The sequence below is a fragment of the Lathamus discolor genome, chromosome 3 (genome assembly GCF_037157495.1).
Source record: "Lathamus discolor isolate bLatDis1 chromosome 3, bLatDis1.hap1, whole genome shotgun sequence".
Taxonomy (NCBI): Eukaryota; Metazoa; Chordata; class Aves; order Psittaciformes; family Psittacidae; genus Lathamus; species Lathamus discolor.
The window spans coordinates 38,155,872-38,216,819 of NC_088886.1; the positions used below are offsets into that span (position 1 = coordinate 38,155,872).

Here is a 60,948-nt window from a genome sequence, read left to right on the forward strand (position 1 = left end):
TGCAGATGCAGCCATGACCCCCTCTCCGCACCAGCACTGAAGACAGGCAGTGCTTCGGTTATAACATTAAAAAAAAAATAGAAAATAGGCACCCAAACACAAGCTATGGTCTCAGATCTCACCGTCATATCCAATGTGCTGATCCGCCTTTGTCTTCCGAACAACGTGAAGAATAAATTCTTTCCCAAGGAAATAAAAAGCTGCATATTCCTTTGATTTTCACCTCCAGAAGGAGTCCTACACAAGTCCCTCATTCCCCTCCCATCCAGCCCAAAATGCAGCACTCATCTTTGAAGGCACTTACGGTGTGGTGGCTACTGTGGAAACAAGACTGAAGAGAGAAAAAGAGGGAACAGAATCTCTGCCAAGAGGAAACACAAGTTATTTTCTAGGAGGAATTCTGTTTCACCTCTGTGTATATATAGACATACATAAACACACATATACATACATATAAGGCCTTTGTCTTTTTATTTCTGCATATAAATGCATGTATATACATATATACATACACATATGCCGGATGCAGGGCATATCTAACTGACATTCTCATTTATTGCTGCTGGAAAACTGTTTAGGAAACCCTCTGTTCAGAGCTGGAGGAAACAGCAGCAGAAGGCTGGGTGCTCTGGTGCCATCTCCACTCCTCAGCGCACAGAAATACAAGTGCAGCCCATTGTGGTCCAAACCTACAGAGGGGAAGATGTGCCATCAGTCAAGAGGAGATGGCCAAGACAGAGTTCAGAAGCAGCAAGTTCTTACATTGCAGAGGGAAAATATCTAGTGACCTACCTTCAAGCTAGACTTTCCCAGAAACAGATAATAAGCACTGGAAGATCTTCATATTGGCTTCATTTAGGGCAAAAGCTGCTGGTACCAAGGAAAGTATCTATCCTCCCAAGTAATGCTTCAGTGACAGGATCTGTCTCTTTTAGATGGGAAAACGGGAATGTGAGTGTTACAGCGATTAAACGTTGTGTCCCTGTCCTGTAGAAGACTTCTAGAGGCTGTAAAACTCTCAAATGCTGAACTGAAAATCCAGAAAGCGAATAAAATTAGGAAATACCCAAGTACACAAGCAGCAAAGAAACTACCATTTTGGTTTTAGAAAATTATGCAGTCTTAGACTGGTGAGTGTAACGCGCATTACACTCCGAGTGTTCAATGCGCAGTATCCAAAAAAGACTTTCAATCTCCCTCTTAATAAGAAATATTTCCTTCAAAGAGTCCCACTGAGACTAGAAACTCTTCACACACAAACCATGACATGATCAGAGTCCTCCAGAGTTACAAGGCGACACCAGCTAAACGAAAAGGAATAGCTCTGACAGAGCATAGCTAAATGCACTTTTAAAACACTTAGTCATCTACAACTATCAGAGTCTCTCAACAACACTTGGATTTGCTTTCAATTTCCTGACAACATGTGAATAAAACACAGTTATTGGGAGGGACTGTGTATGTTTTGGGCAGGGGACAGTTGTGTAAGAGTCTTGCTGAGTTTTGGGCAGCAGCTCAGGCTGCCTGTCCTTAGGTACATGCAGATGGACTATCCCACTGGACCATCTCAAAGTACCTTGTAAATGAGGTTGTTAAATGATGCTGCTAATGGAAACATCTTTTCATTCTTTCCTATTAGCTGATCTTTGCTATTTGGGACTTGTAACATAAATTAAGACTTCAAAAGCCATAGGCATGCTGCAGAGAGTGCCTGGGCTAACTTAAATGACACTGAATGGACATTTTTATTAGTTTTTCTGATGACATGTTTTTAATTTCAGGAAAAACCTTCCCATCCCCATGGAGCATCACGCTTGCCCTGTGACATGCTGCAGGGCGCTCACAGGAGTCTCTTGTTATTTCAGCTTCTGACTTGAAAGGGAAGGACAGCATCATTTCCCATCTTGGTGCGTCTCTGAATGCAACTAAATCATACCTGCACAAGGGAAGTCAGACAAATTATCACTCATCTTTGTTTTTCTATTGCCTTGTATGCTTTCTAAAAGTCTTTTACTCACAGCCCTTATGTTAGATCAGGTCTGTGTCCCTCTGGTCATAAGGAAAATCATTAAATCTTCCTGCCTGTCACACAGTCCATACCAGAGGGCTTTTACAACATTTGGACAGGTAGCATGAAACTGTTACTTTGCAAGTTTCTGAACTAGCATCCATTTTTCTTATTAAGGAGTCAACGATAAATTCTGTCTAACTGAAAATGAATGCTTAAACCTCATTAGCGTTATAAGCAACACTGAAGTCACTGGTAAAGGACAGAAATCCAATACTTCGAGATCACCTGAGTTTATGTAATGCTGGTTTCTGATATCTCTCCTCACATTAAGCAGGATTAGTTCCCAATGATTCACCAAAACCAGGGATTTTAAGGACCTGAAGGAGTAAAATGCCATAAGCATCCAGCAGTACACTAAAATCAACAGGACCAAAGTGCTTACTCAACATAAGCAAGTATGTCAGGGTCTAGTCCTTGATATAGCATATGCTACTTTTATGGGACAGTTCCACAGCTTGAAAATGTCAACAAGAGGTTTTATGCTCTTGCACATCTCTTCCAGAACCTTCTCTCCCTTATCTTTCTTGTAAGTTTTTTAACCTTCAGAACTACCCAATTCTACAATTTTGGTCCATTAAGTATTAGGGTATAAAGAATAATTTAGTAGTTTACATGTACGTATTTGATACAGTCTTCCATAAAATGATGCACCATGAATCCCACCTTGCTCCTCAGCCAAAGATCAAGCAGCCATAGCAACCCATACCAAATTCTCACATATGACTGGAGAGATGGTGGTCTTAGGACCAGCTAAACCTCTAAATGACTTTTTCTAGCTACAAAAGAGACAGAAATTTTTCCCTTTTTAATTACTTTTCCTGAAGGCTCTTTATAATTCCTCCCACTGTTTTAAGTCAAGCACTTGTGTCAAGTTCTTTCTATCTTCCTCCTCAATTATAGTGAGCAATTACCCCCTCCACCAGGCTTCTCAGCCATCTGATCATTCTTACCTCTTCTTTCTCCCCAGATCTAACCCTTTTGGCTTTTTGGAAGCATCTCCCAGGAATTCAGCAACAACATGTCACACCACCAGCTCCACAGACATTAACTTTCCTTCTCATTTGCCCTTCAATTAATTTTAGAGATGAGGTGCACCTATCATGACTTGGATCTCTTGCCTCTCAGGGGTCTTAAAGCCTCCGTCATCACAAATGTGGTTGCTCCGATATCTGTATTTATAATTTTCCCTCCCAGCTGAAAAGCATTCAATCTTTCTTCCCAAAGAGATTAGCACTGTGCTGCAAAGCTTTCATTCAGAGCACCCCCTGTAGAGCTGAGGCATTTTTAGCTGACTGCTTGACACGCAAAAAAACTATCCCTCCCCTTCCCCATGGCAGCTCAATAGCAGCTGACAAGGTGATGAAGCAGGAAGCTAAAAAGTGTGCATTTTTAATGCATATTAAAGCTTTCGGAGTCCTAGGGAGCCCCAAAAGAAAATATGTGCCCTTAATAGTGAAAGAGCAAATGAAGGAGACCATGTCCACACAGGGACAGACCTCCTGAAATCAATTCCAAAATACATACAGAGTTCTTCATAAGAGCATCCTGTTGACCAGCATTATAGCCTGTGTGACATTTATGGCTCCATTGCACTGAGACACGTCTTCAAATACGTCTTTTACTCTTGATGGCAGGCAAACTATGGTCTACCTCTCATCTCAGTGAGTACTGGGTTCATTGATGGGGCTGAGTGCACAGAGAATCATTGCCTGATTGGCACACTTGAGCCACATACTGTATCATTCCTTGCATGCCCACAAGCCTTTCTCACATGCATTGCTAAAGCCAATGCTTTGGATGAACCACCACCTTTTCAAGTGACTTCCCAGGATCCAAACACCCCAGCACAATCTATGATCATGCCTCTCACCAACCCAGGCAGCTGCATCTCTCCTCACTAACAGGATAAAGAAGAAACCAGTAACACATCTGCACAAAGCAGGCACCACCTTGAGAGAGCTGTTTCATGGCAGCAACTCCTGTCTTTAAAGAGAGGCCACAGTTAGCTGCCCTCCTCTAAAGCAAAGGGCATGATCTGCCTTATGGTGACAAAAAGCAAGTCTTTTGTGAATCATTAAAGCCAGGGTGAAAATTAAAGCCATTACTTCCAAGCTTCTACATTTCCACAAATTTCTATTTTTAAGACAGGACATGTAATGGGATTACTTTTTTCTTTTTAAATATAACTAATGACCCAATCTTTGTAATAAGAAATTTTGCAGTAGGTCAAAAATTAGTGAGAGAAATGGAATAATATTTATTCAAACATAGTACCATTCATCCATTATTTCTTGTTTCCAACTCCTAAATCACTAAGTACCTAATAAAATAGCATTCTGCCTCATTGCACGCATCAAGTTCATAACTTTCAATATCCACAAGACTCAGGTTTATTTCTGCTGGAAAAAATAGTTGCAGACATGTTAGCTTCTTCAGATTGTTATTATGCAGAAGAACAGTAACTAATTGGACTGTATTTAATACTCTTCGATTGAGATGACTGGAACAAGTATTACTTACAGGAAGAATCTGCAGTATCTAAAAAGATGATTTTTTAATTTAAATATTTAGTGAATGTGTATACAGAAAATTTGTATTCCACTGTGTTCTGTTCAGCCATTTACTCCCTTTTCTTTTTTTCCTCTGTTTTATCACTGAACTTGAACAATAGGAGAAAGGCAATGACACAGGATAGACCCCAGCAAGAGATCACTGCAAGGACTATAACGGATAGGTCTGTGAGCAGTCACTGTTTTCCATTCGCACTTGCTGATTAGCTACGACAGGCCAGAAAAACCCTGAGGTGTGACTTTGGTGTCTAACCCTACAATGCACAACCATTCTAAGCATTGCTCTACAAAGCTTTTCACACCAAGAACATTCTTGCTCCTGCAGGGACAAAATTCAAAAGCTGGCAGGTTTGACATTTAAAAGCAAACATTGCTGATCCCAAATACCCAAGTTCTGGCATTACGAACAGGAGAAAAAAAAAAAAAAACCCAACATATTCTTCATCAAACAATAACTCCTCATTCAAAAAAAATAATTCATGAACTTGTTTTAAGTATGAATGCCGGATCCAGCAATGCTAAAATTTATAGTCACAGTCGATACATCGGTTTCCGAATTGTAAGAATAATTTTGGCTAAATAAAATTTGCAAAGGCAATAAAATGCATGTTATTCAAATATAGACTAGTTAATAATTCTATGTCCTAGATCTCCTTAGAAGTATTCTGTTTGCTGTACTCATTTGTCAGTTGTTGGAGCTCTGTCTTCCTGCTCCAGCCTGAGCCCCCTTTCACAGCATCCAGCTCCAGAAAGGGCTGTCTGTGGCAGGGTATATTCCTACATACACCAGCAGTGGGAAAGAAAGAAAGAATTACAACAATTCTGCAATTCCTGCACTGGGTCCCAGGGGTATGAGGATGAACCAGAGCCATGGCAGGGGGCAGCACTGGGGATGCAGCCACTGCTCCCTCTTGGTCACTCACTAAAGGAGGAATTGCTGCAGTGATCTTCATCATTCCAGCTCTGTGCTGAAAATGGCGTTTATTTCTATTTTTTTTTTTAACCTATAGATTTCTTGGGTTTTTTTCATTTCTTTATTGAAAGCCACAAACTGGGCAGTCAGCTTATCCAAGTGTTCCACACTCAAAGAAAGGTTTTATTTCACACTGCACAGATGTACTCTGGTTAAGTCACTGCCAGCTTTTAATGATCATCTCTCTTAAGAGCTATTTAGCAAGGTAGAGGTGATGCCTTGTGCTGCAGCAGAAAGCAAACCAGATGCTGTGTTTGCCTTATTTTTCAATTACAGATTTCCAACCTTCAACTGTTACCTGTTGTTGCCCTTCTGAAACAGTCTGCAACAGTCCTGGAGGTACTCACAAAACCATTTATAAATAAATACCTGAGTGACCTCCACAGTTTGCATCTTAAACAAACTGAAATCCTGCTGCTGCTGCTCCATGGCCTAACCACCAGAGGAAAGACAGACCCCACAGAAGTAGCTAATAAACAAGGTCCTTGTGTGCTTACAAACACATAGATGGATAAAATGCAATACCCTATGGATAAACCTTAGATTTTCAGGGAAACCACAGGAGGAAAAATTAACTTTAACTAAAGCAAAATTATTTCTGCTGTAGTACCTCCTCTCGTAATCAGTCAACAGTACCACAACTTCATCCTGAATTAGGTCCTTTCCTTAAGCTACTCACCTACTGCAGGAACAAGGCTTCTGAACGGGAGATGAAGTTCAGATAAGGTTGTGTTTACAGTTTTCCTTGGCATGCAAATATGTTCTGTTTGTTAGAACCTCCTGCTGCCAAATTAATTTAATACTCACAAACCCTTGCAGGGAAATAACACAGCAAACAGGAATTTACAGAAGATGTAAAAGGCAACTATAATCAGAGATATCTCAGCGGTAACACCACATAATTTTTATGTCATCTTTCAACCACAGTTCCCTTAATGCATCCTTGAAAAATAAGGACCACATCAGTTAGAGCAGATTTAATAGCCAGGTAGATTTATACCGGAAAAAAGCCAGAGGCAACTTCACATGTGAAATAGCAGTGTTTGGATTATTTTAAATATTATTACCCAGCTCAGTTTTGGTTTTAAACTCTATTAACAACCCCAGGGGATTCTGCAGTATCACAGAAGACCCTTATAAGTAAAAAATACAGATATATGATATCAGTGCTACCAAAAGCACTTATTCAAATGCATTTATTAAAATAAATGTTAACATTTTCCATCTTGTGCATGCTTACTTAAGTTAATTGATAGCTCTTGGCTGCAGGCAGGAGACAGGGATGTAGCACCAGGCTGACAGGGGGTGGGTGGCATTGAGGCACAGAAAATACCAGCAGATTTGGGGAGAAGTGAATGTTATGTAGCTTCTTTCTTTATAGTACCAAGGAGTGGAAGTGGAGTGAATGGCGGAAGAAAGTCTGCCATTAAGCCCCCATTAAAACTGATGATCAGATTTACTTCTGCTGAGCATGCAGACCAAGCAAAAAAAGGTTTTTCCTATCATAAACATTTCTTATCACACAAAACAAGCGCTTGCTTCCCAGTGCATCAAAATGTCACTTTATTATGTTGTGGCTAATTAGGCCACACCAGTAGTTTGCAGTGAAACACACTGGTGTCCTTTGCAGTTAGCAACGCTGAGCACAAGGATAACTCACATGTGGCAAACTTAGAGCAGATTCAGAGGCAAGTGGGTGCCTGAAGAGAGCAGAAAACCACACATAACCTCAGAAATAAAGAGCAAGTAAATAAAAATCACTTTTCAAGTGCTATCTGGTCAGGAGGCGAGAACTCATGGGCTCCACAGCGATCCCCAACTCCAAAGTTTCAGTGGCTTCTAACAGAATTCACCTTGCATGTTTCATGTCCCCTCCCCTATCCATAACCAACAGGTTTGTCTTGTATTACAATCCTAGAAATTTCAAACTTGTTAGCACAACATTTTACAACATATGCAAAAAGAAGAAATTCGTCCCCAGAAAGGCATCACTCAGCTGCCTGTTGTTAGCATGTCTCCATTGCTAACAGCGATGGAGAAAATGGGGCAGTGGGTACAGGAGAATTGGGTTAGTACCATCCCTCCCATGTCGCAGGGACAAACTGCAAAAAGACCTCTACAGCCAACTGCAGAAAGGACCCAGCAACTCAGTAAACAGTCTCTGATACTGTTTGATGAGCTGCATGGATTGAGTGCAGAGGGAATCTTTAAGGAAAGATTTTCATACAAGTGGAAGATTTCAGTGTGTCACAATCTACTTACTTGCTTTGGGGCAACATGATGTTGCCTGTTAATTCAAAGGCACATTGCATTTGGATATTCTTTTCACAGAGATAAGAATTCAAGTCCCATTAAAAAAAAAAAAAAAGAAATCAGTTGCATAGAAAGACATGCATACACGTAGCAGTAGCCAAGGCAAAAAGTTTGCTTACAAACTCAATTCTCTTACCGGAACTTTCTGGACTGAGATTTTAATACTTTGACATTTGAGATGTGAAGCTTAAATGAGCAAAAAAAGACAATTAGTCACAACATCTGTTCCCTTTTTCATTACAGTCTTTCTAAAAGCACAGCTATGACAAGCCTACATCAACTTCCAGTCCTTGCGCAGGGGAACCACACGCACAATGTGCGTTAGCTGCTGCTAACAGATGTGGCAGAGCCTCTTGATACGAACAAATTAATGACTCTTCCACTGATGCTTTCTCATTAAGAATAGGTTATGCCCCAGGGCTTCCCAAACCCACAGTCAGTCCATCAGCTCTACAGCATGTTATTAACAGTTTGGAGGATGTGCAGTAGACTACGTCCACCTTCAAACCATCATAGCTGCAACAGGGGGAGGCAAGAAGAATTACTATTTTCCCACTGCTTTTGTGCTCATAGCAACACATAACATTGAATCCCGCTCTCTGAGGAGAGTAGGGAACAAGCAAGTCCAATAGCTCATTGACAGCTGAGCAACAGATTTATCCACAGCCTGCTGAAGATGCAATTATAGGACACTTGCCTCATGCATGGGTTCAAGTACCTACCACGCTGCAAATTTCCTGTATAACCCAAGAGCAATTAGTTAGCTGTGGTGTCCCAACTTGCCCTTCACCCTGAGAAGCAGGAAAGCATTTAATCATCTTTAATTTATCTTACATTACAATGATTCTCAGCTTGGGGTTGTATGCAGACCGGGTTGATCTGCAAGAGCAACAGAAAGAAAGGGTTAATTTTGGAGCAGGCTTTTGAAATACATTCTCCGGTTTTGGGAAGTATTACTGGAGATGCAGACTGAGTAGGGTTCGTTGCAGCCTCAGCAATAACGTAACAAGCCCACAGTTCTCTTGCAGATCTAAAGATCGTTTGGCACAGAAACGTATGAAAAATTTTGTTTACAATATTCATGAGTGGTTAAATGAATTAAATATTGGGGGAAGGGGGGAGAATAAATAAAAGAGAACACCAGGAACTGTAGGCAGCCCTATATTCCAGTGCAAGATCCAGGCCAAAACTGAGTATCTGCTCAGCTGGAAAACAGTCTGGCACCCAACAGGAACCTCAACAAAACCTCTTGCTAATCTCAGATACTGACTTCTGTTACAAAAGTCTCTCTCAAGACCATTGCTGTATAAACTTAACTTGTAACTCACCTGCTGAGTCAAAACATACCAGGAGTTCTGGAAAAAAAATAATTGCTGAGTCAAGAAAAGTCCTTCTTCATTATTTTCCTTGATGGGAATCCATTGAAGGGAACATGCATCTGTGTTTCCTGACCTCTGGAGACATACCAGGCTGTCACTGATAACCTAAGTGATCTAACAGACGTGAAGAGAAGCATTCCTTTGCACCTGTCTTTGCAGACCTCCAACTCCATAGGTCCATAGGACCCAGAAGTCTAGCACATCCATGATAAATACCAGTTTAATAAACGGTTTTCAGCCACTCTACAAGCATCTTTTCAAATCTGAAGTTTTCAAAAGCCTCAAGTACCTTCCTGTTGAAATAAAGTATGATGAAGACACTTCACCATTTAACTAATGATGTTTCCAGATGGAAAGTAAAATTAGTATGCATTCACTCTATGTCACTTAAGCCACTAATATGAACACAGTTGTATTGAATTTCACCACCCACATGGAAGGAAAGCAACTTTTTTATTCTCTCCTATCATTTGTAAAATTTATTTCAGAATCTTAGCTGTTTGGGGTATTTTCAGATTCAGTACATGACTTCTGTGATAGCGTGACAGCTGTCATTTGTACATTTGGGGTTTTTTTTAGTTGGGGTTGCTTTGGGGTTTTTTTGGAAGTCACAGATTTTTCTATCTTCTCCACACTATGCTTTGGTGAACACAACCGTTATAGGACCAATGTGCAAAGACATCCCAGGTCTTTTTATGTACTGCCTTCTCCATTTCACTTACAACAGGTTTATCTTGCTGAACAAAGTGAACTACAAGTACCTTGGGGCCATGAGAGACGGCAGAGGCAGCAACTTACCTTCAAACTGATGAGCTTCCCTTGGGATTTTGTAGGATAACAAATGAGATGTGGTCAGGAGCTCATTCCCACTTGGACAGAGATCAGTGTCCAACCCATTAGTGTCATTTCCACTTAAAGCAAATTATGGCAATATGCTTTTCCAAAAAAAAATCCCAACCAAATAAAAAGCATGTCTTCTGCAATATTTAAGTTGACAGCTACTCTTATTTATTTCTTCCTCCTGATTTATATCCCTTTAAATCAATGGCCTGAAATTACAGCCTCCCCACGGGCGTGCAGATCCTGTAAATTTCTGACTTTTAACACTACTTTATTTCAAGACTGGCAAACATAAAGCCTTGTCATGGAGGGTAATTAAGAAAGTTACGCTTGGTGTCACTGGATAGTGCAGAAAAGTGTTTTCCTGGTGTCTCAGCACATGTCTCTGTCAGGCACAGGTCTCCAAGGAACCTCTGGCTGGATTTGGGGTGTACATCTACGGCCATGTCAGAGATGAAGCTGAGATGGACCATAACCCCTCTTTTCCTATTGCCTGCAACTGCTCCTGCATGAAACCCCCTCATTTGGGGACCAGCCTGCGTGCACTATGCACAGACTCCTCCTTCCTCCCCACACTCTCCCTCTTCTCCCTTTCAATTAGGTCTGTTGTGGAATTTAATAGTACCATACAAATGTAATTCTGAAAAATCAACAGTATCTGTTAGGCTATTTAATTCTGATTACAACAGAGCCAAGGGCAGCACATGCACTGGATTTTTATTACATATAGAAAGACTTTGTATTCAGGTAAGGTGCCTTCTCCATGAATTATTACTCTGCAACTTCTTTCCTCATGAAAGTCTTGACCTCTAGAAGTCAAACCCTGGGCAGGAGAGCTTTAGTCTTTATTACTGTGCTCCTTGTAGGGGAATGAATTACCTTGTGATACCTGAAGCAAGTAGGCTGTTTTAAGGTTTCTCCTTAAATCTTCTTCATTTTCTGCAGTGTTAGAACAGACCATTGTAACTGTTCTATATATATTTTCTTCAGGAGTTTCACATCAGCTGTTGGAGATATGCTATGCAAAATAAGATTGAATTTACCAAGTGCTTTATAATATAGCGATCCATCTGCCTGACTCGTTACAACAACTCTCATGTGAGAGGACTGCCTCTACCACTGCCCTCAATGATGCTACAGCCTTTTGAAAGAGGAGATATGGACAGCCAGACACCTTACTGCCCAAGGAGCTAGTACATGGTGTCAGGGGAAAGATTTTCTGCTATGGGTTTGGGATTCTGGTTTGCTCTTTGGAAACTCATGTAGTAAATCTACTGCCTGATGCCATGCCCACATCAAGATGCAGAGGCAGGAGAAACTCTTTGAAAGCTGACAGTTGGAGCAAACCAAAGCCATTCCCATCACTAGGACTGCCCTTAAGACCTGGGATTGTTTTATTCCTTCTCTGTGATGCTGGAAGTTTTTGGCCACATGCTCACTGAGCAAAGGAGAGGTAAGAAGACATTAAAGCTCAGGACCCCAGTGCCCTTGTCCTGGGGATGCAGAGGGCTCTGACACTCACCCATAACTCCCAGCTGGGATTTTCTGGGGGATTTCTTGGGGTTTTTCTCTGCAGAAACAAGCATCAGCGGCCAGACGCAAAGCTTGGCCATCAGCTTGAACTTTGCCAAAACCTGGGAAAGCTCAGCTCACAGAGCAATTGGGGCTTTCTTCAAATGTCATTTTTAATATTTAATCACCCTGGATGGCCTCAATATTTACAGCATAAGCCATTTCATTGGGAAGTTAAATATATAGCGCAGACATTTAAGGAAACTGATTCAGAGCCACATAAATGTAATTGCACTTAACGTGACCTGGGAACGGAATCACATGCAGTAGGGTTTTTCATTTCTGCAGGATGTTTAAACCCCATTTTGAATACACTGTGCTAAGGGAATCTCTTTCAGTGTGTTGCGTGGACAGATTTCACTAATGCCGAGTTGTGCAAGCAACCCAAAAAAAAAAACCCCAAAGGAACTAACGAAAAGTAGGTACACTTTACTAAATACATACTTTACTATACTGCATATTATAGGCATATAGTAGAGCTTTTGTAAATTGACAGTGTTTGCTGAAGTGGTCTATTAAACATGCATTTCCTCAAAACCAGTCCATAATGGCAATAAAAAGAATAATAAGTAAAATAAAGGCAATAAGGAGGAGTAATATGTAATACTATTTTTGTAATGGCATAGATACATAAATTTCCCAATGCTAAGCACTTGCAAATTGAGTGTTTTTCTACTATTTATGCCAAACTATTTCAACCCAAAATGCAAACTCCTCACACAGATATTTGCTTTGACAGGCACTGCATCTCCCCTGTCTCCCCTCATTGTGGCATCCAGCCCTGCTCTAGCCCATCCCACGCTTGCACTCTTGACTTTGGTCACACCACCAAGAAAGCTGCTCCAGGAGAAGAAGAGGTTTTGCATCAAACACCATAAAGAAGCCTTACTGGTCTCCATGAAAGAGTTTTCCTTCATAAGGAGCAAGGAAACACACACTTTTGTCTTCAATTAATCAAGAACTGAAGCAAAACACCCATCTGTGCCAACGTACGGTCTGCAGATGGTTTTGTTAACGATTTTGGGCCCATGTCTTCCAATAGCATTTTTTACGTACAGAATAGGAAAAATTCAAACAAAAGGTGGCCCAGAGTGGCCCATTTTCTTTCCCTCTCTGAATTTCTACAAGTAATATCCCAGCTGATATCCTAGCCTCCCTTCCTCAAACATCTGGATTCTGTTTGCTCCCATAAATATCTCAAAAATGGCAGGCAAGCAGCTGGAAGAGGCCAGGTTTTGCCTTCTATTTTGCTGTAAGTGAAACCATAACTTACAGAAGTATTTAGGAGGGGAGCACAGATCTCAGCATGCAACCAGCCCTCTCCGTGTGCTTCGGGGTTACACATCATGATGAATAAAGACAAGAGCAAGGAGAGAAACAGGGGCCCTTTTTCCAGGCCTAATAAATGAAAGCAGAGGGGTATTTTTTTCTTCTAAGTTGACAACCCAATAACACAGCAACATGGTCTCAAATCATCACACAAAGAGGGATTTCTAACCCCTGCCAAAGCTCTGCTTTGTTTGTGGAGCTGTATGTACAGTACCTCTCAGCACACACCCCAGAGAGTAATTTTTTTTTCAGATCAGAAACCCAAATGCCATCACATTTTTGACCCACTATTCTGCCATACTTCAAGGAACATATTTAATGTATTCTCCATATCAAAGCAAAATAACTCAAGTCAAGCAGATGATTTCTATTTGCCGGGGGCTAGGGAAGCAATTAAGGTTGGCAGAGGAGCCTCCCACTGCGGCTCGGACATGCTGGGCTGGTTGCCCACACAGGAGGACTTCCCTGGAAAAACTACTGCAGAAGTATCCCCCCTCCCTTAGGAGACATAACTGCAGCCATAAGGGCTTCCAAAACCATCCTCAGTATTTCTGAGGAAGGCAGCAATACTGCACGGGGCTGGGAAACACACGTTATTGCATCCAAGAGAGGTTCAGACTAAAAAACAATGCACTCTGTATCCAGCCAAGGGACGTTGCTCTGAATGATTTACCATTACTGCGTTTTATTTAACAGGGATGTGGAAAACTGTCAAACGTTTTATCACCTATGACAGTTAGGGCATGATACATGCTGATATCAGCTGAAGATTATAAAGCAATAGTATAAAGTCTCATTGGAAAAAGAATGGAAGCTGGAAATCTTGGCTAGCAATCACTCCTACCTTTGTAAGGAGTTTCTGGACCAGTAGGGGTGAAATTGCATGCCAAAACCCACATACAATTTATCCCTTGTTTAAACACATACTGGCAACCCAATTACTATTTTCAGAATCACAGAGTTTAACTCATCAATGTATTATTGAGCAACAGCTCTCTCTCATTTCACATCACAGCAGAACATGCTTTAACAATCAGGGAAACCCACATCAAAGCCACACAGCTGGGAAATGGGGAAAGTCACACAGCACCTGTGTGCACCAGTTATCACATTACCGGGATCGGCTGACTTATCCCAGACCCTGCTCTTCCCAGGACAAGGATACTCTTGGTCACCATATGCAGCACTGGGTGCAAGGACATAGTTTATGCTGTTTATGCGTTTGAACCTGAAGGTAACAGAGATCAGCCATCACTGCCAATTGTCATATTCCCCCAAAATGCACAGATCTGCGGAGGAACTAAATTCCTTAGTTTTCTTGAAAGAAAGGGGTAAACCAAGTTTACCTTCAAAAACACTCATCTAAGCAGACAAATGCTTCTTTAACACAGAGATTAATTAATGTGGATGACACAGGACTCAAAGAACAAAGACCTTCTGCAGGAAGCAAACCCGCAGGGTGGCACAACACCATCCCAATACTCTACACAATACACTGAGATAACAACTTTATACTGAAATAACTTTACTGAAAAACCTGCAGAAAACAGAGTTTGTGTTGGTATTATTTGATCACCAGTTGTTTGAAGCAAGGACTATCTCTCATCTTGCTCATAGCTGTCAGCACAAGGGATCACAAGCAGAGTGGTGTAAAGAACAGTTACACGAAATGCTCCCACACTCCAGAAGCATCACGGGGTCTTGCACAGACCAGCTGTATACATATCCCCAGAAGAAAATGCAATCATCTTGAAGCCAAAGACACAACCTCCTCCAGCCACTGCAAGTGTTAAAGATGAGAGGTGGACAAAAGTAAGAAAAATATTAACCAGCCCTGATATTTCAGCATAGGATAAAAATATAAGGCACGCTATTTTCCCTGCAATGTTACTATGGTGATTTCACTAAGGACAAAATAGTGCAATGTTTAGTAGAGTCACGGTTATGAACCAAAGCTCACAAGCAAGATACTAACCTGCCCATTAAACAATACCAGGGTTTGTGAATAATAACCAAAAGGCAATTACACAACAGATAGACTATCAGAATTCACCCTGCTAAGCATGAAGGTCAAACGAATTACATTATCTAGGGATCCGCTTGCTGAAAACCTGCAACTTAGTATGCAAAAATCATTACTTCTAGTGGTATTAATAATGAAAAGGATTTCCAGCACTACTTCATTTACTTAGACCAACATGAAATGATGAAATGCTTGGCATAAATATTGCACTAAATCACATGCAAATTGCCTGTATGCAGTAGATAGAACCATATGAAACTACTGCATGGTAGAAAATACATATATATACTTTAAGTATACTTTCCACAATTTATAAAGATGTGGTGAATTTCGCTAACTGTTTAGAGCTCCACATCACTGAGAATTTATAACCCAAGTGTACACATTTTGCCACTTATTGCTATCTTGCAAATCACTCTTTCAACTAAAAAGTTTTGTAATGGTTTCCTGTTTGGGCTGTTTATTTTTGCACTAGAATCTTCTTACTTGCTTTTTGCCAAAGGGTAAATACCTCTATAAAACTCTAATACAAGCTTGCAGGTGTCACAAATTCATTTCTCACCAGCAGCAATGCACTTGCACAAAGACAGGGCTGAAGCCCGGGCTTGCGTGCTGGGCCATTCAAAATCCTTCATGTGTATTTAAAAATATAAAGAAAGGAAAAAGAAAAGCTCCTAAGGATCTGATAGCACGAATGCTCATTTTGCTGAGCTGGGATGATGTGCTTCTTATTCTTGAACCTGCACCTCTGGTTTATAAACTACTCTTTTCTGACCTTACAAATTCAGTTAGCTTCTCATGTACCACTGGAAACTGAGAAATGTAAACCATTGTAAACAAATAGAAGATTGTCATGGGGGAAGCAAGGAGTGGTCTGTATTTGGTCACAAAATAGCCTGGGATGGGGAGAGAAGAGAAAAATGCTGCTGACTTTTTCTAAGCAAAACCCATACAATTTGTATATGATCAACTGAAGAGAATCATCCTAAGCTAGAGGACCACTCCTTGGTAAAAGGGGAAATCACACTGGGTGTTACTAAAGGAGCCCAGACAAAGAGAAAACACGTGACATTTTGTTGGAATTGCAGCCTGCAATACAAGCAATAAGCTGTTATTTTCTTGTCTAACAGAAGTAACTGCTCTGATACCATAAGGAATTTATTTCCCCAAACCTCTGCTCTCTCCTGTCTTCTCACCTGATTATTTTTTCCTGGGAGATGCCAGTTGACACTGCCCAGGCTCAGAGTAAGGAGCTTCCTCATCCTGGGGAGACAACACTGAGCTGTGGGATGAATTCTTTCACAGCAAAAATAAACGTAACTTCATTACTTGAGTGACAGAAACCTACTCATTGTTTACACCAGGACTGCTATTAAGGCAATTATTTGGGATCAACGCAACATGGCAGCAGGCAAAGGAACAGGTTCTCCATAGAGGTCAAACTCATAACACTTTGTTCCCTTTACAGCAAAGACCAAAGCACAGTCTCTTCAAAGTAATTGGTAATGGATCTGCATAAAAATGCTTTTAAAAGAAGTTCCCAGCTAGATGATATGGCTGCCACTTAAATTCTTCCCAGTGCCATACCACAGAGGTTACACACAGCTTTCAGGATGATGTCCTGTAAATGCCAGGTTCACCTGCTGCGGGCTATGCTCAACAGCGTTCTCCTGGGAAATAGCCCATAAGCTCAGCCCACTGCACTGCAGCAAGCACACCTCAGTCGCAGCAGGCTGACTCAAGCAGAGGCCAAAGCCGGTGGGCAGTGATTGCTCACACCATCACACATCAGGGTGAAAACATGCCCAGGAGGGATTTTTTCCCCATGACATCGAGCCATATCCTTGCACTGTAAAAAAATGGCTGGTATTCTCGATGATAACTTGGAGGACAAGAATACATATATATATATATATATTAATTTTTTTATGAGAACTATCAGATTTAAGGTATTTAAAAAAAATCCTATATGAAATCAAGCTACACTATGATTATGTTTTAAATTCAGTGTGTTCTGTATGTGCTTTAGTTGGTTTGCCTTATGTCCCCAAGCGGTGCAGATGCTATGACATCCACATGAGCTGCTGCAACTTGGTCCTTGCTCCAGCACTCCCCATCTTAAAAAAGCCTTGATGACGTACATTTAATGATTTAAGACACAATTAAGCATCCTCTAAAAACACTGGTAAACCTCCAAGCTTCCAGTCTCACAAAACCCCTTTTGGTGTATTCCACACACTTCCTTGTTTTTGTATCACTGGCAATCATCAGTGGTGGCTTTTGGGAACACACAGTTGCACTGAAGATGCCACAGAGGCATGAGGGCTAGCACCATTACTGCCTTTAGTGCCACAGGCACTTAAAAATATGCACAAAACATTGCAATCAGAGCAATGGAAATGAACCAACTGGAAACCAGCAACCAGCTGGCAATTCCACTCCCATGGGTGTTCTGGATTTTAAAGTATACCTGGGTTTGCCAAGGAAACACCACAATGATGTCAGATATTGATTAACTGTCCCAGGAGGATGTCCTGTAAGCTGTCACCTGCTCCTCTCCCGGATCCCCATCTCTCCACTTCACAGGGCAGGGGCTGGGAAACCTTCCCCTGGGGAGGAGATCTGCAGAGACAGCATCCAGTGGTCTAGGGCCAGAGCTCAGCAAACCTTTGCCTGTGCCTGGATTCCACAGATGCTAATACTGTTTTCCTCCATCCCCACAAATGCAATATCTGCTGGCTGGGGAAACACATTAAATGAAATGGAAAATACTCAGGTTGAGCAAAAAATGTGTACCTGTCACTGCTACAATTTGTCCTTAGGGTGACAAATGGTAAACGACACCATTGCATGCTCTAAGCAGAAGGCAAGCTGGTCCATATATCATCTGCTCCTTTTGTCATCTTTTCATGCAGTGCTTTTATTTAGCAAGCCCATTTGTGTGACCATAAAGGCATTTCCAAGGGTCTTCACAACCCTCACAATAGACACTAGCCCAAAGAATCTGTAATCTCAGTAAGACCTGCCAGGAAATTCAGAAGAATTTCCGTAAGTAGAAACACACAAACCCTTCAAAATCACACAAATATTAAAGCAATCACTATATTTTCAAGTTCTTAAAAATACCTGCTATTCTTAAGTCTAATTCATGGTCTGCTGACACGAGGGTGGTTCTCACTTCATGCTGAAGTTAGCGTTTAAAGATATTTTTCCTCATGTAAAGGGTCTCTGAAAACTTTTGTTAAGTATTCAAAAAAGATGCATGCATGAATCCAGTTCACAAACTGGAGCAAATATTGCTCTATTTGTCCATTCACCTCTAGCGTTCAAGGCGGCATGGAAAGCTGATTGTTAATGCTTCTTAAACTTTGCTTCCAGTAGGGAAGATATTTCTTTGGTATTCAAGGTGTAGGTGAAAGCAATACAGACATCTGCTAACTCCTGGTTTCTGGGGAAATAGGAACTGCTTACATTTGGGGGCTGATGGGCTTTTTAATTAGTTCGTAACACTTCTTACATGCACTAGATGATGAAGATCTTTCCACATACCAAAAAGAGTGACAACACAGGCAGAGGAAAAGCATAAAGATTTCTGTGCAGTTCCCAGCCAACTTACTTTTTATCTCATACAAGAACACACGCGCGCCTTGCACACATACACAGTGTCACTGCATCTCCCTGCAGCACAGGACAGCCGCTTAATTTTGGGTATCAGACCAAACCAGCAGCATTCTGGACTCACGGGTCACAGAAAAATCTGCAGGTGAACAAACCCCAAGGAGACAAGTGACATATCCCCCCGGCGCTCTCCTTCCATTCCTTTCTCACACACCCTCCTGGCTGCCCTTTACTTACACACATAAGTCTGTGGGCAGCTGCTCAATACACACCTGAAACAAGCCCCCGGGGCCAGCTCAGGAAGACATAAGGATGCATTTCTTCTTTCCTCCTCGCCTTCCCCCTTATCTTTAAACCCCAAGGATACCAGCAGCCTCCAAACACTTTAAAGTACAGTATCTGCTGATCTCACGTATTGCTTCCATGTTAAAAGATCAAGGCAGCTTTAAAACGGAGGCCAAAGCCTGCAGCAGATACCATCGTAAGCTTTTTCTAGGCTACAGTTTATTTATGATATGTCTTACAATGTCCCTGTCATGTTTTACAGCTGGTGACCTTCATTTACTTCTGCCAGGTTTCACGATTTAAACCAAAATGCAAAACACCATCCCTGCAACCCTGGGAGCAAGCTGATATGCAAACCTATTTTTTCCCAGCAATTTCCTGCAGAAGCATCACTTCTGCCATACCAAGCCCCATGACACAGCCAGCATCCCCCCTAGCTCCCCGCCTTGGCCCCAGTGTGACAGTGCAACTCCAAACACCCCAATTACCCTTCCCAGCTCATTTCACATTCTGTCACACAGCCTATGTTCACTGAAAACAAGATCCCCATGCCCACTTGCACATGCAATGCGTACGGGCAACATATATTTGCCAAAGCCGTCCACAGAAAAAGGCAGCAAAGGATATTTTCATTTAATAGCTCCCAGTGCAGTCTGCTGCTAAGCAAAGCATTCTGATGAAGAAAGACGTGGCCTTAGGAGAACGGCAATAATGGGAGAGAATGAAGAATATCATCCAAACACAACAGCAATGCAGAGAGGTGAGAGGATGAAGGATAGAGCTCCCCTACAGCAGATGGTGCAGATGTTCGCTCTCATCCATCTTCCATACGCTCCCACTCAAAACCAAGCAAGTCTTCAGTTTTGCTTTGGTTGAAATCCCCACTCCCTGCAAACATAAGGCACAGCGCAACAGGCACCAGAGCATCGCACTGCCTCCTGGTATGGTGTCTTGCCCTACCCAATATGTCACCATGGCCCGAGGAGTCATTTTGCCAGGAGAGAAAGTTTTTCTCCAGCATTTATCCCTTCAGAAGTTGGGAGGCGAGACTCCTAGTTCTCAGCTTCACAGATTTGCACCCTGGCAGGGTGGAGGATGTGCCGTGGCATGGAGGTATGCTGGCTGCCAGCATCAGCCACCACTCTGATGGCCAAGCATCACCTGTGGTTTCCTTCTTCCTCACAGGGACAACAGATAATTCCTGAAACACCCAATAGTAAGCTAGACACCCAGCCCCGCCAGGAAACAAGGGATACAAAATTGAATCTAAACCACAACAGCACAGACCCCATTTTAGAGCCTGCTTCTCATCACCAGACAGAGTCAAGCAGCAGTGTAATCTGACTTTATTGATGATGAGAATATTCATCTAGGCTCTGTCCAATTTGGTATACTTAATACCTTGTACCTTCTCCACATGGATCGATTTTTGCATTGAGTTTATGAGGAGTAATTAATATTCATTCAGAATTAAGCAAAGTCAGATTCCCAATGCATGAAGATGTTTATTATTTATTCATATTTAAGGCTTGTTAGATTAATCTATTTTAAATTACCACATGCTGCCAGGCACAATTACTATAATTTATTAGGATAATTTTGGTGGTTTATTTCCCCCTGATGCAACCTTGCAGAAGGTGTATGCTGCTTTTCAAATGCTCCTATAAAGCAGCTCATGCTGCTGCTAATAGAGCAGCAGAGCAGTGACAAGCGCCCCCTTGTCCAAAGGGGCCAAACTCCAGATTAAGTGCGCAGTCCACACTAGTTCATTTTTTAAGCAGGTATACAAATCCTTGCTTCATATTTGATGTGGGAGGATGCACTCCTTTGTGGCAAGATACTGGAAAAATCTATGGTGACTTACTCCTAAAACGTTACATGGTGAATTCCAATAGCTGGCTCAGACACCTTAATGTTAACATCCCAGCTAAACAGTGCAAAAGGAACACCTTCCTGCGTCTGTTTCTTGACTGTAAATGGCTGCTTCTGGGACTTTTCAGGAGTGGTGCTTACAGTGAAATAAAGTCTTCGGCTCCATGCTGTGTAAAGATTTCAACTCATTTTTTAAAAAAACCCTACATATTTGCTTAAAAGCTGCCGTTACCATTATTGCATTTAATTGATACCCTCAGGGGCCTAAAACGAGACAGGCTTCTATGAAATTTAATTATTTTCCACCAGGGCTTGCGAGGTAAAGGTGCAATTACAGCAGCAAGGGCTGCTACTTGCACCAAGGGAGGGCCAGCTTCCCTGACAGCCCCATGCCGGTGCCCACTCACTGAGCACAGATCTCTGCCTTATTAAGAGGCTTTGCCTCTGCTGCAGTAGTCACAGATTGTCTTTGCTCATTTTAGCTTTTAAAAATAATTTAAAACAAACCAATTTGACTCAACAACAGACAAAGTCACTCTGCGTATGAACCTGTTGTAATTACAGCAAGCAGTACTTCACTCAGTTACATCTTTCCTGTGATGCTAAAGTGAGTACACATCAAGCAAGGTGCAGAATTAGCATTCCCCCAAGAACAAGCTGGGCTTTGGGCAAGTCCTTCCACATCAGTATAATGAAGGAAATAACACCTCCATGACTGGCTGCAAATCAATCAGTTGATTCTTGCATATCACTCGGAATTATATTTTCTCTCCTTTGAAAAAGCCCCTCATTTACCCTGATGTCCAGGGAAGGGCATCCAGTATGCCGATGCAGAAGAAATTGAAGAGAGCCTGCTTTGAAACTGCCCCCAGCTGAGCGGCTGCAATACCTACAGCACACCTAATGATTTCTCCCCCAAAAATGACTGTACAGTGCAAACTCTTGAACTGAACTGATTAATCAGAATCTCCTGAGATGAAATGCAGCCACAAAAAAAAAAAAACAAAAAAAAACAAAACCCAAAAACCAAAAAACCCCCTAAAACAAACAAACAAAAAAAAAAAACTAACCCCCAAACCCGACTTTTTAAACACAGAAACAAAAGGGACCTCCTTTGAGTAAAACAAATGATTTTCTAACAAAGAATGTCCTGGGGACGGGAAGAAAATGTCATGCTTTTGATGATACAGTCCTGTGCTTGAGGCTAATGCTTTCACAGTTAAGATTTTACCCCAATTATAAATCTCCCATAGCAAGTAACAAAATATAGTTTAGTCCTCTTTAAATTAGCTATTATTTGGCCACCAGTTTTCAGATATAGAGCTTAAGAGCAATCTAACAAAATTATTTCAGTATTCCTTTCAAACTTCTATTATTTTAATGATAATTAGGGCATGCCTTATCAGTTATAAGGAAATATTACGGTGTTTACATTTACTGCTTTTTAAGAAATCCTCATTTCCTCTAATTTGATGAACAGTGAGGGGAAAATACTGGTGTCACCCATGCCCAACAGGGAAAAATATGACCACCAGACTTTAATCCAGCCAATACAACAGTAACACTGTAGTCTCTCCATGATACTTAATTTCCATGAATTAGCTAGGTTATGGTTCCCCTTTGCAGTACGGAGGGTAAGCAATATGAGGGAGCATCTGCATTTGCTGCACATTGAGGTCCCTTGAAATGACCAAAAAATCAGAAGAAGCAAAAATTACACCAGTGCAGAGCCAGACGATGGCATCCCTCTCACTCCTTCAGCCCTCAGACTTTGCTTGGGAATCAAAATCTCTGCTTTTAACTCTTGTTTTTTCCCTCTGGGATGTTTGACCAAGCAAATAACAAACATAGACAATATTTTTGACACCCGGTAAGTTGTTATTTTAAACAGAGTTTCAATAAACTACAAAAGTTGATGCTGTTAGAAGCTTGAAAATATATGTTCTCATTAAAAAACGCTGGCACTTAGAAAGACCTCTGGTGGCCAATCACAGCTTGGGGAGTGCTGTAATTTATAACTTTGATCCCCACAGCTAAAGCATTTAATCTGATAATAAACATCAATCACTGATTTTTATTGCACCATTTTGCAGCCTGAGCAGAAAACCTTGCTCTCATGGACAAATTAGGCACCCCAAAGTGACTCTTGCAAATAAATACTGACTCTAATATTCAGCAGTATAATTCCAGGGGATCAATTTTTTATTTAAGAGCTACTGGAGCTAGGAAAAAGTTTGCAATTACAAAAATATCTACAAAGGCAACTCAGTGCAGTGTAACAGCATCTGGCGAGCTGGAGCCTGCTTCTCTAGCAGCTCAGTCACATGTACCTTGATGTCTGTTACAGTTGTCATCAGAAAGTCAAGTGTGTCCAGATATTCTGCGTGACAGTCTGTAACTCACCATAAAAAATTATGGAAGATCCCATCGTGTTCCCATGCAGCCTCTCTCGTTGGTTCAAGGTTCTAATCCACCACCTACCACTCCATAGCAGGGGAAATGGAATGGTCACATGTCATCATGCAAGTAGACAACTGCTAGAAAAAAAATAAATCAGAGACCATTAATATATAATGACTCTAAACTACCATTAATTCAGATACTCCTTCCAATCCAGAGAGCTATTTAAGTAGGAACTGAAATAATGATTTCCCTTTGGACACTTTGAACATCATCATCGCTTAATGCTGGATTTTAGCACTCTGTGGAACAAGGCAGCCCATCAGTATGCTTTCTGAAATGTTCTCCTGTAAACTAATATTTTCCACTAAAGATACATTATAGTTAAATTATTTATGAAAGTTCCAGTGCAAGTAAAAACGGAAGATTAAGAACATAAAGACAGTCCCAGTTGTCTTCACGAATATCTGCAAGAATCAAGCTAGCAGGCAGCAGCAAGAACATTGAGATCTCCTGGTTACACTTTTTTTAACAGGATTATCTGGGTTTCTGCTTCAGAGAAGGCAAGCTAAATCTAAACTTTTCTGTTCAAGAATTCACTTAATAGACTAATGATCTTTAGGGGAAAAAAGGGGTCATTTTTGTCTTTTCTCCCCAGAAAGAAAACACAAGAACAAGAATAAAGCAATGACTATTTGTCTTGAGAAAAGTATCAGGAAGGGCTGAAACAGGCTTTTATGTCAGGTTTTTAAACCAACATTCACACAATAGCTGACCAAATGTAAACTATTCCCCATATCAACCCAACGTTGGGATCTCACAAGATCCAGCAGCAGCTGAGCCAACCCAGGTTTCCAGCCACCAGCCACACACTAAAGCTTGGCTATCACAATATGTGGACAGAAAACTCATGCTCAGGGCAAAACTCAATCAGTATATATTGATCTTTCTTAATTATCTCCCCAGAGCGTACTCAACTACAATGAGCTTTGCTTACATGAAAAATGTATCACCTTTGTTCCAAGCAAGGGAAATATATGAAGGCACTTAAATTCATGCCTTTTAGTCTTGCATCTCCATGAATACATTTTAGTTACCGATTACAAGTACCGAAGCTACTCAGAGTGAACTTTCCAGTTGTCTCTGGTAAACTCTCCAGTGTGTATATAAAATAGCTTTAACAGAGACACACATCAGCAATTTTGTAAGTGTTGCATTAAATCCAGACGGTGTTTTTCATCTCAACACAGAAAAATGCATATTAATCCACCAGCACAGCAATGCATTGAGAATTTTAAACATTTCTGTCAGTACCGGTAAAGCCATAATATATTCTTTGCTAGATGAGATACTGAATCATTTTGGTTCATTTGGAGGCCATTTGCTAACTTTATTAGGCAATATTCAGATGATGGATATCAAAAGGATATTCACTGTAGAAACAGGCTTTGTTTCTGAAGACAGTAATTAGGTTAACCTCATGAATAAACCCTTTATATCAGCAGCCTGTACAAAGTAAAAGTAAAAAAATGCAGGACAAAATGAGGAGGAACAAAACAAATTCATGCAAAAGAAAAGACTTACATCTATGCATAGCGCTCTCCATCTGACACTTCCCAAACAATTCATCTGTGAATAGAAGTGTCATAGTACCTGATGTGCCAAAACCTATAGGTGTAGTGCTACAGAAGTGACCATAATGCCATTATGACCATATACCATAACACATATATGCAATTATTAATGCATCATTCAGTGGTTAAGGCAGTTTCACCTCCTGATAGAAGCATTACTCCTGACCGTCCCCACTCCCCCAGGCATCCAGCAATGCCCCAGGCCTGCTAGTAGGGCTTCCTATGCAGCCAGGGACTTTGAAGTCCTCTGCTTAGCCCTACTCTTGATACCGACCCTTTTGTGCAGTGGTCTGAACCCAACCTAAAGCCAACAGAGACATGAGTTGTGGGGACTGAGATGGAGTTACCTAGCAGTGATTTGCAGCGATGATAATCGGGTGGAGCTTTTACTGACTGCTCCTGAAGCTGCAGGTGCTCAGCACATCTGCACCCAGGCAAGTTGAGATATTCAACATTGCCAGCAGCAACAGGAGGCTGCAAGCAAAACTGCAGGCAGCGCCTTGTCTCTTAGCTGTAACACCAAGCAGTGAGCCACAATCACTTCAAATGTTAAACAGATGCAGAATAAGTTACTAGAAAGATGTTAAGGGTAAAAAGAGTGCAAAAGGAGACCTAAGCTAAACTTTGGCATAATTTAAACAGACTAAGCATAAGCTAAGAAACAATATACACAATAGTAGAAAAGCCTTCATTTAACCCAATCTCTCTCTGCCATTATGGTTCACAGGTTACAGCAGGACCACACCACACACCAGTGTGCAGCAGCCACCCTTGGGCGGTATCACCACTATTTGCACAGCCAAGCTTTCATACTTACCTTGAGTGAATGCAAAAGCACCAGTCAGCTGAATGCTGCAAAGTGGTTTTAGTGGAAAAGAAACTTTTCAAGGTTTTTTTTCTGCCCTTTTTGTTTGTTTGTTTTTTTGCATTGGTTGTTTGATTTTTTAAAACAAAACAAATAAAGCAAATACAGAAGAATTTGGAAGACGTGAATCTACATCAGAAGTAGGCTAGAAGATTCTTCCAGGGGAACAACAGGAGTGTGGACAGAGAGAGGTAGACCTACTATGAACCTATGGTTTCCACTGACTTCAGGTGGTTACAGCCAACAGCAGCTAAGCTGGTCCTGAAGGTCATGTTGCTTCACTTGAACATCTGGAGATTTGACCTGGAAAATTCAGAACAGAAGGTAAAGAACAGAGGCAGTAAAGAAAAAGGGTGAATCCCATTTGCACTAGACTGTTCAGGCAATGAACAGCTATCCTTTCATCCCAAAATACCTAGTAGTTCCACCCCCTCTAGCAAGGTTAGCTCCAAAACACAAAATAAAAAATTAGATACCTCAAAGCAAAATTCAAATGAGGTGATTCGACATCTTGGCACAGGCTGAGGGCAATAGCACATTGCCAACAGACTTGAAAGCCGTTAGTTTAACATAGTGCAATGTGCATAATGCATGGTATAAAAGTGTGATTAGCATAAAAAACTAAGGACCAACCTGCTGGGCAGTGTGGATGCAAGTTTAGGATACCTCTAAACAGAGGGCAAAGGTATGAGCGGCAGTGCTGCACTATCTGGCGCTGGATATGCTTCACACATATTCACACATAAAGCACCACAGGATATGCTTCTCCTGTTCAGTCTCCTATTGCCCTGAAAGTCCCAAAACAATTTCGGGAAACAGACTGCCCCGGGACAGGTCACCTCTGCTGTGACTCACTCATTTTAAGAGCCATTACAAAGGGTCTTAAGAAAGAGGTTATTTGATCTTAGGCTTTCCCCTTCTGCAGAACAAAACATTATATTTCAGCACTAACAATGAGATATTTTTCCTCGAGTCAGCTTTAAAATAATGTTGACATTATAGTCAATACATTATATATCGCTATATTTATGTCAGAAACTATTGGCATAAAAATAAATCAATCTAAATGCATAGTTCTTGTATTTAAATGAAGCCTGGCAATGCCATAGCTTTCCTTCAATTTTCACTCAGCTTCTCATATGTGTATCAATCATTTCTGACAGTTTTCATACACTGAGATATCACCTCTAGTCTCACTAAAAACTATTTTAAGTGAATTTTACATAAAAAGACTGGAAAAATCTGCTTTGGGGAGCTCTTCTTATAAACAATATAGTTTCTGATAGCCTAAGCATCACCAAGTGAAGTTTTACTTTCTGCTACCTATTCAATGTAGGTCTGAAATGCAGGACAGTAAACGAGGGTCACCCCGAGTCAGCCTGCTCACATTGAAGCAATAGCAAAGCCAAACAGGATGGTTTTCAGCTTGGGTTAGTGGGTTGATTTACCCAGAAATACTGACTGTAAGAGACCACCCAACAGCCACACAAAGCCATCCAGAATGGAAGAGGCCAGTGGGGAACATCGTGAAGACATTTTAAAAGACAGTTTCCCAATAGACTTCACCTTGACCATCAGATTTAAGTTGACTTGTTCCCACTGCAGTGCTATAAAATATACCCCAAAATGTATGCATCTAAAAACATAAAATAATATGAATAATAGTAATGAAAATATAAAATAATATGTAATGAATAAAGTCAAATTTTAAAAAGTCCTTAAATCTTTAGTATTAAGTAGGTTAACCAATTTCCCATAAGCATTTAAGTGACATTTGAGATTTTTTCATCAATTTGCAGCAGCCATAAGTGAGCCATTTCACCCCAGCTGCTCTAAGGCAGTTACTTCACTTACCTTAATTTGAAGTGGCCAGTTATATTCAATCATCATTTCACCTGACAACAGAAATGCAGGATGCCAACTCCACTCTTTCTGAATTACTGACATTAACAGCTGTTTTATATCTACAGACAGAGCTTTGTAAATATGTAAACAAGTTCATTAATTAAGATAATATAACAACATAGATTTTAATAATTTGAGGAACAGCCTTATAATTACAGATCCACAGATGCTATGTAAAAATACCAGAAAGAGTAGAATTTGCGTGTTCAGAGGAAACAGAACAGGAGCTATTTCTTCCTTCTGTTTGCTGGAAGGTCCCTCTTTTTCCTTGCAGAACAAAGAGGTTTTATCACCAAATCCACAGATACCCTAAATTGGATACATAGATTTTTCTCCAAAGGTCAGCTCCAGCTACAGGACCCAGCTGAAACCTCTCCAGTGGCACTTTTCCAGTCAGATCACTCAAAGATGCCCCACAACATGCACCCCAAAACTGCTCAGTTACACACTGAACAACACACTGTGTCCAACATGAACTATTCCCAGGCCAGCAGCCCAAATGACACGTACCAAATCACTGCCAGTGAAACGGACAGGACAAAGAATTTACCCAGCTTGGAAACATTCAATTTAAGAGAAGTGAGGGTTTGGTGGGGATGCAAGTACCTGGTTGGACTAAAGCTCCATGCAGCAGAAACTTCCCACCAAGACTGTACCAACAGAATGAGCTCTTCACAGAAGTGAAACTGCAGGAAAAAAAAGAAGTTTTTGATGGAAACATCAAGGTCTGATTATGAAAGCGGTCATAAGTGCTCCTTGTGCCTTGAGCACACTGTATAAGAAACCACTAAGCACATGCAACGCTTTTTTTACGGCAAACACAATTTATGTCTTAGACTGCAAAATTTAAAGACTTTTTGACCACACCTTCCTTTTCCATCCAATCCAGAGGGTTGGATTTTTTTGATACAATGGATACAAAAAATTGGCTTTTTTTTATACAATGGATAACGGCAGGGATCACTCCAGCAACAATTTAAACCTACATTATCTCATGCAACTTCAGGCTTCACAAAACACATCTAATTGGGATCAAAAGGATTTTTGCTGAGGATGCCAATGCTGTCAGGCAACAGCTCCATTTTGGGGAGGGGACTGCAGTGCCACCTGTCTCGTAAGCCAGGGCCAGTTTGCTGCGTGTCCACTGAAGAGAAGACACACTGGCCGCAGCCCTTGCTGCATTCATACCAGATGGGATGTTAGAAACTTCAGTTAGTTCTGCCCTGGGCTGGGTCGGAGTTGACCAGCATCTCCACCAGCTTATCCCACAAAGCAGTGAGGAACAGGTGTTTCTTCCAAAAACTGGTTCGAAGGCAAGGGAAGCAGAACATGTTTATGATTGCTCAGAGGAACTAGGTGATTCCAGAGGTCCCTTCCAACCACAGCCATTCTGCAACTCAGCTTTAAAACCCCACAAGTTTGGTCACTTCATTACCCTACCCTGCTTTGTTTGCATGAGAAGAAATAAAAGTGACCTCTTCTTGATGAAGACTGATAATATTTGTCTTTGAACACGAACCTCCAAAGTAACATAAATAAGTGACAGAAATTAATAACAGTCGCAGACTTAAAATAAGACTTTTTGTCCTAATACATGAAACATTCTTGTACATTAACGTTGCAGTGCTGACCTCTAGTGACAGATAACCCAGAAAACAGAAGCATTTCTTAGGGTAAACTTCACCTCTTCCCTCCTGATCCAGATCTACGTCCCCTACCTTCAGAGGCTGAGCTGGCCCCAGCAACCCTGGGCACTGGCTCCCAGTTAACACAATGGACATAGTATCCTTATTACACAGTTTTCGAAGTTTTCAGAGTTCAAAATACTAAAAGATACTTAAGTGAAAGTTTGCAGCTCAAATAACATAAAGCAGATTAGGAAGAAATTAGTACAATAATTCAAAAGCCAAGCAGTAAATTACTGCTTTTGAGATATTTAATTATTTACATCACAAGGTAGTGAGGGCTAAAACCCTTTTCCAGGGTCAGTGCCTGGAGGGTTTTGCTCTAAGGATGAGGACCAGGCAGAAGCTGTGAAGAGAGGAGCCAGCCAGGACCCTCCCACATCTGGACCCACTGCAGGACACATGGCAACGGAGGATCTCAGAAGTGATGTGATGACCCAGGAGCCTGCAGCTCAGTCAGAGATTCTCCGAGGGGCCCATGTTATTGATTTACAGCAGAAGACACACCAAAATAGGGCCAGACATGAAAATGTAAACTAAGCATCCCAGGTAGATAAAATCACCAGGGCTCGCCAGAACAAGCATGTCACCATTCCATCACGAGAAAAGGCTTTTCCACAGGTCTGGCTCATGTGGCCACAACAGAGAAGTTACCACACTTTCCCCTGAATTAAGAACAAAAAGACATTCAGTTATTTCTTGTTTTGGTTTGATCATTGCCCTCTTTAGAACAGGATCCCTGCTAATGAACCCCTCATGGTTTCTTCGCTCTCCTAGGAGATTAGGGAGGTATATTGGGTACAAACTTCAAAAACAACACACACACATTTTTAGCAAACCCCTGTCCAGCCTGGGTCTTCAAGCGAGGCCACCAGTGCCTAGCCATGAAGTTTGTTTTCTTGTGCTGCTATGGGCAAGTTGCAAATTCACCTCTTTTTAGCCAACCTGCATGAAATGCCAAACCAACAGCAGTCTCAGGCACTGCCTCTTGCAAAACAGGTGCTCGCCTGAGCCCTTCCGTCAAATGCCTTCCTCAAGTAATTGAAACTCAGAGGAATTTCAGCACATGGCAGAGCCTGCATTTGCAATAAACTTCATTGAAGTGCCCTTGCAATACAGTGTTGGTTGGTGCCCAAGGGCATATCACCAAGTGTTTGCAGCACTCGCTGCTCTGGTTTAATTCAAACAGTAACAGTGACACACCATTTCCATTGCAGTTTCATCTCTTCAGAAGGTTGTGTGTATTTTAATTAGGATTTTACAGACTTCTTTGAGATAGCTAGAGGCAAGGGCCAAGAGTGGCAAATGACTGTCGGGTGTTCTTGTTTCTATTTCTGGCCGGGAGAGCAAAAGCTTTAAAAAGCTTTAAAATGCAACAGAAAAGCAGCACATGGTGCCTAAAGCTGCACCCAGCAATGAAGGGGCTGAAGGAAATGGAGAACAGCACCTCAGGAAAGGCTCTGTGCCCTCCTGTGGAAAGCTATAAATACATCTCATTGCACCTTATAGCTAGATCTTCATGCTAGGGCCATACTGTGGATCAGCTGTGGCCATGCCAAGGACTGGACCTGCGCCACCATTCACCTAGCGAACCTGGCTGTGACAGACCTGGCCCTATCTCTTCTCTCTGCCCTTGCTCATCATCAACTACATCTTGCAGAACATGCAGCCTTTCGGAGAGCTGCTCTGCAAACTGGTACATTTCTCGATTTATGACAACTTGTACAGCAGCATCCTGCTGCTTACTTACATCAGTGTCCACTGCTTTCTGGGCATCTCCTATCCGCTTCCTACCCTGCCAGAGCTGGCACTTGGCTGCTGCTGGCAAGCTTACATCCTGTGTATTGGTGTTCCTGCAGCTCCTGCCCACCTTGATCTATGCTCACAGTGGCATTATCAATAACCATGCTGTCTGGTACATGATGAGCCTTGAGACCCTCATAGCTATTTCCCCTATGGCATGGCTCTCATCACATCTGTTTTCTTCTCTCCTTTTATCATCATTTTAGTCTGCTATTGTCTGATGATCAGAAGTCTCACACAGTGCTCCTGAGGCACTAACCCCACCTTACTGTTACCCGAGCCAAGTTGGTCCAAACCATTCTCCTTGCCTGTGGGCTTTTTGCTGTCTACTACTATTTTACATCAACCTCAGAATTTACCTCTTCATTGACATGTATTGTGTAGCTGACTGTCAGCTCTTAGAGTGCTAGAGTTTGCTTCACAAGATCTGTAGGGCACTGACGGGCCTCAAGAGCTACATTGACCCACTCCTCTACTTTCTTTCCACTCAAACTAATGGAGCCAGGCTCACTTTGGAGCCGAGACTGCCCAAAGCAGGTCCTATAGCCAGGCCTGCTGTGAACACAGAGGGGACAGATGCCCAGCAAGACTCACCCCTTGCTGAGGAAGCACATCCTGCTGCCCTCTCATAGTGATGCAGATTTGTTCCACTTCACCAGATGTGATACTTGGAGAGAAGCCATAAAACTTACCTGCACAACAACTAAACAACACCCAAAAAGTGTAATTCCAATTCCCCCAGAGTGAGGGCAAATTAGTGAAGAGAAGTTTGGGAGAAGACATCATATTTTTATGAAGAACTGAAAGGCAAGTTGTCATCATTTCCTTGGCCAGCTGTAACCAAATAAAGCTGAAAAGCACCCTTTCCAAAAGGCACAGACACTGCTTCCAGTTGCTAAGAGGGCTGTAAATAAAAATGACAGTGAATAACTTAGAAAGACACCAGAAGAGAGGCAAGCAGTTGTCTCCAGCCATTAGCTAGGTAATGAGTTTTTTAAATGCTATGAGCATATTTCAAAAAGCTACTTCAAGGATGATTACCACCTAGCTACTATCTCCTCGGTAGGGTCTATCACATCAGCACCTTTGTTAAAGGGTAGCAACCCTTTCAGATGCTAGCCAGGACTATTCACACTAAATGCAGTATGGAAAGGGGTGGGTTTTTACCTTACATGTAGTGCATTTCAGAAAAGGTAACAGTATCTCCACAGCATCTTCAAATGCAGCTTGGCAGTCCTTAACAACAGCAGGTTCCAAAGGTTTCAGGGAAGCTCAGTAGCCAAGAAGCAGGGGTTTGCCTAACATAAGGCAATTAGAAATGTGAACACTCTTTTTCAACCCAAATGATTCTATGACCATATGGTCGCATTTTAATACCGCACCTACAGCACAGTCACTGTCACTGCAATAACAGTCTGGCTCAAGCTGTTCTGTTCTCTCCGCAAATGCAGCTCAATAAAATAGTTAACCAGTGCTCAGAGGAGCATGAAGCTTCCAATTTCTTCCCTCCCAGAATGTCAGTTATGGGATAGGAACAAGCTATCTGTACAAAACTTAATGTGCACGAACCTGATGAGGACCTTGGCAGGTACCATAACAAAAATCTAATTTGAATTGTTGTTCCTATGAAGTGCCAATTGCTTGGGATACATGCAACTGCAGACCTGCCGCTGCTCACAGTGGCCGAGTCACACTTCTTTGCTCAAGCCAGCTGGGAGCAGCAATTATTCAGAGAGGAAGCAAGGTGAAACAACAGGAGCTGCCAGCCACATGAGACCTAGAAAACACACTAGAAGCATAAGAGGAATTGTCTTCGAGGCTGACAACAAATGATCCAACCGGGCCACTGCCTGACCACATCCCACAAGCATCAGAATAAAAAAAAAAAAAAAAAAAAAGACAGAAAAGGAGTCCCCTTCTACACCTGAGGAGCAGAGACAAGGTAGCAGAGGTAGCAGAAAGCAAGCTTATGAAAACCCAAGAAACTAGGTCCTGTTTGTTCATAACTTCTTCATAACATTCAGCTTTCAGGACCTTTCAGCTCATTTGAACAGCTGTGCTTTGCCTCTTTGCTTGACCATCTGCACAACAGGAAAAGCAACAAAAGAGCACCTACAGTGGTAAGATACACATGAAATATTAACCAGTTTTTTAAATGAGAAAGCCTACTGAAACATCGAACAATAACCCCCAAAGAAAAGACATGTCAAAAGGGGAAAAGACATTAAAAAGTAACAAAAATAAAATCAGAACCAAACACCACATCCACTGGAAAAGAACAGAATCACCCAAAAGCCACAGCAGCTCTGGGAGGCCCCTATGCCCAGGGGTACCTCACACGAGAGCAGAAGTAATAGCAGAGACGGGTAACACCATTTATATTCTTCATAAGTTACATCTCCCTTGGAAATGTGCTCAGATAAATACAACAAAATACCACGTTGAACTACTGTTTATTACCATGTTTATTAACTCTTCTATAAATATCTCCAGACAAGTGTGCGTATCCACCAGCAGATTTGAGTCAGACCATTACAGACTAGTAGAGCCCAACCCATAAACTCGGTATTCAAAAAAAACCCCATCAAAGTCAGGAAAGCCATTCTCTGTACCCTACCAACAGCTTCTCAGGCTGGTGGGGGTAGAAGCCATTAAGGGAAGCTTTGCAGGGGCAAAAAATACCTGGCTGTCTTACAAAGATAAACAGCTTCCAGCTCGAGCCATTCCAAATTCATTGCAGCAGGACTTGCACAGACATTGTCAAGTAGCACTGCAGCAGCAAATGCTCAGATAGTCCCTGCCCTAACCAAGGCAAGCAGCCCACTCACTTGCTGGAGCTGTGGCCTTATACCTCCCACAACAATCACAACTCAACTTTCTCTATCAAAAAAGAAACTGCATTTCAGAATTTAAAAACCCTTTTTTTTTTTTTTTTGATAATCAACCTGAAACTATGAAGTACACATTGGATGTCTGAAGGACAAACAGAGCATCATGACTTCTAACAGAGGGCTGGAAGCAAAAGGACTGTTGATAGAAAGAGGAAGGCTTTACAAGGGAACCAAAGCCAGATGGCTCCCATGCCCCACATCCACAACTGAAAAAAGCAAGGTAAAAGGGAATCAATGGACTGAAACCCCTCAAAAGCAAAGGCATTTGGAGTTGAGCCAATGCAGAAAGTTACACCATTTGCAGAAGTCCACCACAATACTTCAGCAAGATTCTTAAGGATACAGAGAATTTAGCAACTTAAAGTTTCAAAAAGACAAGTTCACAGTTGCTGTCATGCCACACACAAAATGCTGACCTACAGGTAACAGCGAAGGCGTTATCTACAACCATGACATGTCAGAATTAGGGGGAAGCAGGAGATGAAGTTAAAGGGGGAAAGCTAAAGGAAATGAAGAACAACAGAAGAACAATAATCTAATTCCCTCCCTTCCCAAGGAAGAAAAATGCATCAACCCATCAGAGGGGTGACTGAGGGAAACTTTGCCTTTGGATCCTGAAATATACACTTCCCCAGAAACTCCACATATTTCTCAGGGTAAATCAGAAATCATCCTTGCTTAAAAAAAATTAAAATGCATATATAAGTCTCAACAATCACCAAGGGCAACAACACATCACTAACCAGTCTGGTAAGAAAAATACTGGTGCCAGGGTCCACTTAAGGCTTTTATTAAAAATGATCCAGCAGTCACAAGTCTACAAGGAAACACAAACTGACTTGTATCAACCTGTCTCAGAGCTGAGTGTTCAGTTCTCACAGGGAGCACAGAAAGCACCAGTAAGAATTATCACAGGTCAGTGTACTACTCCCCTTCAGCAGTAAGTTCAGCATAAGTTACATAGATTTTCATAGATTGTTCTTCAAAATACAGAACTATTAACAAAAACAGTCCTGCCTTCTTCTTTCAGGAAGATGATCTTGGTTTTTCAGGAGCATGAAAGAAATCTTCACTGAAAAGTATCTAAAAAACCCCTTAAGACCATGAGTTCCAGAAGGTCTACTTAAACTACTGAAGGCAAAAAAAAAAAAATAGTATTACAAATATAACATTTTTTTTATAACAAAGTACTTTCTCTGCAGTTAAGCAATCTGTCAAAGGCTCTTCAGCATTTTGTTGTACACAGGGACGCCCTGAAGTCAGACAAGGTGACTCACTCACCTGCGCACCTCACACTCTACTTCTACAAGCAGTTCTTTCTTTGGGTTACCTAGTGTTCCAGCCAGCCAGATGCTCTTGCCTTTTAAAGAAAGATTAGCTTAGTTTAGGAATAGTTTGTCCAATTACATCTGCGAGTCTTTATGAGTAACAAATCAAAGAATGCACTCTGCAGGAGCTGCTAGAACTAGCTGTTCAGCAACAGGCTTTCCACTGAAATGATGGGATAGCATTAACTTTCATTATGAACTTGAACACCACTTTTCCCACTGAAAGCCCAACTTCAGTTTGCATTTAACTCTTCATAGTTTTTAGTTACCACCTCTTAAAAATGTTATTTTTCACATTAATCAGGACTTACATGAGATTATTGCTAAATCCATGACCTAGCATTACATTTAAGAGCTAACATTTTTTGAACTGTAATACTGGAACTGCATAGTTTCCTCTGAAATACTTGAAGGGTAGCCTTTCCTTAAATTTTTCTGTAAGAAAAATACAACAGACCATTGTCAAATATGGAAACAAAGTTGTCCAACTTGAGGCTAAATAATCCAGACCTATACCAAAGCTCATTTCACTACAATTTGATTACTGAAACAAAGCTTTCACATTTCAGACATTGTTGTGTATTAAGATAAAGTCTTGGCTTTTGTCTCAAGCTACTCACTGAGTATCTTAGACAGGAGCATGTAGTACATAGCTCATGGGTTCAAATAAACAGCCTTCAAATAAACAGGTTCTTCATGAGCATCATGAGGAGGAGCTTAAGCCGAGTGTTTTAAAAATAGGATCTACGTTTGCAGAAGAGCATGGTGCATCACTCTGCTTTTGCTGTGGTAGTTGTCAGTACTGGAAACAAAGTTTTGTGTACCAGGAGCTTCCATGTATTTCTGCTTTTGCAAGTAATGCAAGATGCTATTTCAACACGCTTCTGTGTGCCATTGTTGATAAATAGGAACAGTAATTATCAGGTAGCTGCAAAAAGATAAAATTAAAAAAAATCATGCATCATAATATGCCTGCTTCTCTACTTACCAGGTTGACTCATTTTCTTCATTAGATTTTTAATTACCAGTGGTGAGACTTCACTTCTGAGAACAAGCATACATTTAGCATTTTAATCAGAGGTTGATTTCCTGGCTATGTGAAACAAGCGGAGTTCTTAAAATCATTATCTTATTGTTCTATTCCTCGTTATTAAAACCCCTACTTTGTTACTAATACCTGAGCGCCTAGTTTGGAGAGATATTTATTCCTTAAACTAAAGTCATCAGCTTTTGGCTGTAATTTAGCCAAGTCATCTTCATTTTGACGTCTGAGTCTCTCTTGTTCTTCTGCTCTGGAAAAGAAAATTGGTTTAAGATATTTGCACTGAGGAGTGCAAACCCAAGCAACTTATCTTGTGTATGCAGTTTTATTTTTAATAACAAGACTATGCTTGTAAAATTATAGATGAATACCGGATATCAGATTAGGTGAGACTAAGATGTGTATGCATTACTCTAATTCAGTGTAAAAAAGGAGAGAGGCTGTTTTCTGCAGTTTCCTTTTATTTAGATCACAAGACTTTGGTAGAAAGGTAAAGTTTTTGGTTTTCACAGATTACAACGTGCTCAGTGAGCTTTTCTAACAATTTTTACTATTTCTTTATTAAACAAGCTTTCACTCCTTAAAATAAAGATTACAATACAAAAAGAATCAACTGTCAAAAATGCAAATAAAAGACTGCTCAGCAGTCTTCAGAATTAACAGCAGTCTCCTACAAAAGTATTTGACCAGAGCATAATAGCTCTTTTCCCATACAAGTCAAAGAGAAACAGAACCAAACGAAGCTCTAAATACACTTTGCTTAAGACAATGGTTTGTGTTAAGACAGTGATAAAGGCAATAAGTGACCCGTTTTTAAGCTCTGTAAGGCAATGAGCCTTATTACAGAACATTAAATGCCATTACATTTAGAAATCTCAACCCTCAAGATGATAGTGCTGCGCATAAAAGACACTTCATGCTAGCCTTCATCTTAAGATGAACATGTTTGTCTCGGATTGCAGACTACCCTCTCCAATGACAGAGCTTAAACAGTGCAAAACGCTATAAACCCACTCTGTTCAAACTAAGAGATAACTTGGTATTGGTTAAAACTGGTTACAAAGCATAAAATTCAGCCATTTACTGTAAAACCCCCCTGCATGTTAGTGGTTTTTCCAAAGAGCTAGTGCGCAGTGACCAAACTACACAACACTATAATTCTTCAAGTTGTCATGATGCTGATCAAATGCTCCCCACTTCTGGATGATATTTGCTATTCAAATTTCTTTTCTGAAAAAAATATTGTTATAAAAATTACTGAAAATATTGTTCTAAGGCACTATATCCCACAGCATACACAAATACAAAACCATCTTTCATAGTAAATACTGAAAGTGTTACGCATCTCACATGGGCCAGACTGATAAACAGCTCTGTTTGGACAGAGAACTTCTCCTGGGTACAAGGCTTTGGGGTTTGTTGGTGCATTTGAATTAAAAACTGCCTGTGACCTTTTTACTCGAGGATGATATTCATCACAACTAAGCTAGGATGCTCACCAGGTCTGGTGAGGTTTTAGTTTCCTTGAGTTTTCCTCAAGACTGCTGTGTAAAAAGCCCACAAAGAAAAAAAAGCCACAAGAAAAAAAATGCATGTTAAACCCCACAAATCATCTAACTAGACCTTACTGACCGGTGTTTTGAATTTTTTTTCAAGACAACCCCAGTTCCCTCAGCCACTCCTCATCAGACTTGTGCTTCAGGCCCTTCACCAGCTTTGCTGCCCTCCTCTGAATCTGCTCCAGCACCTCAGTATCTCTCTTGCAGTGAGGCGCCCAGAACTGAAGACAGTATTCAAGGTGTGGCATCACCAGTGCTGAGTGCAGGGGGATGATCACTGCCCTGGCCCTGCTGGCCACACCATTTTTGATACAGGCCAGGATGCTGCTGGCCTTCTTGGCTGCCTGGGCACAAGCTGGCTCATGTTCAGTGTCCATCAGTCAGCACCCCCAGGTCCTTTTCCACCAGTACATAATTAAGTACATATGTTAAGTACATAATGGAGAAACTGGAGCAGAAGGATCTTTTGTTTCACCTTTAAGGTGACATCTGAATGGACTTTGCCATACAATGCTTTTCCCTTCCTCTTCCCCCAAAACAAGGCAATTATATTGAAACCCACTGTTTGACTCCCTTGTACAGTAGTCCATATCCATCAAGAGCTTCACCCTCATTTAGCATTCTCAGATAGCAAACAAAAGAAAGCCAAAACAGAAGCAAGTACACTTTCTGCTGTGCAGAGGGGATAAACTCAGGAGATATCCCAACAGCAAGGGACTGATACCTTCACATATGATCAAGCAACACTTAAAAAACAACCTGATTCCAGCTGTTAGGGCTATGCACAGCAACAGACCTTTAACACGTCACCCATGTTTTGTCAAGACCAAGGAAGAAAATTTTGCAAGCTCCTATTCTGAAGTGTCACTTTCCTTATTTTCTGTAGAGAAGGAAGTAGGACATACAAATCTCCCACAGGCTGAAATTTGCTTAATTGGATGAACAGTTAAAATTTGCCTATTTTGACAATTTCTGCCCTAAGCACACCTCAAGTGCTCCATTCTCCTTTTAAAGGAAGTGGATTCCACATTACTGAAATACCCCAGCCCCATTTTCTTTCTAAAAATTTGAATTCTTTCACAGTAATCAACAATATCTGATAGAAATCAGATCACAAACTGCGTTTCACATTAGCATTGCAATTTAGACTCAAGTCATAGTTTTCAGAGACAAGCTGAATTAATACTAAATAAGATAGCAACAGGAGCAAGCTGAAACCGAAGGGGAAGTGACTGAAGTGCAGTTTCTTCTGAAGAGAAATCTAGCTTTTAATGACACTTCAAAAAAAGTTGGTCTATGCATTACCTGACATTAAACCCAGGTCACATTTACTGCTAACTGGGTCAGTTGCACATCATAAATGAAGCGCATTTTTAAATAAGCAATACAACATTTTTTAAACACTTCAGTTCCACTCAGTTGGAAGGCCACTGAAACAAAGAAGATAGCAAGGAAGAGTGCCAGGAAAGGACACCTGGTTAATTGCTATTTCCTCTAATTATCCATTCAGAGGAGGCAGGAATACGAAATCCTACTACTAACTGGTAAGAAAGAAAATAACATTCAGTACAAATGTCAGACCTACAAGAGACTGACTTCAGACAGTAAACTACTTAATCACTTCAGGTTAAACATTTCCTAAGGACGCTGTTCTTTATTGTTCTTTACACTTACTCAGTTGCAGCTGCTTTTTGCAATTTTTCCCTTTTCTTTGCAGACCAGTTGAGATCACCACCTGCAACAGAAGTAAAATACACTTGAAACTTTTAAAATTGGTCTTTCTGTATTGTATCTTTGATATCAGACCACGCTACAGAAGTTCTCTGAGCACTTTACAAAAGAAATCAGCAGAGTAATTGCACAAAAGTAGAAACTGAGGTAAAGAGCAATATTTTCATAATCATCTGAGCAAGCAAAATCAGAACCCAAACTAAGCTCTCCAACCTGATCCAGTTTTCTGTTGAATAACAATGAAGTTGCTCTACAACTCACTATAACACTCCTGAAAACTAAAGAAAGCAGAAGCAACTTTGGAAAAAATAAATTAATATCCATTCCAGGTCCTTCAGTAGTAATCGCTTCAAAAAACAGTTGAGAAAGAACACTGCTATTTGAAAAGTCTACAGAATTAAGTTTTCATATTTGCAGATATGCACACAGTCAAGTTTGATACACAGTTTAGAAAAAGCTGCAGAATATCCCACACATCTGTTCAAGTCAGCTGAAGGGATAGGTAGGTCGCCCTGCCCTGTGACAAGATTTCACATCACAGCGAGGTTCAGGGCATTACACACTACAGCACTGACAAAGATGATGTTGCAGAGACTGGCTTCATCAAGAGATGCTCCTGGTACCAAAGACATGAGATATACAACACTACCTGCATATCAACTTATCAAACTCAGCTTGGTAACTTCAAGAATTATGATAAAAACAAGTATCAAGAGAAGCTGAAAACACTTGCTTACCTGTAAGGTGGTTCACAAAATACAGCATGACTACAGCTATTAGTGACACTAAAAAACAAACAAAAAAAACCAAAACACACACAAAAAAAACAGACACAAAAAAAAAAAAGAGGAACAGTTTTAGCTGACAAATTTACAACAGAAGAGCAGCTTTAACATACAACTGAGCAACAACTAAGATTTTTCATGCCAGTTGTAACTAAGGAGAGATTTTTGCCAGCAGCATCTCTTAACTCATTTGGAAAATTCCATTATGCTTGTAAGTAGCATGGTAACTCAAAAAAGGTTGGTCTAGTTTTAGTTATATTAAAAACAGCCCTCAGACACAGCCTTTAAGAGTATCATTCACCTACCCTTTTACTCACTTCACTTTTCTCAAGACACTGAAACTACTTACAATAAATCACTTCAATAAAACTACAAAACACTTCACTAGGTTTCAGTTACTTTCAACATCGCCCCAGTTGAAACCTCTACCTAACTGTAAGAAAGCAGGTATTACTGTCTTACAAGAAATATCAAGAAAAAAGCCTGATAAAGCTTCCTGAATGCACAGAATTCACTTTCAGTGTTTTTAGTACTTACAGCAAACACAGGCACTGAAGAAGACTTCAAGAAACAAGTATCCTCTTGTGTCCAGAATCATCCCTGCTGCTATAGCAATAATTGCCAGACCGAGATTCTGGATGGACTGCATGCTAACACATAAACAAAAGGATTACCATTGTGCAGAAATTCATTTTTAAAAACATTAATGGCACCGCTCAAACAAGAAGATTAACTTCTCTCCATTCATTATGACATTTGACAGACACATGACTCTGTATTTTTGCAGAAGTTTCTGTGCACTAGATGGGGCTTTGAGCAACCTGGTTGGAAGGTGTCTCTGCCCATGGTGCGGGGCTGGAAGTAGATGATCTTTAACCTCCCTTCCAATCCTAACCATTCTATGATTCTATGATCTACACAACCACATGCTCTACTACACATATAATCCTGAAACTACACTTCCTGCAAGATGGAACTTGGAGGAATTAGTAACCATTAACATGTTGTAACTGCTTGATATTCAGTGGTTTAATAGTATCAGGACACAGTCACTGTAAAGCAGCACAGATGGACAGATTTAAGTACTTACAAGCCATAAGCAGTTCCCAGCTGGTGTTCTGGAACAACAAAGGCCACCATGGGCCACAGGGCACAGGCAAGCAGTGAGTATGCCACTCCTAGCAAACACTGGTAAAATAAGAACAAGTCAACAGATGTTAGGTGACAAGCATTTTTGCTGTAAAGTTATAATAAATGAGCATATTGATTTTCCCCTTCTCCTCCTTCTCCCAAAAGGGAGGAGAAGAGAGAAAAACAAACAAACAAACAAACAAAAAAAAAAACAACCCCAAAAACAAACCAACCAACACTTTTTGCAATATTGGTCTAAATATATATGCACATTTAGAAGGAGAAAGAACTTCTTCCAGGAGTGACCCACAAACTAAACCCAACCTAATTAGCATTAAGAGCCTGACTTGAATACCCAATGGTAAAGATCAATGCTGCAACTCACTAGAAAATACCTGAAAAACAAGGTCCATGTTTTTAAACCCTGATACACCAGTTAAGTACTTCATTTAAGCCTGTAAACCTTAGTTCAAAAGCAATTTCTCAGCAAATCTGCCCTAGGAAGGGGAAATCAATAACAAAGATTTTTATTGATGTTTCCCACTAACCAATACAGAACTACACCATAGTGTAGTTAATCAGAACTACACCAAAAGAACAATTTTCAGGAGAAAAGCAAGCATCTAGCACAGTAACCTAGCAATAGCTAGTGTAAGTAGTGTCCACAAAGCATGAGAACAGACCTCTGCAATACAGCACCACCAAAACACAGATGCTGTAATGAACTAAAGACTTCTCTGAAGGGACAAGGAATTGCCACTCCATACAGGATTCCAGGCTAATCCCACTCTTCTACGAAGCTGAACATGTCTTTGCACTAAACAGCTACAGAACTACTGCTAGAGACAGCAGCTGCCAGTCTTTTCCACCTCAAAACACAAATAACTACTGCCTCTCTCCACAAAACACCAAAACCTGAAATGTTATCTTTAGGCCACAGATAGCTCATGATAGTTTTGCCTGTATTATGCATCCTTTGTTTTTTCACTGTGTTTATACTCACTTTCACATTGTGTATCTTTCTTAAAGTTGGGGATATCAAAACAGGTTTTGAAGACTTTCTAAAGAGTCAAAAGACCGTGGCTACTTACGCAAAACGATTCAGGATCAACTTTATTTCTTATTTTATCATATATAGCTGTAAGTCACAAAGAATAGTTACCATTGCTATCCAGGGGTTCCAGAAGGTAAAAGCCAACATAATATGAGAAGCAAGTGTAGTTATTACAGCGCATAAAACCCAGATGATATTCTTTCCAAGTTTATCCACCAGGAGTCCAAAGACTGGCGACATGGGTGCCGATATAATATACACAATACTACAAAAGAATAAAAATAAGAGAACTGAACACTGTCTAGCCATGGACAGCTTTAGGTGCTACACAGTACAAGTGTTTCCAGATAAAACACCGTATTACCTTGTTATCTGTGAGGCCATAATAAAAAATACACCAAAAATCCCATGTAACAACAGACTCCAGAACTCAAAACTCACAAAATATCTGAGGAGGACATGAAAACACTTGACATCCAAGGAAACAGTGACAGAGCCACTGTCAGTGACAGATACCACCAAGTGTTTTGTTGTTTGTTTTTATTTGTTTGGGGTTTTTCCACATCAAAAATTCATCTTCAGACTAGGAAAATTTAGTTTATTTAGTGTTGCTATTAAACAGCTTTTGTCACTCAGAAGAAAACAATTGCCTTCAGACAGAGCCTTTTCTTTCTAATTCCTCGATGTGAATACGCAAGACAATTATTCCTTGAGACATCTGAAACCTATCTATCCACTTAATACAAGTCACCACATACAACAGTAGATCCAAAACCTCCCACATGGTCAGAGCTCAAAGATACAACCCCCCTAGAACACAGCAGTAGCACATTTACTCTACTAAATCAACCACAGCATACCTGTTAATTGCACTTGCTTCTTGAGGTGAGAAGTTGAATTTCTCAATAAAGAAAACCCTAAAGAAAAAAAAACAGATTTAGAAAAATGCACCCTGACATGAAAGAAAAATTAAGCTAGACACAAAATTAAACTAAAGACACAAGAACCTAGTGTACAAGAAAATTGAAAATATATATTAAAGCTATATAGGTTTGACATTAACATCCCATCACGGATTGTCATTTATAATTCATTTAGGAGCTTATTATCAGACTCTACAAATTCGTGTCTAAGAACTATTCAAATTACACTTTGGGGAAAACAGCCAAAGTACATAACCAACACATAACCCAATAATAAGACATTAGCAATAAGAGTATTCTAAGAGAGTGAGAATTTTTAGAATACAGAAGGATGCACAAGCAAAAAATAGACATCTGCACTGCTGACTGCAATGTCTCAGACTTTTCCATCTTACTCACTATAAAATATGCATTGAGCTCAAGGGATCTGTTTCTAAATCCAAATATATTCAAAAGCCATTTGATGGAGATTGTAGGTCAAGTAATGTGGCTCAAAAGGGAAACCTACATATGAATGCCCCAAGTTTCAACACGATAAATATAACAAAGTTAGCACAGTAAGAGAGCTTCAGTCCAAAGCTGTAACTACATTTAAACCCCCATGTCTCAGTAGCTTACACATATGGAAGGAGTTCTATATGACAGCTGTCCACAGCTTTCCACACCAAAACTCATGCCATGTTTTAAATCTGTAGCAAGTTTTAATCAGGAAATGGAGCATGCATTGTGCTTTGGAGTTCTGACAGCTCAGCCTATGTTAAGGAATGGCATTTCCCACAAAGCTCAGCAGATAAGGAAAACGTAAGAGCTGTGTTTATCTGTATCACAAGTATAATGAACAATGCCACAGAAGAATATGACAAACCACAGCACAGGCTTGCTGGGAGACCAGGGATTCTGTAGCCATCTGGGATTCTTAAATATTAGTAGCAATAGCGCTAGCATTTCACCGGTAGCTAGTTAAGCCCCTAGCCACATTCAAGGGGAATAGCTACGTAAGTGGAAAATACTTACTTTCCAAGTCCAATGAAAGGAAAAACTGCTGCATAGTAACAGACACAGATTACAAATATAAGCCACAAGGACAAAGAGAAGTCCTTCACATCAGTTAGCTTAATCATTTCACCTGGAGTGGGGCAAGAGACAATACTGTTTCAGCCAGCATAAGCATAGCTAAAATTCATCCACATTGACTAAATATTAAGGTGATCACAAGTCATTACTAACGCATATATTCCCGCCACTGTCTACTCTCTTGTTTAAAATTTACACAGTCAGTTAAGAATATACAAGTGCTAAATCAACAGTACTAAAGCCAAGAGCAAATTGTCTCTTTCACATTAAGCTGGATGTACAGGCTCTCTAAAGCCTCTTAAAGTCTTATGCATCAGAATTAAATGCAAACCACTTTTTTCAAGGAAATCTTTAACCAGCTAGCAAAATTCATGCCTGAAGTTTCATGTTAAATGCTCTTACTTGGACCTCAAATTGAGTTTACTTTTTACTCAGTCTGAATTCTCTCACACGGAAAACTCAAGACACCGCATGCTGACAGAGAACAGCTGTGTGGTTTTGCACAACTACAAAATTCTAGACACAACGATGCAGATCAAATTGTTGTGAAGTGGGAGGCTCTCCACGTGCTTTATAAATAAAGCAGATTACAGTGCATCTGCCTGTAAACTGGTGTTTAAAACTGCAAAACTTCCTATTGATATTAAAATGAAGTAAAAATTATTATTAAAGATAACTGTAGAAAAAGATGCAGCAGCCACTGAATTACCTAAAACACAAACCTGCATAGCGCAAAGAATGTAACTGAAAGGGTTTGCTCCAGAATGAAGCTGAAGGCAGGTTCAGCCACACCACCCTCCCCATTCACCTGTTTTCCCTTGCTCTTTAGAAAGGAGCTTCTCTGCTCTCTTGTCCAGATAAGCAAGGATTAATGCACACATCAGTGAAAAGAGACATGTTACGCCACCTGCAAGAAGGCAATGCAACATGTTTAGTTGTTGAGGCAAGCAGCAATTTGGCTTTAGGCACAACTAGCTTAGCATACCTTTACGTATCTAACGAAAACTAGGTTTAACACCAGCTTGTCTTATGTATAAGACTCAATAGCTGTACAACTCAAAGAATAAGGTGTAAATACTGAAGCTTGCCACATGAGAGACATCTACCTTGAACTGGAGTACAAACATGTAACCACATTCATTTTCTTTAAAACATTTATTTAAAACATTACCACCACTCCCACTCAGCACAGCCAAGCTCCTTATATGCACCCTGTAATAAGAGAAAAAAAGCCTGTGCCTTGTTACCAGCACCAGGCCCTCAATACCCATAGCTGAAGGAAAAAATCCAAAGGCAGTGGAAATTTCACTTTTACACATCAGACAACTACACACAAGCTTTGACATGATACCCTTCAGAAGTTGTTTTCAAGTTGCCCCTTACTCAAAAGCACATTAAGTGTTTCATCTCCGTAAGATATAAACCTGAATTTGGCAAAAAAAATCACACAGCATTATAGCAGACGCATTAATCATACACTCTGCGTTAAGAATATTAGCCATCGATACAAACAGTATTTGAATTGCTCTTCCTAGTCTCAAACATACGCACCCTACTTTCAAGTTAGTGAGAAATCATTAACATGTATGCATTCTGTTAAAATTCACAGGCCTAAAATAGCAGGTGACATCAATTCAAAGTATTACTGACCTATCATGAGAGTTAACCCAAGAGTACTGGGACCAGTATACCCCAGAAGATCTCGAACTCTAGAGTATATCCATCCCATGATATTCATGTTCACTGTGCTTCCCTAGGCAGAACAGACTCATGTGAACAACGCATTTCGCAATTCTATGAATTCAAAAGGAACATTAGGCAAACTGCTTAAGGAACAATGTTTCAAACAAAACGGTAAGACGCTACGCAGGCATCATAAACTATCAGCACCAATCATAAAACTATTTCCTGCTGGTTTGGTCCACGTTTGTAACAAATTAATCATTGTAACAACAACATACCATCACAAACTGAAATTTTATACAACTGTGTTTCAACAGAGACACTAAAGTGACATAAAATCCACATCATACACTGCATTAGCTCAGAAACTAATTTAATTAAATTTAATATCACACGTTAAAGTAAACAGGACTCCCACCTGACAGGCACCAGGAAGAAGCACCTTCCCCCAACTCCCTTCTGTCCCTAGAAAAGGTGTCCCTGGCTCCAAACTCAAGGCTAACAACAGACAGTTAACTGCAGCTCAGCTGAGATGCAACAACTGCTAGTCAGCAACAGCCTGACCCAGTTGTGACCATCTAACTCTCTTTTACTGACATAAATACCTGCAGTGGTTTAAGATACCACAGGCTGCTGGAGGAGCCCTAACAGAAGAGGGATGTCTCTGCTCTCTTCATTCCCAGCGTGGTATATTAGTGTAAACCCAACTCTAGCAGCAGTTTAAGTGCTTGTACCAACAATCAATTAATCTGATGAAACACAGCAATGTGACTGTCCCGCCCAGCAGTCTACATTAATAACACCACTAGTCTTCTAAAGAAGTTTGACAGGTTCAAAGAAAATCTTATTAAACCATTCCCTTGTGTATCCTTCCTCTATTTACTACAAAAACTACTCAGAAGCATTAAAAATGCTGTTTCCCACCTGTCTCACTGCCCGTACAAACCACACACCCTAAAGTCTACAAATTAAAGCTACGCAGTTTTACACTTACAATTCTGGCCATGCTTAGCTGTAATCCAAACACAAGATTTAACTCTTTGCCTTTAAACCAGCTGACTGCATACGTGTTTTGTGCCACTGCTAAGGACTCTCCACCTATTCTAAAAAAGGAAGGCACAAAAGAAAACACGTTAACTGCAACAGGCAAAGCAATAGAAAGCAGTCCATCAGCTGCTGGCAATACCAAAATGACTATTTTAGAGAAATATATCTGTGTGTAAGTAGATCTAATGCATATATAGAAGACAATAGAATTCTTAAAAGACAATTCAAAAAAAGAATTGCAATGTCTTAAGAATAATTAAGAGTACAACGTATCTTAAGTAGTCTTGAAGCAATTAGAATTGCCGTTGGTCACTTAGAGAAATTAAATCAGTAAGCAGCAGTTTATAATTTCTCTTCTGCAGTGTTATAAAACCTGACCTAAATGAAACCAAAAGCAGGCATCTTACCTGGAGTCAGAATTTCGTGGAGTCATCTGCCCACCCCCCAGTTCAGTTGGTCAGATTTTCTAACATTTTCATGCTCTGGCACATTTACACCTTGGAGGTTTTTCTTCTGACATGTGCTCTCATTTGCTGCCACTGTAGGAGCCCTGTTGTATTTGCTGTTGCTTTCCTGAGTCTTTAGACTCAGGAAAGTAAGAACTAAAAGGAGGAGTAACACAGTTTTATCAGCTTACTGAATGTCCTATTTTTTCTGTTTTCTAACTTCAAACTAGACTGGGAACACAACTGAAGATCTTGCATACCTCAACTTTACAGATGCCTTAATATCCAGCAATTTTGTCTCTGAGTGTATACATGGTAGTGTTCTCTAGGACACAAAGCCAGTCCTTACCTCAGCACATACTACGCTCTTCTAGACTTACCCAAAAATGAATCTGCCTGCATCCATCAGCCAGAAAGTATTAAGGAGTGCTCCCAAAGCAAAAACTACCTGGCAAATAAGCATTTAAGAAAAAATCATGATTTTATATTTGAAGTATGGAACAAAGTAGAACCATCTCAAAACAGATACAAAAATGCTCTTTCTTTCCCAGATCTGCACAAACACTTCACACCCACTTCATTTCTAGCTTTTAGCCTTTGCTCCCTTGGCCTTATTCATCATTCAGCTGGCTAAACAATACCCAACCTGACCCACCCTGAAACTTAGCTCAGAAACACCTCTAAATGTTCAAGTCATGTTTCCACCTTTACCATCATACCTGACCCAAATACACCTACATAGTAGTTTCAAAACAAACAAATAAAACATTTGGTTCCTTTACATTATTTCTCTCATCTTCTAGGTTCTTTCTTCCCAGGTACACCATCTGTTCCCAACTACCCCAATAAAACCCAGGGCTCACCCATTTCATTCCTCTTCAACCTGCCTACTCCCATCTGAAATACCCACCACTACGCAAAAAGTCATCTGGGCTTTTTCTCCCCATCCCCAGTAAAGAAGCTTCAGACAAGTATCACCCTTCACCCTCTCATTTGCACTTACCTGCCCAGCACAAACAAAGATACTAAATATTATAGTGCCCAACCTGTAAGAAAATTAAAATCACTTAATGCATAGCTAGAATCCTTTCTCCTTATAAAACACATTAGACCTACAGCAAGGGAACAAGTGGAACTAATATGCAATAAAAGATCTCTGTAATAAATGCTACAACTTGACAGCTTCCTTAAGAAAAGGTAGTACAGACTGGCATTTCTGAAGGAACTTTATTTAAGAGAAGGGAGATCATTTATACCAGTGGAATTTCCAAGATCATGTGAAAAAAATTTGGAAAAGCTTATTACAATTTGAAAATATCATAATTTGAAAAACTCTGTATTACATAGCCTACACTTCACATGCACTTTAAGTTCTACCACCCATTGAACATAAGTGACACTGCGATCACGCTTACCGTATTCCAAAAACTCTGTCTATCAGAAAACCTCCAAAGAAGCAGAGAACCACGTTAGGCCAGGAATACCAGGCATAGAGTGCCATGAACTGAGCTGTGTTCACCTTCATATCCTACATAAAGGAAAAAGGAATTACAATAAAACCTACTTACTCTTAAGGCAATTACAGGGATACCGAACAAGTATCTAAGCGAAACCACTTAAGGAACACCAGCACGCTGTCCGACCCGGCCGCTGCCCGTGCTTCCCTCGCCCCGTAACCCCGTTCTCGCCGAAGGCAGCCACTCACCCGTTGAACCTGCGTTTGGAGAGCCGCCGGGCTGTCGTAGCAGAAGTAGCTGCCTGCAAGGAGAAGGGGATGCCTCAGAGCCCTGTCCCCAGTACCACAGGCAGCGGCACCCCGCCCGCCGCCACCCACCGAAGCCCAGGAAGCACATGAGCGTGAGGACAATGAGCCGGTGCGGCAGGCGCCGCGGGTCGCAGGCAGAGGGCAGGGAACGAACGGACTCCGGAGAACCGCCGCCATCATCACCATCGACAGAACCCAAAAGGGCCCGCTCCTCCTCCGCCATCGCAGCCGTCGTCACGTGACCGGCACACACGTGATCTCCCCGTGGCTCACGTGAGCTACCGCGTCAACTTTCCACGGTAGCGGTCCGGCGGTGGGGCTAAACCTGCTCCTGAGCTAAAACAGGAGTGTAACAGCGGCAAAAATCTCCTTCAAATACCCCCAAAGTAAACCCCTAAACAGACTTCGTGGTGTGGTGAGAGCATCAGGTACAGCAACCGTGCCCAGCATCGCAGCAGTGGCAAAACTTTATCTTAGGCACGCAGCTGGTGGGACATTATTCCAGGTTTCAGCACCTGTAGCCTCCTATTCTATTTAAAAGGATGTTAAGGGCAGGCCTGTCACTGACAAACGGCGAGAGAGGTCTGTGGAGAACGGTGCCTCTCTGCCCTCCGGCTGATTAAAGATAAAATCCGGGAGGTGTATTTCGTTTCCCTGCTGGCAGGTTTGCCCATCCTGCGTGCTGCCTGTCTGGAGCTGGAGGTGCCAAGGAACAAGGGTAGCCAGCACTTCGGCCCTGACATGTCCTGGCCTCCTCCACAGCTCCACCTGGCTTCCTCCTCGCATGGTTAAGCTTCGGGTTTTTACCCCAGTATTTTTCTTGAGACACTCAAGAAGAATAAACCTCTTGTAACCAGTCTCAAACTGAAAAAAAACCACATACACACACTCAAAAATAAATAAAATAATAAAATAAAAAGAAAATAAAAAGAAAGGTTAAGGGGTACATTGCAATAATCCTGCAATAAGCATACAGAGAGATGCAAAAGCTTGTAAAATTTCTTCATTGTCCCTCCCTTTTGGATATTGAAGTCTTTACTTTACTTTTTACTTTAGGTCCTAAAAGGTATTCCCATATCAGAAAAACCCTTGACAAAGCTATTTATTAAATATAAAAAAGCCCAGTCTTCCATCAAATTTTATCTTCTTACACCAAAGATGACCTGAACCCACCAAGTGAGGGATGGTGCTTTTTGACTAAAACATGTTCTTAATGATGGCACAAATATTTGTTATTTAAGCCAAAGGATTTATTTACCTTTTAAGGATGATAGAAAGAAAAGTGGCAAATCTTACCTGACAGGACATGTCCACCTTCCAGCTACTCAGTCATTAATTCGATTTGTAACCGTTCAAGAAAGTCAAAATAAGTTTTCAAAACATGCTGGAACCATGTGCCTCTAGTGCAAACAAGCACTGCCACAAACCACCGTGGGGCATAAAATTCTTACTTTTCACTTGATACATGTTTTTTAACAGAACTATCAAAAGATAACTATGTTGTGATATAATAGTGTATTTCCAACTGCCCTGAACTAGTCTAGATTTCTTGAAATCAGAGCAGCTCCTTCAATTTAATACAGTCACTTTTAAAAAGCATGGTCTTAAACAGCAGGGCTTCCTTGTGAAAGCACCCGCCCAACAAATCTGAGGGTTTCATTGCCGCTTGAGGGAGCTCAAAGGTAATGCGTGAACGTGCAGATCTCCGTGAGTTTCATAGGGGGAATAATTAAAAGGAAATAGTTTATATACACAAATAAAAGGGTAACTTTGGAAAGCAAAGTTATATGTAGCGAAGGCTATATAGATATTGTCTTTTTGTGCTGGCTAACCAGTCCAATTATTCCAGGAGACTGTTGTCATACCACTTTTCCAGGTCTCTGTGATCCACAGAACATGTTTTTTGTTCATGCACACACTCCAGTTTCCCCCCAGGACACAAATACTGCTGTTGCAAAAAACCAGAGTCTGCAGACTATGCTCCCACTGTCACTCTCAGTAGGAAAACGCTGAGAAGCCTCAGGACACACCCTTGTTAATATGGGTGAAGGGAGCCCCAGCCCACTCTGATCATGAAATACAGAGCCGGAGTCAAAAGAACTGACTTCTCTATGGCTCACAGCTGCTTCTTCAAGACCCTCCTGGTCCATTTTGAGCATAATCTTAAATCACAGGTATTTCAGAGACATTATAGTGTAGGTCAAGAAAGATAACCCACACAACAAGAAACAAACCAGCCTGCGCTATAAAATTCCAGGTGGTTGTACCCAGCGAAGTTAAACTCAACAAATCTGTAGAGTGCCAGATTAGTATCATCAGAAAGATGTCCCTGTAACTATGTCTAAATGTCAGTTCAGAAGGCACAGGTAAATTCAGAGAAATAGTAGTTAAAGCCACAAGAGAGGTTACCAGCACACACTCAGAGGTGCCATTTTAATGCTTTATCACTGCTTAAGCAGTAATACTTTGATTTTATTTTTTAAAGTGTAATACTTTCATATTGATTTCAAATCAACCTAACATGTAACTCTCATGGGCAGTGACACAATGCCAGCACTTTGACAAAAGGACCTCACAGAAACTGTCTTCTGTAACTTTGGATCAATTTTGTCAGTGAGGATATTTAAAGGAAGATCTAAAAATCCCAGATTTAATCTCCTAAGTCTCAAAAAGGCTTTTTAGTTCCATCATCAAAGTAATAGGAAAACCACATAGTGAGGAAACCTATTAAACTGCAATTTCTGATTTAGGATGATAATATTATGGCCCAGATTCAGCTGTGTATGCCAATGGAAAGCATGGAAGTGAACAGCTTTCAGAGGCTTTAGGGATATCCTCACCAAAGCTCTTATTTGGTTGACTTCGATTAATCGATTAACCACCACAAAAAATTTTACAATCTTTCAAGCTGACTTGCGGATCAGGATTTTATCCTGGGCACCTCTCTTGCAGTGCTTTTTGCATTAAAGGCCAAAAAAATGCACTCTGCAAAAGTATTTTTGAGAGCTTCTGACAACCGTGGCAGATTGTCTCTGCCAAGTACCATGACAAAGGATACCTGGAAAAATAAATACTCAGCAAAGGATATCATCTTGACTGTCTGCAAACTTAGCAGTAGAATTTTAAGCACTGGCTTGACATCTTCTTGTTCCATTCAGTTTATGGAAAACTCTGCAACATTACAGTCCAAGGCTTCCTTACTGTAAGATGTCCTGTGTGCCGCTGTTCCATCAACATGTAACAAACAGAACAAGACTGTCTCCTTCCTTTTCCTGTAAAAACAGTGAGACAAGGCTAGATCAGCACAGGCAACCTGGAAGGTTGAATACTGTTTAGTGATCTCTCTCTAACTTTATTATTTAAACTAAAGAATTCTGGATTTGGATTATATATTTTTTTTTTTTTTTTTTTTTTATCTAAGTCATTACCCAAATGAACTGTGCTACCCTGAAAACTTCAAGCTCATGATTTTATAATGTGTCTTGCTTTTTCATGACCTCTCTTCTGCTTGCTCTTGGGAAACCAGAGATCCATCTGAATTCACATATTCTGTGATTTCCTAAGAAATAAATAAGTGTTAACATCCCACTCTGCCAGTAAAGCCCTGTCATTCATTCCTAACAATTCCATTCATTCCTAAACACTTGCATTATTGCCACTCTACCAACACTCTATTACTATCATACAAAAAATATTCAAATATGGAAGGATTAAGCTATTTAAGCTATTAAAAAAGCCACCTAAATAATTTTAAAATTACCACTTTATGTTACTATTAAGCAGCTTCTAATGAGCATAATTAATTCAATACCAGAATAGCAAAAGTGATAATGGTGGGAGGGTTCTTCACATGGAGCACAGTGGCAAGTTCATAGAATCATAGAATCATAGAATAGTTAGGGTTGGAAAGCACCTCAAGATCCTCTAGTTCCAACCCCCCTGCCATGGGCAGGGACACCTCACACTAAACCATCCCACCCAAGGCTTCATCCAACCTGGCCTTGAACACCGCCAGGGGTGGAGCACTCACAGCCTCCCTGGGCAACCCATTCCAGTGCCTCACCACCCTAACAGGAAAGAATTTCCTCCTTATATCCAATCTAAACTTCCCCTGTTTAAGTTTTAAGCCGTTACCCCTTGTCCTGTCACTACAGTCCCTGACGAAGAATCCCTCCCCAGCATCCCTATAGGCCCTCTTCAGATACCGGAAGGCTGCTATTAGGTCCCCATGCAGCCTTCTCTTCTCCAGGCTGAACAGCCCCAACTTCCTCAGCCTGTCTTCATACGGGAGGTGCAGTACAACAAAGGGTTTCTGTGTTTTCATCCATCTGTGAGGGAATTTTCATAAACCTGAAACACATGCAATTAGATTATATTTATATTCAAAAATGTCAGAGGGTTTTTCATGTTCTTTTCATGGCTGTGTGCTTAAATATTTCATATTAAGCAAGACTGGATTGGTACTTTATCTTGCTCAGTATAACGTAGGACTGTTTACAGTACGGTAAGAAATTATGGTCATGTATCTGGAATATTGAACAGGAGAAAAAGAATATTTTCCCATTTGCTATTGCAAAATGCTTGCCACACCACCCCTCTCTTCCCAGTCACTTCTGTCTTCACCTTGGATATGACCTTGCTGTTTCCTGAAGCTTGATGGCTGTAATGTGCAGTGTGAGTTAAGGCTAAGATGATTCTCAAATGCATTGCAGGTGAGTGTTTATGTCACAAATAAATACAGTAGATTACTCTTAAACTCATACTTTAAAATGTTTATTACAGATGCAATTTCTGTCTTAACATAAATCAAAGTACTTAAAGTGCCATATGATACCAAATGCTTAGTTTAACAGCATAAAATTGAGTAAAAACTGTATATAGTACTTTATAGGTGCTATAAAATTCTTGTGCTTGGGGCCTCACCTTTTTGCATTGCCCAGATCAGTCAAGTCCACCGAACACTCTAGATAGTAAATACTCACGTGAAACAACAATTAGCTTTCAGAGTTTAGTTCTAAGTTATTACTTTCTTCAGTGAACATGTTTCAAAATATGACAAAATTGCAAAGAAGCAGGAACTGCATTTAACATGATTAAATTTACTTCACCATCATTAGACTATTACCCATTCTCTGAAAGAAGCCTGTGCTTTGCCTCCAACATGCATTAACGACCTATTATGAAAGATCTGTCATACACAAGCATGCGAACATTTTTTAAATCACTTCATGTGGTAACGAATGTGTTATTATAAAGCTCTCCATCTCCTGTATTCTTCCTGTCTCACTAAAATATTATTGGACTTGTGTACAATCTCCTTAAGACATGTCTCATTTCTGTAAACAGCTGGAAAAAGGCTGAGAAAGCATTTTTGCATCATAAATCTATCTGAGACCAAAGATCTTGGCCTTAAGGAACCTCTTCAGGTTTCAAAGGATACTCTGCTAAAGCAAACACCTCCTCCCTTCTCAGCTGAGTCAAACAACAGCACTGAGCTCGGTGGGTTTATTGCTCCTTTTTCTAAGCACACTCATCAGAAAGATTGTTCTTTGTATTTTCCAAAATTACTTAAAGCCCCTAGCTCTTCCCTAAGGCAAGTTGGTACTAGGCTGTATCTCTAATAGTGAAATCTGCTCAGGCAACATGTAAAAAAATATCTGAAGTGAGAATAGAAGAGCATCATTAACTATGTGTAGCTTCTCAGCCAAGCCAGTACCCTCATGAGGCTTTCTTTTTTAGTATTACTATCTGGGTACTTTGAGGTAGTAGGATGCAAAAAAAGAATCAGAGCAGACTGCTATAATACCTGCTAATTAACTTAATATTAAACTTCCTGTGAATTGGCTATCATTTGAAATAAGGCAATGCAGGAAACCTCTAAACCTTCACGTGCCATTCGCTTTCTGGACCACATTGCCCTGACTGCCTGGTTTCAACTCCCAGGGACCTGTTTGCTCTGGTTTCCAGCACTGACCCTTCCTAGAGAGATGGGTACATGAATGCCTGCACTTCAGTGGACATTCATGTACCAATGCAGACCAAAGCGAAGGACACTGACCATGTGGATGCTCACTGCCTGGGCCCCAGGGACAGGCAGAAAGACAGGTACTGGTGCTGGCTTCCAGGGAAGTCACATGGGCCAAAGCATCGCTGAGTAGTGTAGCTCTAAATGTGGTGGCCACTGTACATATATGTAATAACTTCCCCCTACAAAAGGCCTCTGGGTCTATCACCTTTCCTCAGAAATCACCATTTCTGCGGTTTTTTACTGTTTTTTCACAGGCTTATCTGCACAGGTGTTATTTTGAAGCTAGCCCATTTCCCAGCTGCTGGGTCTGGTTGCTTTATATTATTGCTGTGAGAGAGTGCTTTCCACTTTCCCTGCATCACAGTGGAGACAGAAGCGAACAGAACAGTGTAATTTCAAGCACCCTGCAGGAGGGCGCTGTATGTGTTCTCCAGAGCTTAACTCAGCTCTTTTATCCTGTTGCTTTCCTCAGTATAACCTAGAGAAGTTCACTTTGGAAACAGTTATTATGTCTAATAAGCCTTCTAAGGAAAAAAATAGTTTATCAGAGGCTGCTTAGCATATATATTAATAATAAATATGTCAATATAATAAATAAATATTATAATAATAAATATAATAATATAAATATAATGGTAAATATAAACATAAATAAATAAATAATAATAAAATATCCGGAGTTGGGAGAGGGGGGAATTCAGAACCTTTGGCTTTTGGGACTGCAGTTGAATTACTAGATAACACTTCTACTTCAGTCAGTGTACAATTTTTCCTCTGTGCCTGCAAAAATTTTCCTCAGGATACACATATTCCTGTCTCTCACCACAGCAGCATTGTGTGGTAACAGTGCTAAGCTTTAAAACATGTCCAGTTTACTTGGTTGAAATCCTGAACAACTACAGATGTCTGAGAGGCATTGAACCGAAGTGTTTACTGGGTAGTTCATCACTGGGAAGATGCATTCGTGAAACACTTAAACTTTTTAGAAGCTCTACTACTCCTTTTGGCAGGGTGGACATGAAGCACTCTGTAACTAAGCCCAGCAATTTCAGAAGGAAGCTCTGATTTTGAATAAAATGCTCAACCTTTGGTGTGTCACGCCACCACCGCTTGCTAGCCCGCTGCCCTGGGAATGAAGGAAGTTCACACCCTTGACAAGGGCTCTGTTTCCCTCCCTCTGGCTGAAGACCAAGCAAAGCGGTGCAAAGGCACTCTTTGTCACCAGCGCTAGACTTTTCATTCTTTTGGAATGAAAGCATATAGAAATGCAGAGACAGACGGGAGAAAGAAGCTGATTCCCACTGACTCCATTGCGGGCCTTGCTGTACACCCTTAATAGCCCTGTAAATATATAATGTGCATAATTCACTGGACTGGTGTTTTATTCTGTTCTTAAATTGATGTATATTACTAATTTGGCTAGCGGGTAACTTTGGTAAAGAATTGGCAATTTGGCTAGCAATAGGCTGTCACACATTAGAAGTATCCAACAAGAACTTTCTAACTGCAGCATAAAGCCTCATGGTGTCCCCACCTAGCTCTGAATTTATCTCCCTTAGTAACTTGTATTCCAAAAGCAGACCTCCTGTCAAACTTCCTCTCCCCCAAGACTGAGTTTTATGCACATCAGGCAGTTCCTCATCAGGCATTTCCTCCACCTTCAAGTTATTGACCTTTTCTGGGGAGTTTCCAAGATGTGGGTAAGGTGGGTTGTTTTTCTTTCCTTCTCTTTCTAGGCTGCAGCCCAGAGTCAAGCAGAACATTCCAGACAAACAGCTTTATTAAGTGGCACCGTTGTTCCCTGAACTTAGTGATTAATTCCTCTGCTGATACACCCACTCACTTTCCTCTCCTTGCAAATGAATCTTCCTACCTTTGTGCAATGCGCTTCTCGCTGTCTCTCCTAGGCCCCAGATCTAAGGAACTGCTTTCCACTTCTGATCTGTGTATTTGTTTGAAACTACTCTTTCACTATGCAACCTTCTACTTGAAGTCCTGTTTATCGAGGTATAACCTGCCTCAGAGTATGAGCTCTTTTCTGACAACACCCTGATAACTGTTGCTCCACTTTGCACACAGTCTTATCTAGCAATTGTTACTCCAAGGAAACACCCTGCCATCAATTTTTTGTTTCCTGATTTGCACCACTTCCCCCTTGCTGCATTGCTCCAGCATTTACATGAATTCTTATTCTAGCTGCAACACTTGCAGCAGGTAGCACAGAATAAGTAGATATTTCATTCAGTGCAGGAATTCTCAAAATTCATTGGATCCTAGAGCAGTTTGTGACCTTGTCAGCCCATTTAGGCACCGGAAACTGCTCTAGCATCTTCCCAGAGCCTTCTCTTCGCCAGGCTGAACAACCCCAGCTCTCTCAACCTGTCTCCATAGGAGAGGTGCCCCAGACCTCAGATCATCTTTGTGGATCTATCATTCAATATTCTATACCTGTAGTTGACATGGTTATCTTAAATATTCTTACTGGGTTGAGACCATTCAAAACTGAGAAATGCAAAATCAGTATTGTTCTAATAATTCTGAGTCAGCTCCACATATCCAGCTTTAACTCTGAGAGTAAGAGGCTTTGTTCTGTTTCACTACCCTAATAAAGTGATACTATGGGAAAGAGGAAAAAAAACCCAACTAAATCATAGAAATCTCTCATTTAGAAGGAAAAAAGAGAAGGGGGAGGAAGCACAATCCTTTCCTCATTGGCAAAGAACTGGAAACTGTCAGTTTATCTACCTGGAGAGGGGAGGAAAAAATTTCACAAGCTGGTAATCAAAAATAAGATGAGGACAAAATATTCTGCCTAAGCATTTGTTAAAGGGGCTGGAGAAGGGGATGAAATGCAGTTTTCTTTTTTACTTCCCTTCAAAGAATGAATGAAAAATTATTCTACACAGCAAGAAAATCACTTGTAATATAATTCAGAAAATATATTATTTCCCTTAGAAGCATCTCGCTCAACACTTGATTTCACATTTTCATTCCGTACAGATTACAATTCTTTGCATTTTTATACCTCTGTGTTCACCACCTTGTGGTTTTGAAGTACAAACAACTTCATAAATATTATTCATAGCATTAGAAAAAAAAAACCAAGTAGATTCATGTTCTTCCACACAAATGACAAGTGAATAAATACGAGTTATATGCATGACTAACTGAAATATTACACTAACATTTCCTGGCACTATAGGCATATCATGATTGCTACGCACAGCTGTAATCAATACTTAGTAAATGCATGTTAAATTAACACTATTCCTAAGCCAGAGTTTCACTGAAAGGTCATGTTAGCTTTGTTAGCTTGGAAGATTTCACCTGGTGTTGAGACACTTTGTTTATGAGACCCTCCTCCCCTCCCTTCCCCCCTCACCTCCCTCTCTGGGCCAGAGCTGGGAAGCTGCCTGGACCCCAAGCTGGGGATCTGCCAGCTGAGGCTGAGCAGAGGACTCACACTTCCAAGAAGAAAAGAAGAGTAATTGTGGTGGGTGACTCCCTTCTGAGGGGAACAGAAGGGCCCATTTGTCGACCGGATCCACCCCACAGGGAGGTCTGCTGCCTGCCTGGGGCTCGGATTAGAGATGTTAAAAAGAAGCTCTCTGAACTGGTGCAGCCGTCTGACTACTACCCACTGCTGGTTTTTCAGGTTGGCAGTGACGAAATTATTACGAGGAACGTAAGGGCGATGAAGAGAGACTACAGGGCCCTGGGACGGCTGGTTAAAGGGTCTGGAGCGCAAGTGGTGTTTGCCTCCGTACCTGTTGCAAGCGAGGGTGAAGGGATATATAAGAAGACTCTGCAGGTTAATGTATGGCTACGTGACTGGTGCCAAAGGCAGGGGTTTGGGTTTTTCAGTCACGGGCTGCTGTATGGGACACCTGGTTTGCTGGTGACAGGCGGGATACACCAGTCCCAGAGAAGAAAAAGGGTTTTGGGGCAGGAGTTAGCAGGGCTTATTGACAGGGCTTTAAACTAGTTATGAAGGGGGGAGGGGATTTAACAGGGCCTGTTGGGGACAAGCCCAAGAGGAACATGCTAGGGATTGAAGGATGGCGGGCTAAGGAGGACTATCAATCTCTTGTTTCACTTGTGGGAAAGGATAGCTTTTTAGACCCTGTCCCGCAGGGGAAAAAGGGTACTAGGACTGGCTCCCTGAAATGCCTGTACACCAATGCACGCAGCATGGGGAATAAACAGGAGGAGTTAGAAGTCTGTGTGCGGGCTAAAGGTTATGATCTAGTGGCGATTACAGAGACATGGTGGGACAGTTCACATGACTGGAATGTGGTCATGGATGGCTATGTCCTTTTTAGGAAAGATAGGTCAGCGAAGCGAGGTGGTGGAGTGGCTCTTTACGTGAGAGAGCAACTAGAATGTATTGAGTTCTGTCCGGGGTGGGATGAGGAGCAAGTGGAATGTCTGTGGGTACGAATCAAGGGGCTGACTGGCACGGGTGATACAGTTGTGGGGGTCTATTACAGACCTCCTGATCAGGACGAAGGAGTTGATGAGGCTTTCTACAGGCAACTGGAAGTAGCCTCGCGACTACATGCCTTAGTCGTCGTGGGGGACTTTAATTACCCCGATATTTGCTGGAAAACTCACACAGCCAGTCATTCACAGTCTAGGAGGTTCCTCGAGTGCATTGATGATAATTTCTTAATGCAAATGGTGGACGTACCAACTAGGGGAGCAGCGCTGCTAGATTTAGTACTCGCCAACAAGGAGGGTTTGGTCGAAGTGGTGACGGTCAATGGCAGCCTTGGCTGCAGTGACCATGAGATGGTGGAGTTTAGGATCCTGTGTGGGAGGAATAGAATACCTAGCAAAGCCACAGTTCTGGATTTCCGAAGGGCCAACTTTGGCCTCTTCAGTCAACTGCTAAGGGAAGTCTCATGGGAAAGTGTACTAGGCGGTAAAGGGGCTCAAGATAGTTGGTTAGCATTCAAGGACCGCTTCTTCCAAGCTCAGGATCGGAGCGTCCCAATGAGTAGGAAGTCAAGTAAGGGATCTAGGAGACCGGCGTGGTTAAACAAGGAGCTGCTGGGCAAACTCAAGTGGAAAAGGAGAATCTATGGATTATGGAAGGAGGGGCTGGCCGCTTGGGAGGAATATAGGACAGTTGTTAGAGGATGTAGGGAGGCAATTAGGACAGCTAAGGCCTCCTTGGAACTCAATCTTGCTAGTCGGGTTAAAGACAATAGAAAGGGCTTCTTCAAATACATAGCAAATAAAACTAACACAAGAGGCAATATAGGCCCACTGCTGAACGAAGTGGGTACCCTGGAGACAGAGGATATAAAGAAGGCAGAGGT

General features: G+C 41.1%; 1 protein-coding gene and 1 long non-coding RNA gene across 11 annotated transcripts; both read right to left on the reverse strand.

The window, feature by feature from the left end:
• Positions 1-535: 535 nt before the first annotated feature.
• LOC136010936 (uncharacterized) lies at positions 536-24,152 on the reverse strand. The gene is made up of 3 exons (XR_010611086.1): positions 23,249-24,152; positions 793-928; positions 536-689 (listed from the first exon to the last, which is right to left on the reverse strand). It is a non-coding gene; the product is annotated as an uncharacterized LOC136010936 (long non-coding RNA).
• Positions 24,153-34,802: 10,650 nt separating this feature from the next.
• MFSD1 (major facilitator superfamily domain containing 1) lies at positions 34,803-49,888 on the reverse strand. Of its 10 annotated transcripts, none has more exons than XR_010611544.1 (19): positions 49,666-49,888; positions 49,537-49,589; positions 49,247-49,359; positions 48,835-48,877; positions 48,212-48,279; positions 47,333-47,441; positions 46,306-46,408; positions 45,464-45,562; positions 44,596-44,707; positions 43,519-43,575; positions 42,767-42,923; positions 41,564-41,661; positions 41,011-41,123; positions 40,426-40,473; positions 39,632-39,692; positions 36,534-36,648; positions 35,977-36,284; positions 35,310-35,388; positions 34,803-35,156 (listed from the first exon to the last, which is right to left on the reverse strand). XR_010611544.1 is itself a non-coding variant. In XM_065674683.1 (17 exons), the coding sequence occupies exons 1-17, from the start codon at positions 49,817-49,819 to the stop codon at positions 36,225-36,227; spliced, it is 1,563 nt and encodes a 520-aa protein (XP_065530755.1). In that variant the 5' UTR covers positions 49,820-49,888; the 3' UTR covers positions 34,803-36,224. The 10 variants fall into 10 exon arrangements, 4 of the variants coding, with proteins under 4 accessions (XP_065530755.1, XP_065530757.1, XP_065530758.1 ...); XR_010611543.1 differs by having other exon boundaries at positions 34,803-35,159; positions 35,668-36,284; XR_010611542.1 differs by having other exon boundaries at positions 34,803-35,388.
• Between the last annotated feature and the right edge of the window lie 11,060 nt (positions 49,889-60,948).

Excerpts from the sequence above, each read along its gene's own strand:
- MFSD1 (XM_065674683.1), bottom strand. The coding sequence starts at position 49,819 with ATGGCGGAGGAGGAGCGGGCCCTTTTGGGTTCTGTCGATGGTGATGAT. Across the intron at positions 46,409-47,332 it reads AGCTAAGCATGGCCAGAATT|GGAAGCACAGTGAACATGAA; the intron begins GTAAGTGTAAAA and ends TGTTCTGCCTAG. Across the intron at positions 39,693-40,425 it reads TTTTGTGAACCACCTTACAG|GTGGTGATCTCAACTGGTCT; the intron begins GTAAGCAAGTGT and ends CTTCTGTTGCAG.